This window comes from Peromyscus eremicus, chromosome 1, assembly GCF_949786415.1.
Source record: "Peromyscus eremicus chromosome 1, PerEre_H2_v1, whole genome shotgun sequence".
Classification (NCBI taxonomy): Eukaryota; Metazoa; Chordata; class Mammalia; order Rodentia; family Cricetidae; genus Peromyscus; species Peromyscus eremicus.
Genome location: NC_081416.1, coordinates 155,397,446 through 155,467,225, shown reverse-complemented (window position 1 = coordinate 155,467,225; position 69,780 = coordinate 155,397,446). Strand labels below are relative to the sequence as shown.

The 69,780-nt window shown below is 53.5% G+C and overlaps 2 protein-coding genes across 4 annotated transcripts; one reads left to right on the top strand and one right to left on the bottom strand.

Moving 5' to 3' along the window:
* Nucleotides 1–34,224: 34,224 nt before the first annotated feature.
* Slc7a10 (solute carrier family 7 member 10) lies at nucleotides 34,225–49,912 on the top strand. 3 transcript variants are annotated; one of them, XM_059274953.1, is made up of 11 exons: nucleotides 34,225–34,471; nucleotides 44,031–44,235; nucleotides 46,040–46,191; nucleotides 46,399–46,524; nucleotides 46,593–46,746; nucleotides 47,458–47,581; nucleotides 47,663–47,766; nucleotides 48,059–48,155; nucleotides 48,401–48,550; nucleotides 49,108–49,285; nucleotides 49,543–49,912. In XM_059274953.1, the coding sequence occupies exons 1-11, from the start codon at nucleotides 34,303–34,305 to the stop codon at nucleotides 49,674–49,676; spliced, it is 1,593 nt and encodes a 530-aa protein (XP_059130936.1). In that variant the 5' UTR covers nucleotides 34,225–34,302; the 3' UTR covers nucleotides 49,677–49,912. The 3 variants fall into 3 exon arrangements, with proteins under 3 accessions (XP_059130936.1, XP_059130957.1, XP_059130947.1); XM_059274974.1 differs by lacking the exon at nucleotides 48,401–48,550 and having other exon boundaries at nucleotides 49,167–49,285; XM_059274964.1 differs by lacking the exon at nucleotides 48,401–48,550.
* Lrp3 (LDL receptor related protein 3) lies at nucleotides 49,322–63,250 on the bottom strand. Its single transcript, XM_059277200.1, has 7 exons — nucleotides 63,178–63,250; nucleotides 61,409–61,456; nucleotides 54,962–55,100; nucleotides 53,497–53,711; nucleotides 52,082–53,198; nucleotides 51,739–51,871; nucleotides 49,322–51,530 (listed from the first exon to the last, which is right to left on the bottom strand). Exons 1-7 carry the CDS (start codon nucleotides 63,248–63,250, stop codon nucleotides 50,943–50,945), a joined length of 2,313 nt encoding a protein of 770 aa, XP_059133183.1. The 3' UTR covers nucleotides 49,322–50,942.
* Between the last annotated feature and the right edge of the window lie 6,530 nt (nucleotides 63,251–69,780).

Below are 69,780 nucleotides of genomic sequence, written 5' to 3'. Positions count from 1 at the left end.
TCTTCTGAGAAATCCCAACTCCCCAGCCCTGGTCATGAGTCTTTTGGAACCTTCATTGACCAGTGACTGGCTCCTCCTGCACTGTAGGACGTGGCAGGCCCATAGCCTCCACCTTACTGGACAACTATACTCAGGATTGTCCTGGTCCATTCTCCACAGGCCAGAACCAGGAATCTGCCCCACAGGTACCACTGTTTCACACTATCCTGGGCCAGGACCATCCTCAGCTAGTAACTTCTTTCCAAGCCGGGCTTTGGGGAGACAGGAAACAGCTCTCGCTCAGGGAAGCCATTTGCCTGCTTCTCCTCCTTGGGTTTGGAGGTTCCTGCGGGAAGACTCTAGAGGCGGGTGGGTGGGGGCCAGAGCCGAGGGGACAGAGACATATGTCACCAATTTCAGTTCTGCCCCGGCTGGCCTGAGGCAGTTTGGGACTTCCCAGGGTGGAAGGACAGGCTGGGGGTCCAGGCCACCTGGTAGCAGGACAGGCTCTTGAGTCCCTCTGCATACCCTGTCTACAGGGGAGGTAGGAAGCTCTGCACTGCTTGTGCCTCCATGGGGTACCTTTGTGCCTCTTCTCTTCCTGAGCCCCCAGAACAGGACTTCCTGTTAGTCAGCCCAACACTATCACAATAAGATACTTTCTTGGGCCTCCAAACCCCCCAACCCAATGAAGCCTTTAAGGGTTGCAGATGCCCCCAGGGTGTCTGGGAAAGATTTTCAGTATGAAAGTGGGGTGGGCCACAAAGATGACCTGCTTCCCCAGGTGAACTGCTCTTCCTCCCCAGACTGAAGGAGAAGGCAGAAGCCATAGGACATCCACCCTAAAGGGCCCCTCCATCCCAGCCCCCCGACTGTTCCCCAAAGGAACATGGGGAATAGAGTGGGCAGGTAAGCAAAGCCCCCACCTCGGCCTAGGGCGGTCAGCCCCAAAGTCAGCTGGGAAACGGCTTGGCCCGAGGTAGCACATCTGACCGGACCCTGTGCTTGGGAGATCAGTTGTGAAACTCGCTTCAAACCCCCAAACCACAAAAACGGCCGATTTTCCCAGCTCTGCTCACATTTCTCAGATCAGCCAAGGAGTCTGCATTATTTCCATCCGAAAAAAGCCAGGCCAGCCACCTGCCCTGGGTGGGTGGGTGGGGGGACAAGAAAATGCCAAAGGTGCAGAGCTGTGGGTGCTGTGGAAGCCCCTCCTGCCTCGGCACCCTGTTCCTGTCAGATGTGGGGGCTGGGGAAAGGGCAAAGCCTGCTGGGCCTTCTGGAGAAATCTGGAGATCCAAGCAGAAAGATCTAGAAGCTACGAGGGCTGCCTCAGAGAGAACTCTGTAACATCCTTGCAGGAGGAAGACAGAGTCTGGCAGATGTAGGGCTGAAAGAGGGTGTACTGGGGACATGAACTTGTGTTAGAGAGAAGGTCCCTGGCTTCTCTTCCAGTCTCTTCACATGTGAGGAGCTCTCCTTCCACTGGGACGTCATTGTGACAGTAGACTGTCACTGGCATGTGTTCCAGGTCTGCTCAGGAAGGCGAGCACACCCCTGTGAAGAGCTTTTCTAGCTGTATTGTGAGTGACAGTTAAAGCCATCTCTAGAAAACAGGAGCTGCCTCTGGGTATTTTGGGTAACAAAAAGCCTGGAACCCCCAAAGCTCCATTCCACTTATGGACCTGTCTCTATAGCCCCCCCTGCTTCCTCCCAGGAGATGCCCCATCTAGTCCCCGGCCCCAGACACAGCTAATCAGAAACCCCTGTACCATCACTGCACCCTGCATTCTGTCTCAGCTACCACATATCCCAGAAGCCCCTGCACCCCGGGCTCTGCCTTAACCACCGCATATCCCCAAAGCCCTGCTTCTTGCCATGGCCATCCATCCAGATCCCAGGCCCGGCCATCTCTTTTTAGCAGCAGCCTCCTTTGGCAAGGACAGACAGATGCCCTGACCTGTATTAACTTCCGGGGTGAGTCTGCAAACAAAACCTTAGGCTGTGTGTGCCTGTCTACACCTCCTTGAGTGCTGCTGGGTTTGGTTTTGTCCCATTACATCTGAGGGGGTTAATACTATGCTCTGTGTTGACCACAGTGCTGGGAAATGCTATCTGTGACAGGCACAAAAGCCACTTGCTGGGAGTGGAACACAGCGCAATTGCTGCTAAGGCTCAGAGAACCCTTCCTACCTAGGATGCACTCCCTGAAGACAAGGGCAAGCCCACAGAGTCCAGGAGGCCCACATGCGGGAGGGAGGCTACCTGAGGGGCAGGTTGAGGAATCCACTAGCTAATGTGATGCAATGGGCCTGGAACACAGCAGAAAAAAAGTGTATATTTGTGTGAGTTTCAGCCATGTGTACCTCTCTGGGTACTTCCCTTTGTATGCCCACATCTGCCAATTTGTCTGTGAACGAGCCGCATGTGGCTTCTCTGGGGGCCGAGACTCATCTGTGCCCAAGACAAGTTTATATTCCTGTTTGTTCAGCCCTTGCCTGATGTAGGCAGGTCCCAGGCCAGATACTGAACAGACAGAAGAGGACACAGTCCCTATATCATGTCACCCACAGTCAGGTGGGAGACAAGGAAGACTTACACCTATGACAGCATGCTGCGTGTGCTTTGAGAGCAGAGCAGAGGGGATCTGGTGTGGTTTGGCACTGGGGACCTTGGATGTTTGGAGGAAGGGTCTGGACAGCAAGTGCCCTAGGCTGTGTGTGTGTGTGTGTGTGTGTGTGTGTGTGTGTGTGTGTGTGTGTGTTGGGGGGGTGTCAGGTAGCCTCACGCAGAAGGAGTTGTATGTGCAAAGTGAGGCACAGAGACTTCAGGGGCCAGGCGGCAGGAGCTACAGAAACCAGGAGTTTAGAATGTGGGTAGAGCCAGGGTGAAAGCTGCAGCACAGGCCTGCAGGCCAGAAGGAGGATTGTGGGTAGCTATGTGCTGAGAGCATTCCAATCACGTGGCTATTGGATGCTCAGAGGAGATGGGCTATGGGGACCCTGGATAATCCCAGCACAACCATGCAGTGAGGAGAGATGGTGGGCAGCACTTGGGGTGTACAGGCACCCCAGACATCGGAGCTTTAGTGATAGGTGAGACGTGCAAGGCTTCTTGTGCGTCTGTGTCCATGTGTATGCCCGTGGCTGCCACACGGGTTCATCTGCTTGCACGGCTGTGCACATAACCTGCAAGGACTCCGTCCACCCTGGCCCTCTTCCTTCTTCCTCTCCTCACCACCTTGGGCCCTGTCTCCCACAGCCTCGCCGCGGACATGACAGTGATGGTAAGACGGACTCCGTGTCGCAACTGTGTTTCCTCTCGAATCCAGGTTCGCCAAAGATTAGCGAGAGCTCCGGGTGCACTAGGCGATAACACCTTCATCTCACCCCCCCATTTCCTAATCTCTGATTCATTTCCAACTGATAACAGGATGAGGGACAAGGTGACTAAGAAATAAAATACCCCGGCAGGTCCTCCCCAGGCCGGAGCCAGCCGCCTGCAGGGGCACTGGCCATCAGCGTCCAGGGGCACTGAGCGGAGAGGAAGCCTTAGAAAGAGGATGAAAGGGCGGAGGAGGTCGTTGAGATGTTGAGAGAAAAGACTAGAGAGAGAGAGGAGGGGGGCAAGAGGGATGAAGGAGAGGAGAGAGGATGCAGGGGCAGGAGAAGGGGAGAGGAGAGAGGAGCAAGGTGGGGGAGGCAGACAGATGGGGAGACAAGACAGAGAGGTGGGGGAGGCAGACAGATGGGGAGACAAGCCAGAGAGGCAAGAGAGATGAGAGGGGGAGAGATGGAGAAAGGGGGATGAGGAGAGAGAAGAGAGAGAGGTGGAGACCAAACACAGAGGCTAGAGAGACAGAGGAAAGGTAGGAGGAAGTAGAGAGAACAGGGAGAGGAGCAAACAGGGCCAGACAGGAGGCAAGGCCGGAGAGCTGGGGGCCAGGGGGTGGGAAAGAGGAGAGAGATGTGCTGACTGACGGGTGTGTAAGTGCAGAGAAGGCTCTCAGATGGGGCTGGGGACTTACTAAAGAGACAGGAAGGGAGAAAGAGGTGAAGCAAGGGAGGTCCAGAGAGGTGGGGAGTGTACGAAAATGCCATCACATTGTAAATGAAATATGCTAATAATGAGCAGGGGTAGAGGCAAGGATGTAGAGACCGAGATGGGGTAGGCAAAGCTAGCTGGTTTGGTACAGTCTGTGCAGCCTGGACATGGTGGAGGGCACAGGTACCAGCTGGGACCAGAGGACCAGGGCGGTATCCCTGGAACCCTCTCCTGCATACCTGTCACTGACTCAGGAACCCAGACCCTCACCACCTCAAGAGGCTCAGGCTGAGGCTGGAGACGCTTACAGCTGGAATAGGCTGACGAAGGCTGTCGTCCGCTGGGCCCACCAGAAGCAGGGCTTAGCTAGGGCAAAGGGGTCGTAATAGTCCGTGTGGGAATCTTGGCAGAATCTGGTGGGGCTGAACCGTCCAGGCATGAGGTCTGTCCTGAAGGCAAGAACGCACTCTGGGCCTCACTGTGAGGTGGAAGTATCAGGGTACCAGGAGAGGCGAGAACTCCGGGCCTGGCTCTGCTGAGCGCTGGGAGGTGAGGGTAGTCAGCTTCCTAGCTCTTCACTTCCCTGGCCCAACTTCTCTCTGACCACAGAGGCCTGATCATGCTCAGTGATGCTCAGCTTTTAGGGGTGGGTGAAGAGAAGGGAGTCTTCTAGCCACCACCTTAGCTTCAGGACCCCTACACCAGCCCCTTTCCTGACATAGATGGGACTCCAGACAGACAGCTCCTGGTCTGGGGGCACCAGGAGCTAAGAGGACATTCCTGGGCTCCTGGTGAGATTAAAAAGGTCCCAAGATAGCCAGGTTAGTAGCTCCAGGCTCCCCAAAGGGGGAGGTGCCAAGCTGCTCTAAGGGATGTATATTTTCAGTGCTCAAAACCAGGCAGAAGGAGTGGGCATCTTTTAGAGGGAATGTGATCAGCAGATACCAAGAAGGTGCCAATCCCAGAATCATAAGGCCCAGGGCAGCTTCAACCCCAAGTGGGTAACTTGTGGCATTTTAGTAAGTCCTTCTGTCTTCTCAGGCCATGAAGGACGGCAGCTGTGCCAGGCAAAGGGGACTTACGCCTCAGGCCTGAACCAGAGAAAGCTCTCCTGGTTCAAGGAAGCCACCCCCTGATTTTGCCATGCCCACCCCCTGATTTTGCCATGCCCACCCTCTGATTTTACCATGCCCACCCCCTGATTTTGCAATGCCCACCCCCGATTTTGCCATGCCCACCCCCTGATTTTGCCATGCCCACCTCCTGATTTGCCATTCGTGCCCGCCCCATGCCCTGACTACCAGCGACCACAGGAAGCGCTGCCCCAGCTCAGCACTTCCCTTTTCTGAAATCTGCCCCCAGCAGCCTGGTGGCCAGGGAAGGCAGACTTCCCGCTGCCTCCACCCTGGGCTCTTCCCACCGGTCACAAGTGGTTTGTGCCTGGGCAGAGGTGACCTTCTTGCCACAACCACAGATCAGTTATTTATCAGAACAGGAAAGATGGCACCAGAGATATGTCTTCACCCCACCCAGGAGGGCCTGACCTGCTCCAACGACCACACTCCCCGTTCCCCACATCACACGGTGCCTGCTCACCACATCACATAGAGGGGTGTGGCTGGCGCGTGCCAGTGGGGCTGCGTTGGTGGGCGGGAACAGAGCAGGAGGTCTGGTGGCCAGGTATGGTGGGATGTGGGGCCAATGGGCTTGAGCGAGGCTCTCTGTGTGGCTGGAAACTGTTGAAGTATCTGGTAACCTTTGGGTCCCATGGAAACCACCTTTCCTCCAGACCCACTGGAACTCCTTGGGATTGGGGCCCTGCTCAGAACGGAGATGTGGCTCTGCCCTAGAGGGCTCAGGACTTATCATTGAGGAATGAGAGAAATGGCCATCAGTGTCCTCAACAGTAACACCCTTGACACTAAATAACTCTGTTCTCAGGGACATCGTGTGCATTGTGGGTATTTAGCTACATTCTTGCCCAGGACCCACTCAGTGCCAATAGTACTCTTCCACCGCTAGCCATCAATCATGATAATCCCAGTTGTCTTTGGACATTGCCAAATGCCCCCCCCCCGGGAATGCAGTATTGTCCCAAGTCTAGAACCATTAACCCAGGTGCACAAAAGGTCTTGATTATTTTATTTTATTTTATAATCTTGTGTTCTGAAGTCCTGGAAGAAAGAGACTAACTAGCCAACAGCTGGAGTTTCTTGTCTGAAGACTCTGCCTGTAGGGACCCCTCTGGGGTTCTAGATGTAACTGTGGCATGGAGCCCGGAACCAGAAAGGGCTGTTGTGAAATGGGGGAGGTTTCTTTTGAGGGAAGACTGGGGAGATGTACTGTGGGGTAAAAATGGGGTCACACTGGGGCCACATGGTACACAGGGTCTTGAGCCACAAGGAGCAGGAACTCGGGGCAGAACACAGGGACAGGGTGTGTCCTGGGCTCCCTGAGAGGGTGAGCTGGAACTGATCCCTTCCCTAAAGCCTGGGGCTAGAGGATTGCAGTACGAGGGCACTTGTAAAGCTGGCCTGGAGTGGTGTGAGGGTCCTTTCCTAAAACTGTAACTGCACCATGAACAGGTGTGGAGTTCAGGTTTACACAACCCTCTGCTCTAATCCTCCAGACATTCTTTTTTTCTCTTCCTGTTGTCGTTTTGAGATAGCCGCATATAAGTCTTAGCTGGCCTCAAACTTGCTTTGTAGCCAAGGATGACCTTGAACTTCTGATCTTCCTGTCTCTGCCTCCCACTTCTAAGATTATAGGCATGTACCACCTAAGAGTTAGAGATATTGGGAAAGCCTGTCTCAAAACATAAACAGATAAATAAAAAGCAGGTAGATTCCAAAAGAAATCAGTTTTGTTGGTTAAGTCTTAGCTGTCAACTTGACAGGGTTGAGAGGCACTTAGAAGGTTTGTAGAACACCTCTTGGTATGTCTGAAGGCATTTCTAGAGAGGACGGCAGGAGACCCACCCTGTGTATGGATATCTGTCATCACACCACAGGATGAAGATCTTATTCCACCTGGGTCGAAGGAAGGTGTTTCAGAACTCTTCAGAAGTACCTTCTCTCTGCTTCCCAGCTGCCATTTGTGTTTTCTACATATGTATTTGTCACAACAACTAAAGTCTAGTGCACAGTCCTTCAAAAACACCCCCACCACAATACTAAACAAAATAGTCAGTGGGTTTGGGTTACACAGAAAATTAGTAGGAGTTCAAAGTGGAATTAGGAAACTGGAAAACACATCAGGGGAAGTTTCATGAGATATAGCACAGAGGTAGGAAAATATGAGAGGTTAAGTCTTGTTTTAGAATAAGAAGGGCCAACATGCATATAATGTGGACTCTGTGCTAAAACATTCAAAACCTAATCTTTGAGAAATTTTCAGTAGAGAATATCTTCACATTGAAGATAACACACTGAATCCTAAGAAGGGTCAATGCATGATGCCACATGCCTGTAATTCTAGTGCTCAGGAGGCTGAGGCCACAAGATCAAGACCAGCCTTGGCTATATGGTGAGAGCCTGTCTCAAAAAATAAAATAATTAAATTTTTTTTTTAAAAAAAAGCACTTCACACAACAATGAAACTAAAGAACATTTAAGACAAAAATATTTCTTTACAATACCAGGGAGAAATGAAGACCACAGAAGAATGACAATCATACTAAAAAGAAGCTTCTCATCAATGGCTCCCGGAAGAGTCCAGGTGGACCAAGAAATAGAGAGTCTGGGAAAACAACCTTCCACCCAGTGAACCAAACTACAGACAAATAATCAGGATGCAGAATGCTGTACATCCCTGGCAGGGTCTTAAGAAGAAGGTGAGTCTTTGGAGCAAGTCAATACTGGTTGGGCAGGTGGAGGTGATCCAGGCGGCCTGCTGGAAGATGGCTTCACTTTGGATGGATGCTTTCTACTCACAAGTGGTCAAACCCGGGCAGGCAGGCAGTGGTGGCGCATGCCTTTAATTCCAGCACTCAGGAGGCAGAGTGGATCTCCAGCCTGATCTACATAGCGAGTTCCAGGACAGTCAAGGCCACAGAGAGAAACCCTGTCTCAAAACAAAAACAAACAAACAAATGGTGAAAGCCAAAGTAAAAAACAAAAAACTGAGCTATGCCCTGAGGAGGAGACAAAGTAACGGGAGAATCCTGTCCTGCGGGTAGGGTCAAAGGCCAGGGATGGTCAGAGGACACCGCTCTGTCTCTTGGGTCCTTGCCGATATCTCGCACAATCTTTCTTTGCATTCTATTCAAATATTGCCTCTTTCATGTGCCTTCCCTGGCCCTGCACCTAATGCTACTTGTCACCCCTGTGAGGTACCTTAGGCTCTGTTATTCCTCCCAGTAGGGAGGGCGCCTGAGAGAGGGAACAGGGTCTGAGCCTGCACAGCACAGCAGGGGACATCCTCAGCTGGAAATGCCCTTACCAGGGCACCTGGAATAGTTACTTCCCTTGTTGCTACATCAAGTAAATACACAACAGGAGCCACTTAAGGCAAGAAGGAGTTTCCTTGGCTCACAGTTCATGGGATTTCAGTCACAGAGGCAGAGAAGGCATGGCAGTTAGGGTGGCTGACTGTGGTGGGGAGAGCTTGCAGGGGATCTAGGCAGCGCAGTATCACCTTCAGGGCTCACTCCACTGATCTACTGCCAGCTGGGTCAGTCTCCCAGAGCAGCGCCACCAGCTGGGGACCAGGTGCTCAAGCACATAAGCTGTAGAGACATTTCATATTCGAACCATATTAGCATTGGCATTAGCATATGCATGAGCATATTTCCACATGGGGAAGCTGGTACACGTGGGTCACTCTTCCAGCCATGGCTGAAGACAGGGGAGAGCAGTATGGGTACCACGCTAGACAGTATAACAGTGACGATAAGATCAAATACACTTGCATCTTGACTCACGATGGCATTGCTTCCTGGAGTTCGCTCTGTAGACCAGACTGGCTTCAAACTCACAGAGATCCATTTGCCTCTGCCTCCTGAGTGTGGGGATTAAAGGTGTGTGCCACCATGCCCAGCTTGGTAAACCTATTATAAGTTGAAAAATATCTGCCATGGTTCTCCCAAACGTTCATGTCAGGAACCTAATACCTATGTGAATGGTATTTGAGGGTGAGGCTTTGGGATGTTATTGGGGTTGCGTGAGAATATAGGGGTCGAGTCCCCACAACATCACCAATGGTCTCATGGGAAGAGGGAGAAAGACCAGAGCTTGCTATCAGGTTTGCTTGTCCTGGCAAGTGATACCCTCTGCCATGTTATGGTGGACCAAGAAAGTCCTCACCACACCATACTCTGCATCACCAACGCGCCAACTCTGCGTCCACTGCCTAGCGTCACAAGAGAGAATCATACCAAATACCACATGCCTGAGAAAAGGTCCACATCCACAATTTGAAGTATGAGTTCTGTTGAATGCATATCCCCTTTGCAGCATCATAAAGAAAAACAAATAAAGTACATCAGGCTGTTGTAAGTCTTACAGAGCACCTGAGGTTTGCCAGGCCCTTCTAGCCCACTTTGCATGGAAACTCCCAGGAGAGACTTCCAATCCTGCTGATGATGGGAAGGTGCCATCCCCATCTCGATGTCCAAAGAAACTTGGGGAGCAAAGGGTTTATTTGGCTTACACTCTCCACATCACTGTTCATCATCAAAGAAAGTCAGGACAGGAACTCAAGCAGGGCTGGAGCCTGGAGGCAGGAGCTGATGCAAAAGGCCATGGAGGGGTGCTGCTTGCTGGCTTGTTCCTCTTGGTTTGCTGAGCCTGCTTCCTTATAGAACCCTGGACCAGCAGCCCAGGGATGGCCCCACCCACAATGGGCTGGGCCCTCCCCCACTGATCACTAATTAAGAAAAGTGCCCTGTGGACTTGCTTGCCATCTAAACTTATGGAGGCATTTTCTCAGTTGAGGCCACCTCCTCTATAATGACTCTAGCTTGTGTCAAGTTGACATAAAACCAACCAGCACAGTGATGGAGGCACTCTAGGGCATCCACAGGACCCGAGCTCAGAGCCTGCTGTATAGGAAAGAGAGCTAGAGCCTGGCTCTGTGCAGGTCTTGATATGGGACAGAGGGAAGTTGTCCCCGCTGGAGCAGGATCCAGCAAAGGGTACAACCAGAGGTTGTCAGTATGGAAGTCCTCAAATTCTCCAGATTTCAGGCTTTTTCCTGGGTGCAGTGAGAATCCAGAAAGTCCTTGAGAGAAAAGAGACAGGATGGGGCTCTATGTCCCACCTCTAGGTGAGAATCAGCCGACGGGTGGGCAGAGAGAGGCAGTGGGCAACTTCACAGGCTGGCTTTCCATGGACCAAGGGACAGCAGAGATGTCACAGGTAGTGAGCCTGGCTGGTCCCCAGCAGGCAGCTTGACTGTGGGACTTTGGGTCAGCCCCAAGGAGTCCAGCTGTGGAGGCCTGTGGCATTTCCCAGAGACTTGGTATAGGGTTCCTGACAGAGTGACTAAGGCTCTGTTCAGGAATGCCACCCCCACACCCAGAAAGAACGGCAGGCGGACACTTGCGTGGCACTGAGGGCCACTTCCTAGTTTCATCTGGTGCTTGCTGGGAGTATGACTCCTGCCCAAGTTGGCTGGCTCACCAGCCTGAGAGGACCAGAGCCAGGGCATGGAAGTTAGAACTGCAGGGTCCAGGCAGAGCTAATTTAGGCAAGATGTCCTTTCCAGACCCAGCATGGGAACCTCCAGAGAGAAGGTATCTGTCACCCTGTAGCCCCTGAAGCACATCTTCCCAAGGGCCCCCTGCACCAGGTGGGAGTGGGCACGGGGGTCGGTCCTCTCAAAAGTCTGCAGCCCTTAGCTCTCTTCCTCTAGATCAAGTGGCATCTGCTTCCACCACCGCTGCTGTCTCTCAGGCAGGGAGGCCTAGTGAGCTATGGCCAGTGCTCACAGCGGTGGCTCTCAGTGGGCAGTGAGGAATCGAGAGCGAAGGCCAGCGCCATTTTACCCACGAACTCACTGAAGCTGCAGTCACCTGCCTAACACCAAGTCAACGTTCCAGCAGACAGCACCGACTAGACTCATTGGGTCGTTAACAACAGCAGAAGGGGAAACCGGGCGTGGTGGCATATAACTTTAGTCCCAGCACTCGGGAGGCAGAGGCAGGTGGATCTCCGTGAGCTTGGAGCTTGGTTTGCGTAGCCAGGTCCAGGACAGCCAGGGTACATAGGGAGACCCCGCTTCAGAAGAAAAAGTGGTTCGGGGGGCGGGGGGACAAATGGGAAGAGAAGTATGTTCAGCGCCTTGGAGGAGTGAGAAGGGAAGGTTGGGTGCATCAAGACATTGTTTACATATATGAAATTATTGAGAAATAAATAAAAGATCTGCTCTTTCCAGAAGAGTAGTGGCCGAGAGTGGGAGTGGCCTTGATGGGCGTGAATGCTCTGCCTCACCCAGGAGGACCACAAGGCGGCCCCTCAGTGTGCTGTCTCAGCCCAGCACCTACCTGTCCAGTTTTCTTTTCCTTTTCCCTATTTTGAGACGGAGTCTCACTCTCTAGCCCAAGCTAGCTTCAGACTTCAAAGCTTCCTCCTGGCCTTTCCAGGGCTGAGATTCCAGGCACGCACCACCACCTTGGCCCTGCCTCACCCTTTGCACCCTGCTGCTGCTGAGCTGGCCCACCCTGGGGAAGGCGTGGCAGCCTTGGTGCTCGGAATCCCACTGCCCACTGCCTGTGACCTCTCGGAAGAGCCCTGAGGCCTACGAAAAGCCAGCTGCTCTCAGGAACCCACACAAGACCTCACCGGCTTTCCCTACCCCACCCTTTCCAACTAATTCCCCAATGGCCGCCGGTTGGTTCACATTTTAGTAGAGCCTGGGGCTCTTTGAGGCAGCAGGGTTAGCTCCAGGGTGGAATGTCCAGCAGTGAGTCAGAGGCCACCAAGGCCTTGATCTCCAAGATGGGCCTTTTGCTCCCATCAGCTCACAGTTCAAGAATTCGAGGTCGGGGACAGGCCTTCTTGTGGCCCGGGGCAGATGGTAGGTCTCGGCTCAGATCAAAGATGTCTCCTGTAGGATAAGCCATTTGTTCTGGGCACAAGATATGGGGACCCCCACTCACATCTGAAGTCCTATGTCTCAAGACAAAGGGTTATCAGGGAAGCAGGTCCTACCAGACACCTTGGGCCAACCATGAAGGAGTCAGTGGGGGTTTCTGTGCCCACTCAGACTCCAGGGTGTAGGAAGGGACACCCAGCTCTCACGAAGCCCTTGAGGCTGTCCCTTAATGCAAGCTTCTGCTTCCAGCTCCCCGCCAGGAACTGCAGCCTGACCCCTGCCTGCCTCCCCGCCGGGGTGGCCAAGTGGAAGGCTGAGAATGTCTGGGAGTTAGGAGGGGCCATGTGGCTGGAGGGCGGCTGCAGGTGTACTGTACTGACTCTGCAGTCCGTGTACAGGATGGATAGAGTGAGGCCGGGCAGGCACACTGTGGAGCTGTAGGTGAGGTCAATGTGATATGCGTCTCTGTGATTTCATGTCTGTGGGCTGTATTGGGGTGGTATATGTGTGCTCTGTGTGTGTATGGGGTGTGTCTGTGTGACACCTGTGGGCTGTGTTAGTGTGGCACATGTGCTGTATGTGTATGTGCGTGTGCGTGTGCGTGTGCGCGCGTGTGTGTGTGTGTGTGTGCGCGCGTGCATGCGTGTGTGACATCCACGGGTTGTATCTGTGTGGTGCATATGCTCTGGGGGGTGGGGAGAACATGTCTGTGTTAGTATTGTGATTATCTGAGCTATGTCTGTGTGTTTGTGTCCTCCATATGTGTGTAGCATGTATCTATATGTGTGGTGTGACATATGGGTTGTGTCTGTGTGGTTTGTGTATTCTGTGCGTGTGATGTGTGTCTGTGTATTGTATGGCATTTGTGGCTTGTGTCACTGTGTGTTGTGTGATATCGCTGGTCTGTGTCTATATGATGTAGCTGTGGCACATGTGTGTGATTCTGTGTGCAAGGCGTGTGTCCATGGCCCTGTGGGAGCAGCCATCTCATTAGAGCTCCATGAGCACTAGGCAGCGCAGTGTGCTGTGCTAGGCCTGGCCGCAACAGGAGATTCGGGCCCCAGAAACAATGAGAAGGAGAGAGAACCTGGTTTCTCCTGAGTGGCTACCTAGTTTCCGGGCTTTGTGGGGGACCAGCTCAGGCCCGTGATCCCCACATTCTCCTTCCAAGCAGACATTGTTTAGTAGACTCGGCTGGGGAAACTGGGCCCACTATCCCTCTTCTTGTGTCCAGGTGGGGCTCTGGGTACTCACAGGAACAGAGAAGCTGGTAGCAGACCCACCATGGCCATGCCCAGGCTTCTCAACTTACAGTGGGTTGTTAACTCAGTGCCCAAGGAGTCCACCCAAGTTCTGAGTTCATCCCCTGAGCCACAGATGCCAACTCCCTTCTCAATCCTGGTTTCCCGGGAGGTCCACTAGTGTCCCAGATGCCTGAGTGGGTCCATCTGCATGCTGCACACAGCACTCTCTAAGCCAGGACTGCATGGCAAGGAGGGCTGGATTACTCCCACCTGACTGACCCGTCTTGGCTACGGAGGCAACCCGTATTCTCAGACAAGTTCGAAGACTGCCAGAGGGCTGGCCAAAGACACGGCCAAGGCCATGGTGTGGGATGAAGGCCTCAGGACCACTAGTTAGCTGAGCCCGGTGGTCTACGTCTGTGATCCCAGCTACTCGGGAACTGGAGAAGGAAGATCACACACACAGGGCCTCTCCGGGTAATTTAGTCAAATCTTGTCTCAATGCAGAAGAAGTAAAAAGAGAGCTGGAGTGGGGCTCGGTGTGGAGCACTTGCTCAGAATCCCCCAGTGAGGTGTTAGGGGTGGGGCTCAGTGATAGAGCACCTGCTCAGAATCCCCCAGTGAGGTGTTAGGGGTGGGGCTCGGTATGGAGAACTTGGTCAGAATCCCCCAGTGAGGTGTTAGGGGTGGGACTTGGTGTGGAGCACCTGCGTACAATCCCCCAGTGAGGGGCTGGGAGCGCTGTCCAATGATAGAATACTTGCTTAGCATACATGAGTCATTAGGTCCAATCCCCAGGACTGCAAAACAAAACAAACAAACAAACAAAAACCCCAAGTTGCCACAACTGGACCTTCTGCACTACCCATTGAACTCTGGGCCTGCTGCCCACGTAGTCATCTGTGTGTCTTCCACCCTGCCTGGGCTGCTGCTGTCTCTCTGCCCTGGTAGTTCCTCTAGGAGAGCAGACAGGCAAGACCTGGACAGGGCAAGGGGCTCTCTGCAGTGGTCAGGACTTTTCCCAGGGCCAGTACGCTCCAGGCTAGTGGGGTTAAGGGAGAGATAAGAGTCCCAGAACTCTGGGTGGGGCCCATGTGAGCATCCATCCTCTCCTTTCCTGTTTACACCTTCTCTAAGCCTGTGTCCCCACTGCAGCGTGCTCCCCACCAAACGCTCACTCCCCATGTTAGCAGCCTCTCACACCTCGCCCCGCTCTTCTTCCCTGCCCTTCCTCCTCTGCTCCTCTTCCTCTCCTGGGAGGGGAGGTTTCTTTGTTGGAGTCTCTGAGCCATTGTCCCTCCCTGAAGCAGATAATCATGGACCTGAGACACAGAATAGCTAAGCCTAGCTAGGACCTTCAGAGTATCCCAGGGAGCAGAGGGCATCTCCTCTCAAGAGCCGGGTAAGGGTCACATATTTGTCCCACAGTCTCTGGGTCGGTGGTGTTTTCCAGGGAGCTCTGGAGTCCTTAAGTTGCAACCTGAGTGGTGGGTCAGAAGAATGGGTTCCTGGTACCCCGGTAGATCCACCAGCAGATAATGTGCAAAGCTTCCCAAGTGGAGCAGGATGAGTGGACAGGACAGGAGTGGGCACATCAGTGACCCTCCCAGCGGAGCCACAGGACATACCACCCAGGGAGCACAGTGGAGGCATCTGGGTTGTCCTTTCTCATTCCCAATCCAAGCTGCAGGGCTGCTGGGTCTCCGGTTGGCAGGGGGCTGACTCGCTGCTGGGAGGAACCCTCTGGGTGAGAAAGACAGTGTCTCCCCACCCTTGAGGTTTGTGACTGTCCCTGATGTTGGCCGTATGGCATCCCCTACTACACCCCATTTCAACCAGACCATGCTGAAAATGAGGCTGTGAGCCCCAGAATCCAAGCCCAAGGCACAGGAATTTGGCACTACTAGGTACCTTTGGGGGCACTGGAGAAAAAGCAGGAAGGTGCCCTGAGGCTGGAGCTCCCTCAGCCTCTTAGCCTCAGAAAGGCTTTTCACACCTTTCACTCATGGCCTCCTGGGGCCCTGAAGCACCGAGGGGCCTACACACAGCGCCTCCACCGCACCCCTCAGCCCCTGGTCTAGAGGAAAGGGAAAAGACTGGACCTACAGGCCTTCCTTTCTCTCTAAGCCTGGGCCAGAGCCAGGGGCCAGCCCCTCACCCACCCCAGAGACCAGGGCAAGGATTGGTGGAAAGACCAATAGGTTCAGGGGTCACCATGTGTGACCAGGTCACGGGTCAAAGATTTGCTGACAGGAGCCTGGGATGTATTGATCTAATGGGGGAGGTGACGGAACTCTGACCCTGCCAAGGACAGTGGGCAAGGCTGGTGGTCAGCACGCTGGATTCCACACAGCCTGCTCAGAGCAAGGCTGCGCAGCTTAGTGCCTCCGGAGCCCCGCCCACGGCCCCGGGTCTCTCAGCAGCAGGGACAAACGATTTCATTGTCACCCTTGAACTGATGTACCAGCGTACTGGCCGGGGACAGCAGGGACCAGAGGCCCTACTTCTGAGGCTCTTGGAGGTTTGAGACAACCAAAGAATTGAAGGAATTGAGAAGGCCTGCCTTGCTGATCATGCTGGCACACACCTTTAATCGGAGCACTTGGGAGGAAGAGGCAGGCGGATGTTTGTGGGTTCGAGGCCAGCCTGGTCTACATAGTGAGTTCTAGATCAGCCAAGGCTGCACAGAGAAACTCTGTCTCAAAAAAATGAAAGATGAAGGAGGAGGAGGAGGAGGAGGAGGAGGAGGGAGAGGAGGAGGAGGAGAAGAAGGAGGAGGAGGAGAAGGAGGAGAAGGAAGGGGAGGAGGAGGCAGATGGAGGCAGCAGCCCCACCTCCAGCAGGGACAAGGTGCTGGAGGTCTTTAAGACAGCAGCAGGCTGGGAGCTGAGTTGCTCAGTTGCAAGGTGCTCCGGTGACTCTCCCAACCCTCACAGTGCCCACAGCACCCACCTCAGCCCTCAGTTCAGTTCCCGTCCCCGGACTGCAGGAGGAATTTCAGGTCCTCCACCCCAGACGGCTGCAGTGGGTGAGCCTGTCGGAGCTCCCTGCTCTGACCAGGGAAGCCCCAGTCACAACTGGACACTGCAGCTGCCCCTCAAGCCTCACACTCCATACACCCACCAGTCCAGATGCAGCAACAGGGGAGGGTGGGAAGAGGCTTTCTCCCCAGCTAAATCCATTCTAGGGGGCTTTCTGCACCTACCTACAAGAGCCTGGGGAGAGGGGACAGGAATGTATATGAGTGAGTGTGTGCGTGTGCTGTGTGTGTGTGTGTGTGTGTGTGTGTGTGTGTGTGTATAGATGTCCATTTGCACAAGGACCTCAGCACTCAGTGCACTTGATTGTGTGTGCTTGTGTTGTTTGTGCATGTATGTGTGCTGGTGTGCATCAAATGCAAGTATGTGGTATATATTGCTGCACACATATGGGTATGGGTGCATTTGCCTGTATTGGCATGTGTTTGGGTCCTGTCCAAGGCTGAAATGGCCCCCCTTGAGGCTCTGCAGTTGTCCCTTGCAACGGCTTGGCCCTGACTTAGAAACTTACCAGTCCCTGTAGTACTGGCCTTGGCTAAGGGCTACTGACCAGTGCTTGCCAGCTGGCAAGATGGCCAGAGGGCAGCTCTGTCCACTGGGAAGACATGTGGTGGCCCCTGGCTCAAAGCAGACCCAGGCTGGAGGTCACTAACATTAAGGCAGGAGCACGTGAGCCCTCTTGGGTCTGCAGCTTCAATACAGCCAGTGTCTGGTTGGGACTTCCTTGTGACGATGCCACCTACTGGGTATGTTTGGTACTGCAGACTGACTTTACCAGCCCTTGTCGTGACAAGGTCCCACCCTACAGTGTACAGGGGCTAGAGTTTGTCTGGTGGTGCACCTGGGAGCCTCTGGGGTTCCTTCAGCTTCTTTCAGAGCTCCCACACACATACATCGGAAGTTCAAGGCTCCTTACTGCTCTCCTTGAAAAGGGGCAAAATCTCTAGGCTAGTTTTACCTGTGTACATCTCCATAAGACATTTTGTTTGAATGATGACATGGATTTTAATGCATTCACACCTCAATTGTCTATTAAAAGGTGTATGAAATCACTTAAAAGATGCTGCATATGCCCGATGCCGGGGAGAGCTGATTTAAATATCTCTTGGAGACCGGAAGAGGCAATGGCAGTTGGGGTCACCCCTGGAGCTGAATGGGGATGTCCCAGTGGGAGCTCTGCCTCACCACAGCCCTAACATGGGGGACCCTAACAGCAAGACATTCCAATGGCCCACTGGCTCCTCTCCTAGATGGGACAGCATCCTGGAGGCCTGACTCCCTGAGGCATTATCTCTTCCTTACCATGTGGTTTCCTGATTCCTGCATGTCCCCAGAGTCAGAGGTACAACATACCACAATGTCTGTAGCCCACACCTTGCGGTCTGTGCCCGTGGTCACCAAATGCAACTTGCCAAAGGTAAACCACGAGTGACAGGGCCACGAAACAAGGTAGCTTTGCAGTGGTCTGTGGCTTTGCCACGTGGGCCTCAGGCTGTCCCCCAACTCTAGCCTAGACGGGCCATGAGAAGATCCCCTCATGAGATTTTTCTCCAGGGGATGGATGAAAGCTAAGGCCCAAACCCTTGTTCTGCCATGGCCAGATGAACTCAGAAAGGATGGAGGCAGCCTTGCGCCTTGTACACCACTCACTTCGTTCACCCACGCAGTCACGCATGCCTTTGTTGCCGTGTGCTAACACTGAGCTAGGTTGTATGAGCTAGGGTCTGTCTCAGCAAAGAAGCCAGAGTATTCGGCTTACAGCAGAGTGTGGGTAATGGGAGAGGTGAGTAATAAAAACAGGCAAGTAGCAGGCCTGGTGGCACAAGCCTGTAATCCCATCTACTTGGGAGACTGAAACAGGAGGATTACAAGTTTTAGGACAGTATGGACTGTATAGTGAGTTCAAGGCCAGCCTGGGCAACGTAGCAAAACCTTGCATAAGACAAAAAGTAAAAGGACAGTAGGGGTGTGGCTCATCAGTAGAGTGCTTGCCAGAATCCACCAGTGAAGGATTGGAGTGTAGCTTGGTGGTAGATCACTTGCCTAGAATTCATTAGTGAGGGGCGAAGGGAGAGCACTTGCCTAGAATCCCCCAGTGAGGGGCTGGGGCTCAGTGGTAGAGCCCCTGCCTAGAATCCCTCAGTGAGGGGCTGGGGTGTGGCTCAGTGGTAGAGCCCCTGCCTAGAATCCCCCAGTGAGGGGCTGGGGTGTGGCTCAGTGGTAGAGCACCTGCCTAGAATTCCCCAGTGTGGGGCTGGTAGTGTGGCTCAGTGGTAGAGCCTCTGCCTAGAATCCCCCAGTGAGGGGCTAGGGGCATGGCTCAGTGGTAGAGCACCTGCCTCTAAGGTCCTGAGTTTAATACTTCAGTGCTGAAAGAATAAAATAAAATAAAAATAATTAAGTGAGACATCTAGAGTTTCAAATGCTGATCAAAAGGAAAAGCAAGACAGTCTGAAGAGAAAGTGCTGAGATGGGGTATGCTGTTCAAAGGAATGGTCAGAGCAAGCCTTGAGGGAGTGAGGGAGTGGACTCTGAGAATTATGGGTAGAGAGAACAGCCAGTACAAAGGCCCTGAGGCAGGACAGAGCAGTGTTGCTGGTGCCATGTGGGTGAGAGGGAGGACAGTGAGATTACAAGGTCGCTGTCACGGTTGGGTCTTGGGGCTTACTAAAGTGGGGGCAGCCGAGTTCTGAGAACTGAGGCAGACCAACCCTGCCTGCCCAGGTCTGTCTCAGGTTTCAGCTGCTTCGCAGCTCGTAAAGATGTTAGGGCTGGGTCCTGTGTGACCCTCTGGGCCATGGTATCCTGTCTTTGCAGCCTCCACGAGTTCCAGGCAGTACGAACACATCAGCTAGAATGTTCCAGCTTTTTTGCTGAGGGGCTGGATCCTGAGGGGGACCTGGTGAGAAGAAGGCATTATGACTCAAAGCTCTGGCTTCCTACCCACCAAACACAGCTCCCAAGGTCCACAGCCTGGGTGGGGTCTAGGAATTCGATTGTCAAGGTAGACCTGGGTGGGGAGAAGGGTGGGGATGTAAATGAGGTATCTTCACCTACTTCGCTGAGGCTAGCAGGTAGGGGAGGCGTGGGGTGGGGTGCTCCTACCTGGAGGTGCTGCAGAAGGTCCCCTTCTGAAGCTTGGGTTTGTGTGGGTGGAGCAGAGTGGCTTCTATAATGTGTCCTCATGGATCAGACTCTGACATCTCAGCTGACACCGTGACAGACTCCGTGACAGACTCAGGAGCGCCCTCTGCCTGCGGGAGTGGGAATACCTGAAGGATATGGGGTTCTGCTCCTTGGCGGAAGGCGTGGAGAGCTTTTTCACTCCCGTGGGCTCCTAGTGACACCTAGTGGCCAGTATTTTCTTTTGCATTCTTTGCCTCCATTTCCCAAACTTGCTTCTATCTTCTGGGGTTATCCAACAAAAGCAGCCGCATCCCCTGCCCAAGGTCTCCACCCACAGACTTGTTCTCACAGTCCCCCTCCCCCACGCGGGCTCTGGGACATCTGCTCCCACACGCTCACTCTCACACCTTCATTCATGGTTCATCCCTCCCACACACACACTCAGTGACAGCTCATGGGGCCCAGGGCAGGGTGTCCTCGGGCCCTCTGGGCAAAGGGTCTTTCCTAGGCTAGCTGTACCTCTCCCCTCCCAGCCCAGGAGCACCCCTTGTAACGCTCTCGTCCATCTAGGGAGGTTGGCCTAAAAAGAAGGACCCAAGGCTACCCTGGACTCCTGTCCCATATCCTCCCAGCTGGGTCAAACCCTCAACAGAGCCAAGATAGAGTCAAGAAACAGTCCGAGGCCAGGTAGGAAAAAGGCTGCCACTTGACCAGACGCCTAGAAGGACTCAGCCCAAAAGCAGGCCCACAGGGTGACAGCCTGTCCCCTAACTCAGGCCAGGCTCACATTAGCCAAGAGGCAGCTCTACTCTCTGAGCTGAGCCAGGATGCCTGCGTCACCCAGAGGAGCCAAGGTACTGGGGGAAAGGCCTGGTAGGCCATGGTGCCCAGAGCCCTGCCAACTGAGGTATGGGGCACACATGGTCAGTTGCACGTGGCGGTGCCAGGGGCCTGAAGCTTCAAGTACAGCTGACCAGAAGGTCCCACTGTGGACATGCCACCAAAAGATGAAGGTGCCTGTCACATGGCTCTTTTCTCAGCTGGAAACACCAAAGCCCACAACAGGGGCACGCGGCAGCAGATGTGGGGGAGGCGCCCTGTCTCTCAGCTTGTCAGGGGAAAGCTGCCCAGTTCTACTTTCTGCAGCGTCCCTGGACTCAGGGGGCTCTCAGCACTGCATGCCCAGGCCTGCCAACTTGGAGGGGGCACCTCCTTCCAAGGCACGGTTTGCAGCGACTTCCAGTCCCACAGCACAGCGCAAAGCAGGATGGGACGGCACTAGAGGCCCAGTGGACTGAGGAATGGATGGATGGGGGCAGTCACAGCCCTGTCCTACCCCTCCTCATGAGTCTAGTCTGTTTGATTGGCACACAACAATCTGGGCTGGGCAGGTTTGGGGGTACATAAAAAGGGGAGAAGATGCTGTAGGTTACCTGCCGTGCTTGCCCAAAGCCCTAGGGACCTTTTGGGAACTGGAAATTTAGGCTTCCCAGAGAACTGGCCTGAAGCCATAGACTCTTACAGGATCCCCGATGGGAACGAAGGTGCCCCAGCCTCCTGCTGATCTTTTTCTATTTGGATTGGAGCTGTTGTTTCCTGGTGGCTATTTTCAGACACAGACATCCCATAATCATAATCCACCCAGAGGAACTAGGGGAAAGGGCTGGGTAGGCAACGGTGCTCAGAACCTTGCCAACTGAGGCACCTGCCAGGCTTCCCCCCAAATCCTGCAGAAGAGGCAGAAGCTTTGGGCAAAGAGGCAAGATTGCAAGTGACTCCCCAAAGGACCCCAGGGACTTAAGACCTTGTCCACTGCGGCCCCACAGCCCCTCCGGGTCTGCACGCACTTCTGGGGGTGGGGCATGAGACGTGTCCAAGAAAGAAGATAGACTTGAACTGAGTCTCGGTCTCAACTTGGCCATTAATGTTTATGGTGTCTTTCAGGGGACAGACTGAGCTAGGATTAGGAGGCTGCAGAGAGGAGAGAAAACCCCTAGCTGGAGCATGATGAGAAAGACATGATGGAAGGTGCCATAGAACAGGGGGGACCCAGATCTGGGGGAAGGGCAGTTTAGGAGGGCTCCCAAGAGAAGGGCACCAGGGCTGAGGAAGCTCCACCGGGCCAAAGACGTGGTGCAGCTCCGAAGGAAAGGGCTACAAAGAATGGCTGGAAGCGGGCAGAGACAGAAACGGGGAGCAGAAGGGCCATAGGAGCCCTGCTTGGAGAAAGGCAGGAATCAAGTCTCACAAGAGGTGGGGAGGCTTTGCTGACCCCCGAAACTGCTGCACTCAAGAAACAAGTGAGTCAAAGACCCCAGCCATGGGCTGCTTCTCCAACTGTGTGGCTTGCAAACATGAGAGAGAGAGAGAGAGAGAGAGAGAGAGACAGAGACAGAGACAGAGACAGAGACAGAGACAGAGACACAGAGAGAGACAGAGAGATACAGAGACAGAGACAGAGACAGAGAGAGGAGAGGGGGAGAGAATATGTTTATTGAAGTCTTGTAATATGATCTGTCCACTTTCTGTCGTATAGAAAAATATTTGAGGCTGGTGAATTTATAAAGAATAGAGATTTCTCTAGTTCATGGTTCTAGAGGTTAGGAAGTCCTAGTATCAAGGTGGTGGCACCTGGTGAGGCGCCACATTCTAATGTGGCAGAAGGCGTTATATACGGAATCAGAGAGAGCATTTTCTCATGACAGAGACATTCCTGCTGTAGCCCATTCATCACCAGGTGTAGTACATGCCTGAAATCCCAGCATTCAGGAGACCGATCACGAGTTTAGGACTAGCCTGGGCTACATAGTGAGGCCCTGTCTATAAATAATAAATACATAAATAAATAAGAAAAACGTGGGTTTTGGAGATGGCTCAGTTGGTAAAATGCTTGCCCTACAACCATGGGTTTGGATCCTCAGAACTCATAGCAAACTGGTCACAGTGACATGCACCTACAACCCTGTGCTCCTCCTTTGAGACTGGAGGCAGGGACAAGACTCTCAGGAGCCCCACAGGCCAGCTAGCAGCAAACAACAGACCCTGTCTCAAACAAGGAGGAAGGAGGAAGGAGCGGACAGACCCGAGGTTGTCCCTGATCTTCACGTGTGTGCACTAGCGCATGTGTGTAACCACACTTGCACACAGTCACGTCTTCCTTTTTAAGAGAGAGAGGAGCCGGGCGGTGGTGGCGCACGCCTTTAATCCCAGCACTCGGGAGGCAGAGCCAGGCGGATCTCTGTGAGTTCAAGGCCAGCCTGGGCTACCAAGTGAGTCCCAGGAAAGGCGCAAAGCTACACAGAGAAACCCTGTCTCGAAAAACCAAAAAAAAAAAAAAAAAAAAAAAGAGAGAGAGAGAGAGGTGTGTCTGGTTGTGTTTATGGGGAACAGTGTAGGGAAGTAAAGAGGTTGCCCCTGAGGGTTTTCCGGTGCTGGGCATGGGACTCAGGGCCTTGTACACATTTGGCAAGCACCCACCACTGCGCTACCTCACCCTCTTCTCGGGTTCTTGTCTGTGAAACCACAGGCAGCAGATGGAGGTGTGCCCTGCCTACGTAAGGAAGGGCAAGAGGGTCTAAGTATGAAAGCAGCCCCACGACTGGACTGCCCACCCGACCATCAGCTTGAGGGTGGCGACCATCAGCTTGAGGGTGGCTGGGCACAAGCGACCGAGATCTTAAGCAGGGTCGGAAGCGGAGATTGTAGGCCTAGAATGTACCCCGAGTAAGAGAAAGAGAGGCCCAAGGGGCAGCGCAGGGCTAGGTGGTGGACATGCCGCGTGTGTCCGAGCAGGCAGGGACTCAGGTCCAGAGTGGCTTGGGTTGGGAGCAAGGCAGAAAGGACTAGGAGCTATTCCCGAACAAAGACTTGCGTGGTTCTGGGGTGGTGGAGACACTGTACGGCCCAGACGCCCTCTGACCTGCCCGGAGGCTTCCCTCTGAGACCTGCTCTTCTGGGAAGAAGCCATTAGGCCCCACTCGGGGCTGGTAACACCTTGCCGCTGGCAGGCTCATCAAACTGGGCAGGGCAATGGTGAGTGCCTGGACTCGGGGAAGATGACGCAGAGGACCCCAGAGCCACGTGACAATGCCTTCGGGGGACTAGGGTTTACTACCTGACTGTTCTAACTCACCACGTAGTAGCCATTCGGCCTCCTTATCTCCTCTCTCCATCTCACTTCCCACTCTAAAACCAGAGGAGGCTAACAGGTCCTCCGTCCTGTCCTCACAGAACACCCTGATCCTGCTAAGCCATGCCCTTCTTCCTGGCAGAGTCCAGGCTTGGCCAGGTGGCCTGGGCCCCACCCTTCACATTCCTCCTCCCAAGTGAAACAGCCTTAGACCACTGTCATCCTCTGCCTTTAGGCAGATGTTATTCCCAAGCACTCTTGGTCTTGGAGCTAGAGGCCCTCTGTGATCACAGAGAGAGGGGCCAGACTCATATCTCTTTCCAACAGAGATCTCAGACCAGTCTCCTGGAGTTTTGGGTGTCTTTGTTCAGAGAGGAGAGGCCAGGGTGGGAGTTCTTCAGACTCTGAGACATGACAGCACCCAGAACCCATGTGGGTGCCTGGAGAGGTCCACTGTGGGCCTCTGTTTCCCCACACTTCATCCTGGAGAACACGGATCCTCCACTCTCCCCACTAGAAGCAGATGCAGGCAGAGAGGTGCCTCAGGGAGCCTCATGACCAGACTTTCTGCGTACAGCCCACTGACCTTTCCCCCACTGTCTTTAAGCCCCCCCAAAACCGAGGGCACGCCCAACTCCCAGGACCACTCCAGCTCATGTCTAGAAGAGGCTGCCTGCGCCCCACAACCCCATAAACCCCTTCACTCTCTCTGTCTGTGTTTTGTTTTTGGAGACTGGGTCTTGACACAGGCTAGCCCCAAACTCTCCATCTCTCCACCTGGGACTACAGAGGTGCACCGTGGTCCTAGACTCAAACCAGGATAGTCTTAAATCCAGCACAGCTCCACTTTCTCTTTTTGCATTAGAAACATTTGTTAGAAGTAAACATCTACATTTCCCTCATTTCTGCACCCAAGTTTGACCTTTCTTTAAGCGTCAGAGAAGCCAGCTTGGCTCCCAGCCCTTCGCTGCCCATCACCCTGCCTCGGAGGCCCAATTGGGCCTCCCGCGCCTTTCCCATGCTCCTGGTAGGTGGGCCTCTGAGCCCAGGGCCTGCAGCGCCCCGTGAGACCTCCGTGATGGGTCTGGCAAGGCCTTACGCTGTGAGAAAAGCACAAGCCCATCAGATAAGGCTGGGGCAGCCCCAGCAGCCACCTGGGCCACCATATAGCCTCTTAGTCCCTGCTGCCTTGCCCCGGGGCAGGTGTGCTGCACGGAATGAATCTCACTACCAGATTGTTCGGGTTTCACTATGAGTTTCCTGACCCAGGCCAGCACCCACGGGCCCTGGGGGTGGGGTGGGGAGGGGGGAGCCTCCTCTGCACCTTCCAGGCCAGAAGGCAAACCCCACTGGGGCTGCAGCATGAAGGTACCTGGGGGACTGAAGCCTGGCCTTCACTACCTCTGAGCATCTTGGGAGAAGCTAGGGCCTCGTGCCTGCTCTCCTGAACCCTCTACCAAATCCAGATTCCTTAAACACTCAGAAGCTGGAGGTCCGGCTGAGACTTTCAGGCGGTGAAGTCTGAAAGACAGGCTGCCCTCTAGTGTCTATATTTGGGATGGACGGTGTCTTTTTTTTTTTTTTTTTTTTTGGTTTTCCGAGACAGGGTTTCTCTGTGTAGTCCTGGCTGTCCTGGAAACCCCTCTGTAGACCAGGCTGGCCTCAAACTCACAAAGATCTGCTTGCTTCTGCCTCCTGAGTGCTGGGATTAAAGATGTGGGCTGCGGTGTCTTTGAATGAAAGACGGGCATGAAGATTCATGTGGGGGAAGGGTCTCCATCCCATCTCCACCCCTACTCCTAATCCTGGTCCAATTCAGGTTGAGACCACCTGGAGAGAAGTGAGTTCCAGATTCCAGATCAGAGACCCAAAACCCAACTTGCCGATGTTCCCTAGAGATCCTTGTAACTCCCAATGACCCACGGTGGGCTGCACAGGGTGGTGGACACGAGGACTAGAAAGGCCTGGCCTCCAGAGCCAGGGGACAAGGAATAAGTCCACAGAACTTGCCAGCTGGAATGCTCAGAGACACCACGTGCTCCCACACACAGAACAGGGACTCCAGATGTTAAGGACGCATCCAGCTGTAAGACAGAGGTAGGGCTAGGGTGAAGATGATTCCTGGGTCAAATGCTTCTTTGGAGACCTGCCTCACATCCAAGTGTAAGGTCAGCTCTTGAACAACAATGTGGGTACAGGATGGGCCCGCCATTCACTATGGGGACTGGGAAGGTCTCCTGGAGGAGATAATACCCTGACTCACTGGCTGAGTGAGCCAATTCTCATATGCAGAGCAGAGGATGGCGGCTTTGAAAAAGAGTGACCAAGGCTGGGTGTGGTCTTTAATCTCAGCACTTAGGTGGCAGAGACAGGCATATCTCTATGAGTTTGATGTCAGCCTGGTCTACACAGAGAGTTTCAGGCAAGTCAAGGCTGCATAGTGAGACCCTGTGTCAAATTAAATAAATAACAAACAATATAAGTGACCACATGCCCAATGTGTGCCTTTACCCTGGCTCGTACTCGGGTCCTAGATTAATTGTCAATAGTGCCTTTTTTAATTTTAAAAATCATTTCCACTGGGGACATGAACGGCCTGGCTGCCAGAACCTCACCGTGGGGGAGATTCTTGTCACCTGTGACAGCATTGGGCAAGAATGGCTCGGGCTGGGGGAGGGGACTAAATGTGCCCTCTGGAGCAGCGAGAACAAAGCTACTTACTACCCACTTCAAGGAAAGGGTGCGGGGTGTATGGGATGAAAGGGTAGCAGTCAGAGCTCTAGGCAGGCGCACTATGTTCTGGGTCCCAATCACAGGAGGAAGTGGGTGCTTTGCGGCATTTGACCACTCAAGAAACCTGGGAGTGACATCTTCTGGTCATTCTAGAAGCACTGGCAGATATGGAGCTGGACCACACAAGGTGCGGTACCTGGGCAAGACGGCCCATGCTGTGGACGCCACTACCACTACCCACACCAGGGAGAGGCAGAATGTCACGGGCATCTGCGAAATTACTTTTTTTAATTTCAGTGTCAGAATGTTTTCGAGTTTGCTAGCTAGTGGAGCAAAGGTGAAATGTGGAAGAGGTGTGAGCAAAAAGCCCCTTAGATAAGAGAAGGTAGGTAAAATGTGGCAAGTGTGTATGCAAGTGCGGCGTGACTGGGTATTTGAGTTTGTATGAGAATGTGTGTGTGTGTAAGAGGTGCGGGTATGGTCGAGCCTGTGTGGGTGTGCCGGAATTCAAGTGTGCGGTGCATGAGTGTGGCTAGATCAGTGCCCTACTCTCCTCCCTGTTGCTATGATAAAACACTCACCAAAATCAATTTGGGGGACAAGGTTTATTCTGGCTTCCAGTTTGAGGGTTCGGTCCTTTATGGGAGAAGAGTAGAGACAGCAGGAGCGGGAGGCAGCTGGTCACACGGCATCCCCAGTTGGGAAGCAGGGAAAAGGGAATGCTACCCCTCTTTTATCCAGTCCAGCACTCCAGCCACGGAATGGTGCAGCCACACACATTTACCGTGAGTCCTCCCACCTCGATGAGCCCCTCTAGAAGCTCCCACACACACGTGCCCAGAGGTTGTTGACAATATTAACCACTACAGGGTTATTACTAGGGACTTATTTAACGCTTTAACTCTTCTGTCCTGGTTGGGCCACCTGGTAAGATGGGTCTGTCTTGCTGGTCATGTGACTTCCCTTGGAAGCGGAAGTGACTAGACCTGTGCCTGTCCCAGGACTTTTCAATCAATAGGGCAGGAGACTTACCTGAAGACTAGGTCTCTTAGAGGTGTCCTGTCATCCCTTAATTCCCAGGACCTGGCTGATCTGAGGCAGGGGACACAATGCCGGCTGCTGTTAGCCACCCTGTCTTGGCTGGCTTCGCTCTCGTTGTCTAGTGTGGCTCTTGACTACCCAGAGGATTGGTTACAGCAGTCCTGAGGAACACCCAGCTGCTCTACAACACTTAGATAAAGCTGACAAAAACAGGGTTTTTAATTTTCATTTTATGTATATGGGTGTTTTGCTTGCATAGATGTCCGCGTGCTACATGCATGCAGTGACTATGGAGGCCAGAAGAGGGCGTCAGATCCTCTGGAGCTGAGTTACGAATGGTTGTGAGACACCATGTGGGTGCTGGGAGTCCAACCTGGGTCCTCTGCAGAGCATCCAGTGCTCTCAACTGTTGAGCTGTCTCACCAGCTCCCTCATCTCAAAACCGCTTTAAAAACCATTTTGTTTTGATTTTAAATTCCCCTCCTCCCTCTCTTTATCCCTCCCTCTTAGTTACCATGGGTAAGCAACTTGGCTTCACCCTGTGGTCCTCAATAAGATATATAGCCTGAGTGCAGGCCCAAAAGCCATGGGGCTAATCCATTATGGACTAGAACCTCCAAAGCTAGTTGCTAAAATAGATTTTTTTTCTTGCATAAAAAGCCTTTGATGAAATTAAACATCTCATGATAAAAGCCCTGAAGAAATCAGGAATACAAGGGACATACCTCAGCATACTCAAGAACGCACACAATAAACCTATAGATGACTTTATGCCAAATTGAGGAAAATTGAAAGTTTTCCCCCTAAAATCATGAGCAAGATAAACACAGTGCTTTAAGTCTCTGCTAGAGCAATAAGCCAAGGGGAAAAAATGAGAGATTTGTGGTGGGGAGGCCTGCCCCCAGTTTTCCCCCAGGGTACTCTTGAGCAGGGAGAAGTGAGAAGTATTTAGATAGAAATATAGAAGGAGAGAGACAGATAGAAACACAGGATAGCCTTGGGAGGGCCTGGATCAAAACCCACCAGCTCCTTCTGTCTCTGCTAAAGGGCTTTTAAAGGAATGCCAAGGGGTGGAGCAAAAGACCTCTTCCCAGCACAGCCAAGTGCAGAACATTCCAAACACCTAGTAACCATGCACATGATCATGCCATTCCCTAATGCAGCCCTGTTGTGTAAAGCAAGCTCAGATCTCACTAGGAAACCTCTGTGGACTCCCACAGATCTGTGAATGGAACAGGAGGAAGTGAGACTATCCCATGCACACTATACGACCCTACACTTGAAAAGACCTGGAAACTCTACCAGGAAACTCCGAGACCTATAGACAACACTTTCAGCAAAGTAGCAGAAAGCAAAATTAATGAATAGAAATGAGTAGTTCTCCTGTATGTCACAAACAGACTTACAATACATACTTAAACACATCCTTAAACACATCTGGTTTCCTGGTTGAGGGTGCAGTATGGAGGAGGTTTAGGTGGTGTGGCCCTTGCTGGGGCAAGTACATCACTGAGGTGGTGTCTTAGCTTGGGTTTCTACTGCTGTGAAGAGACACCATGACCATGGCAACTCTTATAAAGAAAAACATTGAATTGAGGTGGCTTGCTTACAGTTCAGAGGTTCAGTCCATTATCATCATGGTGGGACATGGAGGTGTTCAGGCAGATGTGGTGCTGGAGCTGAGAGTGCTACATCTTGACTCAGAAGCAACAGGAAGTCGACTGACTGTCACACTGAGGGCAGCTTGACAAAAGAGACCTCAAAGCCCGCCCCCACAGTGACATACTTCCTCCAACAAAGCCATGCCTCCTACTAATGTCACTCCCTTTGGGGGCCATTTTCTTTCAAACCACCACAGGTGGACTTTGAGATTAAAAGCCTCAAATTACTTTCAGTTTGCTTTCTGCTTTGTACTTGTGGTTGAGAAAGGAGCTCGGCTTCCTTCTTGGGCCTCCATGCCTGCCACTTACTGCTAGGCTTCCCTGCCATGGCAGACTCCTATCCCTCTAAAATTTGAGTCAAAATACATTTTCTCCTCAAGTTGCCTTTGGTGGAGATGTTTAGTCACAGCAATGGAAAAGTAACAAATGCAGCCTGTGTAGAAGAGTGAAACTATGTAAATCAATCCAAAACGGATCAAAGACTTGCAACTCTGAAGCTGCTACGGGGAAAAAACACTTCAAGGTCCGGTTTTGACAAGGACTTCTAACCAGGACCCCAATAGCCCAGGAAGCAGCCCCAGGGTTGGCAAATGGAATTGCATGAGCTTAAAAAAAAAATTCTTTGCGACAAAGGAAATAACCAGAGTGAAGAGTCAGCCTACAGTGTGGGAGAAAAGAAATTCCTTGTTAGCTATACATGAGACAGGGGGTTAATACCTAGAATCTACTAAGAGCTTGACAAATACAAAAATCCCAAATCATCTCATCGATAGATGAGCAAATGAGTTGAACAAATAGTTCTCAGAAGATTAAATACAAATGGCCATAAATATTTGAAAGAAAGAAAAAAAAGTTAAACATCCTCAGCCACCAGGGAAATGTAAATCAAAGCTGCTTTTAGATTCCATCTCACCCAGTTGGCAAAGGATGGAGGCAGGGCAAGGGACTCAGCGTGATGCTGATGGGACTGTAAACTGATGCAGCCACTGTGGAAATCGCCCTGGAGTTTTCTCCGAAACCTAAAAGTAGAACCACCATAGGATTCAGCTATCGAAATCCACAGAAATACTGGCACACCCATGTTTGTTGCTGTGATTTTCACCACAGTCAAACAGTCTAGATGCCCATCAACAATGAATGGGTAAAGGACATTGGTATATAGACACAATGGAATTTGATTCAGCTGTAAAAAAATTAAATTCTGTCATTTGTAAGAAAATGGATGGAACTGGAGAGCATCTTGTTAAGGGGAATAAGCCAGACTCAGAAGAATAAATATCACCTCTTTTCTCTTACATGTAGAACTGTATCTATGTATTATGCATTTATCTATCTGTGACACTATGAATTATGGGAGGTCTAAAAGGCATGGAAAGAAGAGAACAGGATAGGGTAAAGGGGTTGTAAAACAAAATACCAAGTGTTTTCTCACTTATGTGGAATCTGAACTATGTACATGCATACATCTGTATGTATGTATTTCTGACATAAAACAGAAAGAGGTCTATTTGAGGAGAGAAAGAGGACCAGCGAGAGGTGTGTAGGAGGGATGAGGAAAGGCAGTGAGGGGCAAGGTATAATATTAGATGCATATGAAAACATTATTATGAGATCCATTGCTTTGTTTGCTAATCAAAGCATTTATAAAATAAAAAGTACTTTCTCTTTATAAGTTAATTCTCAGGTATTGCAGTATTAGAAGCAAATGCAGATAGGTTATGGGTACAACGTGAAGCAAAGTTGACAGAGTTTTTGTTACCTCACCCAATATGGAGACTCTGACCTGTCACAGTGCTTTGAAACGGCTGTCTTTGCCCTACTGCTCTGCAGTACCACTTGGTGGTGATAACCCTGAGTGGGTGGATCTCTAGGATTCATTCTATCTATGAATGAATTCTATCTATCTCTATGGTGCATTAGTTTACCTTTCCTTAATGCCATGTGTCTTCTACACTAGGGGGTACATTTTCCAACAGTATTCAATATCAGCTTGTCATCTTCTGCCCCTCCCCCAGGAGGAAAAATAAACACAAAGATATTGAGATGTGTCAACCAACAATCTATTCTAAGGTTAATTTAGCAAAACTATTTTTTTTATTTTTTTGATGAAGTCTCACTGTGTAGTCCTGGGCCTGGAACTCACTGTGTAGATCAAGCTGGCCTTAAACTCACAGAGATCTGCCTGCCCCTGTCTTCTGAATGCTGGGATTAAAGTCTTGCACTGTCACTCTCAGTGGAGGAAAAAACTATTTTAAATTCCAATAACCAAACATAGTGTATTCTTGAATGTTTTTTAAAGATTTTCTTGTGGGATGGTGGTGGTGCATGCCTTTGATCCCAGCACCCAGGAGGTAGAGGCAGCCTGATCTACAGAGCTAGTTCCAGGACAGCCAAGGTTACATGAAGAAACCTTATCTAAAAAAAAAAAAAAAAAAAAAAAAGATTTTTCTTAACATTTATAAGTGTGTGTGTGAGCGTGTGAGTTTATGTGCACTGTGTGTGCAATACCACAAGTGGCCAGAAGAGGGTGCTATATTCCCAGGAACTGGAGATACAGATGGTTGTGGGCCTTCCTGTGTGTGCTGGGAACTGAACCAGGGTCCTCTGTAAGAGCAGCACTGTGCTCTTAACTGATGAGTCATCTCTCTAGCCAGATATTTGTTTTTATGCAACTATAAACTTGTTTTTTTAATTGTTGCTGGTATACAGAAAGATAATCCATCTCTGTATATTGAGCTTGTATCCAGTTACTGGACCAAATAAACTTATTAACCTGCAATTTATTATTGTATTTTACTTCCTATGCACCCAATCGTAGCCTATGTGAATGATAATTTTTGCCTTTTCCCCAATCTTCAAACTGCTTTTCTCCTCCTCCTCTTCCTCCTTCTTTTCTTCTTCCTCTCCTCCCCTCCTTCTTTCCTCCTCCTCTCCTCCTTCTCCTCCTCCTCCTCCTCCTCTCTTCCTTTTCCTCCTCCTCCTCCTCCTCTCCTCCTCCTCCTCCTCCTCCTCTCCTCCTTCTCCTCCTCTCCTCCTCCTCTCCTCCTTCTCCTCCTCTCCTCCCTCCTCCTCTCCCTCCTCCTCCTCTCCTTCTTTGCCTTATGGCATTGGCTCGTACCATATTGCATAGAACTGATACGTGCTCTTGTCTCCCCTTACTCCAGCCTCTGTGGTACAGCACTTACTATTTCACCTTTTAAGCACGATGGTAGCTGTAGAGTTTTGGTTTTTTGCTTCCTGGGCACTATACTTTCAGATGGAAAATTTTGTTTTGTTTTGTTTTTCTTCAGATCAAGGCGGCTGTATTTCTAACTTGCAGATTGCAGTTTGCTTTGTTTAAGTCATGAATGACCGACCATCTGTTGAGAAGGTCCCACATTTGCCTCTTAGTCTAGTCTTACTGACTTTTGGGTCTCCTTTTAGTTTGCAGATTCTATTCAGCTAAAATGACCCCCTGAGCTATGCCCCAGGACAGAGACAAGCAAACTCGATCCCGTGCAGAGCCCCAGACTCAGCCCTTCCTCTCCACATTCTGAGTCCAAGTTGAGGCTCGACTTTGAAAAACCGCTGGCTTTTGGCCTGTGACTCTGATGCCATCCTCTGCCCCTTGGCAACCAGCCTCAGCGGAATACTGGCGGGAGCCTCGTCCAGCAGACCTCGGCATTGCAAAGACAATGGCGTGTCCGTCAAACCAGAAAGTCCTGCGACAACCATGAGTGTCATGGGGATCAGGACCACTCTCCCACCCCACCCTGCGCGAGGTTCCTTTAAGAGAGCCCGCCACGTTCCGCTTAACGGGGGGGGCGCGTCTCTGGGGCGGGAGGCAGAGGCCGCCAAGAATGCTGGGCTCCGTCGGGAGTGCGAAGGATGAAGCTCTGCCTGGTGGTTTCCCCCTCCCGGTGCCCCCAGAGTCCGCCCTCTTCTATTTATCAAGTCCCCGCCCCAACTTCGAAGTTCCCTCCTGCCAGGAGAGCTGGGCCTTGGCCCCGCTCCCACCTCCATGCTCCGCCCCCAGCCCAGGCTCTTGGACTTCCGCGCTTGTTCCATCCCGGGTCCTCCCTACCCTTCCCCAGCGAGCCCTGAGGCCGCAATCCGGGGAAGGACCGGTGGCCCCGCGTGGCCTCATCCACATGCAGGGGACGGTGCGAAGCAGCGATCGCCAGCAGCACACAAAGGCTGTTCCGCCGCCGCCGGTCACACCGTGCCAGCCTCGCTCCGCCCGCCGCCCCGGTGGCCTAGACCCGCCCCGCCTCCCCCAGTGCATCTGCCCCACGATCCGGGCTGCACCATCCGATGGCTTCCGGGAGGAGGCAGGCTCCCCTGGACCCTGGCCTCTGAGACCTCCTTGCTACCATAATTGCCCCTTTCGTGACTCCCTGGCACTTCCAGTAGCCTGGTCACCTGGGGCCATGCTGGACGGCTTGGGGCCTGGGCTAAAGTCCTAGTCCACTGAGCCCTGACTCTGGACCTTTGTAGAGAAAGGAGTCTGTGGTGGGGACGTAAGGTTGGACTCTAACGGCATTTAGAGAGGCCGGGATGGATTTGGTGATGATGGAGACTGTCCCAAACTCCCAGGATAGCCTGGGGCTCCCTAAGTGACCTCTAGGGTCTCTGAGGTCTTCATCTCTCCACAAGCCTTTGACCTCTAGAATTGTTCTAGGGACAGCCCCCACTCATCCTATGACTTGCCCACCAGACACGGTCAGAACCCTTGGAGGCCAGGGAGCTATCAGAAAAAGTTTGCACCGAGGAGGCCCTGCCACCGTGAGGTAACTCGCCTCTGGGTCGCACTTCCATCTGTGCTACCCACCCTTCACTAACGGGGCAGGAGGGATTTAAAAAGTGCATGTCGTGGCATGCAGCACCCCCCACCCCGCGTGCCTTGCATAGACTCCTTGAGGGCAGGGACAGTCCGGTCTTTGAGCTTTGCTCCCCCACCTCACCCAAGACTGGTTGTAGCCCCTTCGTTCCCTCAACTAGGAAGTCCTTCCTAACTCTGATCCAAGTCCCTTTCTGTCTCCCCAGGCTAGGGTTGGGGGGAAAGGGGAGTTCCCTTTAAGGGCGGTGGGGGAGGGGGCTGCCGGCGGGCCCTCCTTCCGTCCCTCCCTGGATCCAGCCGCTCTGGGGGCCCCCGGGGGCCCGGGCCCCATGCCAGCGCATGCGCCCGCCTGTGGGCGCTGTCCCGGGCTGCGAGGGCCGCGAGCGCACCAACAGACGGACCGACCGACGGACTGGCGGCGGGCCGGACGGACGGGGTAGCGCAGGGAGCTGGGATGAGGCGGGACAGCGACATGACAGGCCACATACAGCAGCCCGGCGGGCGCGGGAACCCCGGCCCTGCACCCTCGCCTTCCCCGGGCCCTGGACCCGGCCCGGGCACCTCGGAGCGGGTGGCGCTCAAGAAAGAGATCGGGCTGGTGAGCGCCTGCACCATCATCATCGGTGAGCGGGGCGCACACAGGGTGGAAGGCTCTTGGGGAGCCTTGGTGTTCCTCCCTCACAAGGACCCTAAGACCCCAGGGCCAAAGAACCCCTTTGAGCACCTGCTGCTGTGGCTGAGGGTACACTTGACCCTACTCGGAACGGATCTGGCAGAGTAGACACAGGTCCTCTGGCTCCCGCCTCCCCAACCTCTCTGGAAATTTGTGCCTGTACGAGGCTCGGCAGAGGTGGGGGTGGGGAGGGGGCGCTGTCCCTGTTGCAACCTCCCCTGGCCTTCACTTCTCTGTGGGCTTTGTCAAGACAATTACCCTATTCCCATCTGGGAAATAATGACTGGGACTGCTTTTAGTGGCAAGTTCTGGACTGCAGGGCAGGCTGTCTGCATCCCTACTGTGGGGGGTGGGGTTCAAGTGCCAGAGCAATGAAGCCGTCTGTTCTTGGAAAGCAGGAAAGACTGTGGGTAAATGGGCAGGTAGAGCCTAAACCGAGGGGAAATGGCCTCCGAGCCATCCTTCCCGGCAGCTGTGGCGACAGAATCCAGGGAGAGGCAGGAGTGGCCAGAGCCATGAGAACAGCCATGAGCAGACTAAGCCTCCGGGGGGAGCTCCCATTCAGTCCTGGGACCTGAGGGGGTGCCCTTGTGGCCTGGTGGCATCTGAGGGGGTGCTCTCACGGCCTGGCTATCTTGTTCTCCCTACAGATGGGGCTTTCTGGGTAGGAAGAACACTCAGAGACAAGGACAGTGATGGTAGCACACCTCCCCCCCTCCCCTGGCCCTCCACACCTCTGTCCCTTGACTCCTGGAGAACTGGGCTAACCCTCTTGGGAGGGACCTTTTCTGTCCCCCTGTGCCCAGTGGTTGAGGGTCTAAAAGATCAATAATTAGGGTCTTGACTGTCCTCTTCCCCGGCCAGTGGGAGCTGCAGTCACAGTATTGCCCTTCTGCCCTTTGACCCCTGAAGATGGAGAAAGGCTGAAGGGCTCATTGGGGCAGACAGGGGTCTTCACCTCTTCCTACTTCATGCCCCTCCATGAGAAACTCCAGCTGGAGAGATGTAGTGTCCCTTGGATACCCACCGCACTCATACCCAGAGTCACCCAGTGTGAACCCAGCTCCGGACAGTTCCATCATCTTGCCCTCTAGAATGGTCCTGATGATACCCTAGGAAGCCCTGCCTGGCTGCCTAATAATAGGAAGGGTTGAGTCGGGGGCTTGGCCAGAGAGAACTGGTTAGAGCTTTGCCTCCAGCCAACACCCTTTGCAGGGGCTGCACTCCCCCACAAAAGGGGAAGCCTATGTGTCCATGGTGCCCTAGGAGTCAAGAGGCTGCCCGTGAGTGGGGCTTGCCGGAGAGGTTCAGAGAGAGAGACAAAACCTGGCGTGCACGTAGTAGACATTACCCCCTGTTACTATCCTATCCTCAAGGAAGTCCGAGGCTGCCAGAGCTCCAGCCCTCTAGAAGAAGGTGTTAGTGGCCGTGTGGGGAGTAGAAGAGGCGAGCTCCGCCATCTTGTTTCTTCTTCAGCACAGGCTTTGGAGGAACTATGCCCCAGAGCCTGGGTCTGGCCCGCCAGCTCCCCTCCCTTCACCTTTCAGCCTGTTCTTGCTTCATGGCTCCCCCTTGGCCTCCAGAAGCTGAAGGCTGAGGAGGGTGAAAGTCAACTGGGCTAACCAAGTATGCTAGATGTGGGAACAACCCTCAAACGGTTCTCTCCGGCCCGTGGGCCAGGCTCATGGAGCGCTGAAGAGTTCCAGCCAAGACACTGGACCAGGCAGTGGAGAAACCAGGAGAGGAGGTCAGATCTGCACCTCCTGATTTCCCAAGCGTCCCTTTCCTTTCATACAACATGCTTCCCCCACAACACAACTCCCAGTCCTGGGTGCACCTGCTTCTTCTCCATTCCTAACTCGGGAAGCTTGGTCAAAGTCAGAAGTCTCCACAGTCATATTTTAACATATAAATCTGGAAAAAGTCACCCCCTTGTCTGGGAGTGACCTGTCTTTATCGGTTAGCTGTTACTCACTGGATATTTCCAAAATGTTCAATGGTTCCTCCCATAGATTCTGTATTCATTCCTCAATACGTCATCAGCCTCATCCAGGCGGAGAAGTGGGGCTTTTGGGAATGGGAGATGTGGACGATGGGTTGTAGAGAGGATGAGACTGCACCTTGACTATAGGACAGTGCTCACAGCCAAAAACAAAACAAAACAAAACAAAACAACAACAACAACAACAACAACAAAACAAGCAAGCCTGGAGAGGACGAGGCAGGAAGGGAACAGCCAGCTGGGGCAGGACTGTGCGTGACACCCGGGCATCAGATATCTGTTCAGAGTACCACTTCACGTCCACCCTGTGGGACACCAAGTTTTGCACCCATTACACAGATGGAAAAACTGAGGTTGAGAGTTACATGGCACTGTTCACAACTGGTGAGCTCAGAATTTGGATTCAGGTTTCCAGTGTCTTTTGTGAGATGGAGGCTTGGCAAAAATGAAGGCCTGACTCAACCCTTTTGATGGGGGACATCTGGGGACTGAGTCAGGTAAACTGAGATCTCCCACCACTAGGTAGTAACAGAGCCAGGAAAGTCAGCCCTTCCTGTGGCTATGCACACAGGGTCTCTTATCCTGCCGTGGAGACCTTAGCTACCCCCTCACACAGTCCACACAGCGTGCCCAAGCCCAACAGACCCAGTCACTGTGGCTTTGCTGCCCAGGTCACCCCATCCTCCTCCTGGGACTCAAGTGTCTAGCTCATGTGGGTATTTGAAAGTCAGGCTCAAATGTCTGCAGCGACGTGAGGGGCTAGTGCATGAACCCCATCTTTCCAGAGGCCGGTCCCTGTCATGCAGCTCTCCACATTCTCGTCCACAATCTCCAGGGCCGTAAGTAAATGGGTCTCTGCGGACACTCTTCCTTACAGGTCCTGAGGACACCCCAGCCCTGCCTACAAAGAAACTGAGGCCCTAGGGCTGCAACCTGCTCAAGACCGGATGTCCTTAGGATAGTGTAGGACACCATTGGAAGTCAGGGCAACGGCAGGCACAAGGCTGAGCGTCTCTTGGCCCCAGAGATACTCATGCACCCATTCAACAGTGCCAGGTGGGTTAGACATCCAGCGGGGGACAAGGCAGCTGGTCCCTCTGCGAGGGTTGATGTCCCAGTACAGTCAGTCAGCACACAAAATAAACAGCCAGGCATGCAGTCCGTGGCCATGAGTATCGGGACCAGACGACTGAGGCAGGAAGGGGGGCAGGTTGTGTTGGGGCAGGGGGAGTCCGGTAGGGCTTGGTGGTGGGTTGTGAGCTATATGGCGAAGACTTTGCCTTTTTTCCTTTAGGAGGTGGGAGTTGGGGGGGGGGGGTGACCTGAGAAAAGATGGGTTGGAACTTAGGAGGAGAGGCTATGGGAATAAAGGTTACAGGAGGGAGGCCAGGCAGGAAGCCACTTGGACAGAGGCAATAGTGGCTCCAGATGGGGCAGCGGTGGAGGGCTGAGAGGAAGTTCAGTTCTGGATGTGTTTGTGATAGACGGGACAGGGCGGCAAGAGGGGAGGGTCCAGGGTGACAGAGGTGGTGGGCTGAGCAACTGGGAAGATGTTTTGTCTCTGTCTGGTCAGGACAACTTCAGAAAGGATCAGATCCACAGAAGGGAGAGGAAGTTGGGAGTTCTGTTTGGAGGTACGTGGAAGAGGCTAGCTAGTGGGAAGTTTGTGGCCTAGGCTGAATTTAGTAGGAGGTCCCTGCTCCAGTTACAAATTTGGGAGTTGCCATCGGGGGCAGGATGAAATTTCCAAGGGACTGATTATAGAAATAGCATGGTCAAGGGCCCAGGACTGAGCCCTGGGCACCCAGTGGTTAAAAGTTGGGCTTAAGATGAAGGAGCTGCAAAGAATTCCAAGAAATAGGGCATGGAGGTATGCACCTGTCACCCCTGTGCTCCAGAGGATCATGAGTTCAAGAGCAGCCTGGGCTACATATTCAGACTTTGCTCAAATAAACAACAACTACATAAAATCCCTGGGAAACCAACATCTCAGGAGCCTGGCCGGGATGCTGAGTGAGCAGCATGCAGGGACCTGCCACATAACACCATTTAATTGTGGAAGATGTGGGCTGGGGCTGGAGGGTTAGGGTTAGTATCTTAGAGTTTGTTAGTGACCATGACAAGTCTGGGCCTGGAGACTAGGTGCTGGCAAGCATGCTGGGCTTGATAGGACTAGATTGTGAAGGCCAAACCGAGAGGTCTCCACCTATCTGCTCATCCTCTCTCCAAAGGAAAGTGGGTTAAGCTAGAGGTGCACGCTGGCTCATTAGCAACCCAGAGCACGTCCTGGATGTCCCCACTCACTTCCTTAGTATCCTACCAAGACCTCAGTGGGGCCACTGTCACACCAGAGAAGGACACACACTTACTAGAAAGGCCTGGGAAGAGAGGGCAGACTTCACCCAGGTCTCAGCAAAGTTCTGCATGTCACCTCAGGGTGTTGAGGTCCCTCTGGGAATTGGGTCTCCAGAGGAAAAGCTGTGTGGGGCACAGGGATCTCCTGGGTTTATAAAAATAGTGAGATCCATAAGTACTTCCCTTGGCAACTGATGTGCCAGCCAAAGCATGCCAATGTCTAGGTATTATTAAGGAATCCCTTTACAGCCTTCCTCCAGGGCTATGTGAATGAGGCGGGACCAGATTCTCGGGGCCCAAATGGGTAATCTGGAGAGAGATCTGGGGGTGGCACTGCTTCAGGAAGTCTGGTGACTAGGGCTGTTCACAACAGCAGGGGACAGGGAGCCTGATCAGGATCGAGATCCTAAACAAGGTGCTTCCTCTCTGACCAAGTCAGATCAGACCATCTCTCTGCTGACCTCTAGCCCTGGGGCCACACTACCAGATGGAGAAACTGAGTCCCAGAAGAAAGCACTTGCTAGACATATAATCCTGTATGTGTTTCTAAGGATAGGGATGTTGCCAGAATCAGGACCTCCCTGTCCCTTCTCAATCAGACTGCGTGTACACACACACACACACACACACACACACACACACACACACACACACGCACGCACGCACGCACGCACGTTCTCAGGCCATGGGCAAGCAAGTAGCTCATTCTGCAGACTTGACCTCCACAGTCTACCCCTGTGACCTCTATGGTCTGCAACTGCCTCCCAGAAATAGGTCAGCAAGCACTGCAGCAGCAGCCGCCACAGGGAACAATGGTCCTTTCTTCATTCCTCCTGGAGGCAAGTAAGCCCCATCAGGCCAAACATCTTAATGTGATAAAACCACCCAGAGAAAGCACAAGGAATGGGGGTGGGGGAGACTTGAGGGTCCTCCCACCTGCCTGCCTGGGAGGATCAACAAGGACCAGAGAACAGTTGTCCCATGGAATGGACAGGAATGTTGAGGCCTTGGGACCCACATCTTTCTGGTTGTCAGTCAGATGCCCACCCAAGCATTCTGTAATATCTTCATCTTATATCTTCATACCTTGGTCCTGTTGGGCCCTGGGTCCCACCCTCTTCTCTTCCTCCTCCTCCTCTCTTTTCCTCCTCCTTTCCCTCCTTCCTCCTCTTCCTCCTCCTCCTTCTCCAATGCAGAATTCCTCAAGAGCTGGTTTTTCCATTGCACATCCTTTCCGTAAGACAGATCTACTGGGTTTGAATGTGGGATCAGAGTTCTTAACCTACCACTGGTAGAAAAACAAAACAAAACAAAAAAACAACCTAAAACAATGGATCTTGATCTCAATCTGTGGGTCATGACCCCTTTGACAAACTTCTGTCTCCAAAAATATTTATATTACAATTCATAACAGTAGCAAAATTATAGTTATGAAGCAGCAACGAAAATAATTGTATGGTTTGGGGGTCACCACCACATGAGGAACTGTGTTAAAGGGTCACAGCATTAGGAAGGTTGAGGACCACTGCTCTAAAACATCAGCTCTAGGGACCCTCCCCACATCCACTATCATTCAGGTACTTAAAACCACCCTCCTTAGCCCTGCCCTCAGCATCCTTCCGCCCACCCCTTTGTCACCCAAGCCCACCACCTTGCAGCTGCCTGCATTCATCCCACCACACGGTGCCCAGAGCATCCATCAAAGATCATGGTTTCTTTACCACTTTCAAGCAGGTGCTGCAGGTTGTCCTGGCAGAGCTCTCTGATTCCCCCCAGGACCTGAGACACATGGTCCTCTGAGCCACATGGGAGAGGTTCTGGGTGGTAGCCTGAAGCCATGAGTCCAAAACAGTCGTGCACCTCCACCCATTCCCAGGCCAGCACCGGGGTCTCAGCCACATGGTTCAGGGGTAGGGATGCAGCCCTGACCCCGAAGACCCTGTGTGAGGCAGGGCTTCCCCAGGGCCTGTCCACATGTCACCAGACTGAGTTGTGCAGAGCAATGGGGTCTCTACAGGAGGAAGGTGCCTCAGAGCCTTGGATGCCCCCAGCTCCACCATACTCATCTCCTTCCAAGGCCACCCAGCCCCCGCTGGCTTCAGACTTCACTGGCTTTTGGCAAATCCTGTTCTGCCAGGTCCTGAGAACTGCTGCCGGATGGAGCAGACTCAAAGGTTCTTTACAAACCCAACAGCCCACCCAGGCCTTGGGCCCCTCGTCTGAGATATGGAAGGTGGCTCCTCCCCAGCTTCCCCAACTCCAGCCCCATTCCCAGAAAGGGGACCAGGGTTACAGCTTACCTCTGGGGATTGAGACACAGGAATTATTCCATCCTTATCTGGATGTATTTAGGGCTCCTGGGATGTGACCAGAACACCAAGTAGGGCGTCGTGGCTGTCCAGACTGGAAATCTGTGTCGGCCGGGGGTGGGGGTGAGGGATGGCAGGGTAGACCTGGAGTGAATGCAGATTGGCAACCACAGCCATATCCTCTGCCAGCCCCGCCTGTGGACCTGACAGGTGAAGTAAGCAGACTATACACACACACACACACACACACACACACACACACACACACACACACACTGCCCTGCTAGGAGGGGGCTGAGCTGATGGCCCCACCAGTGCTAGCGTTTTCGTACATGTAGCCAGTGACTGGAAGTCTTGACTGTGGGCAGGCTCTAGTGCTCACCCTGGGGTTTGGACGGGGGCTAATGCTCATCCTGGGGTTTGGACGGGGGCTAGTGCTCACCCTGGGGTTTGGACGGGGGCTAGTGTGCATCCTGGGGTTTGGACGGGGACTAGTGTGCATCCTGGGGTTTGGACAGGGACTAGAACATCCTGGGGTTTGGAGGGGGACTAGTGTGCACCCTGGGGTTTGGACGGGGACTAGTGCTCATCCTGGGGTTTGGACGGGGGCTAGTGCTCACCCTGGGGTTTGGACGGGGGCTAGTGTGCATCCTGGGGTTTGGAGGGGACTAGTGCTCACCCTGGGGTTTGGACGGGGACTAGTGCTCACCCTGGGGTTTGGAGGGGGACTAGTGTGCATCCTGGGGTTTGGACAGGGACTAGAACATCCTGGGGTTTGGAGGGGGACTAGTGTGCATCCTGGGGTTTGGACAGGGACTAGAACATCCTGGGGTTTGGAGGGGGACTAGTGTGCATCCTGGGGTTTGGACAGGGACTAGAACATCCTGGGGTTTGGAGGGGGACTAGTGTGCATCCTGGGGTTTGGACAGGGACTAGAACATCCTGGGGTTTGGAGGGGGACTAGTGTGCATCCTGGGGTTTGGACAGGGACTAGAACATCCTGGGGTTTGGAGGGGGACTAGTGTGCATCCTGGGGTTTGGACGGGAGCTAGTGCTTACCCTGGGGTTTGGACAGGGACTAGTGCTCCTCCTGGGGTTTGGAGGGGGTCTAGTGCTCATCCTGGGGTTTGGACGGGGGCTAGTGCTCATCCTGGGGTTTGGACAGGGACTAGAACTTCCTGGGGTTTGGTGGGCTTTTCCCCACCGGTGGTTTAGACACAGACTACTGACCCTCTGCTGCCCATTACACAATGTAAAAGGCTTTGGGCTCCCCACTCACCTTGCCAGACAGGTCTGTAAAATGGCCTATTGTAAAGAGCACAGGCATGGAGCCCTCCTCTGGCTCACAGCTTGGTGTCCTTACTGGGACCTTCACCAGCAGGCTGTGGGGCACCTGCCTTCACTCAGCTCTGGGCCCTATACCGGTGCTCACTGCAGGTGCTGAGTAAACTAACAGATGACCAGTCATCCTGATGCCCCATGAGGCCTCCAGGCATGGGCACAAAGGATGGGGACTCCTCGTTTGCCAGATGGAGACAGAAGTTTCTGTTTATTGCTGGTGTGGGTGTCTGTGGAGAGCGGCAGGGTCCTGAGGCTTCCTGCAAGGGGAAGCTGCTGGGGTCTGGAAGGGCTGCTTGGTGGAAAGGGCCTCGTCCACTCATCCATACAGTAGGGAATACCACTGTGGCTCTGGATGTCTGGGAAGGGAGTCTGGTCCACCACTTCCGGGGATGTTCAAAGGTCCACAGAGCAGACTCTGGAATAAATGGGATTCTCAGCATCCGTTTAATCTCATACTTCTCAGCAGAAAGAGCAGGGTAGGGCCGTGTCTGGGTGTTGTGGGATTCAGCACCTGCAGTGAGCAGGATGCAGGGCTGAGTGAAGGCAGGAGCCCCACTGCCTGCTGGCGGAGATGCCAGGCTGTGAACCAGATGAAGGCTCAATGCCTGCCTGCACTCTCTGAGCCTTTACAACAGGCCATTTTACAGACTGGCCTGGCAAGGCAAGTGGAGAGCACAAGGCCTCTTAGCCCCAGCTAGGGTCAGCAGTCTGTGTTCAAACTCCAGGCAGGACAAGAATCTCTGCTATGGCCTGTCCCAATCCTGCTGTGTCGGCTGCTGACAGCCTCTAATGCCCATTGCCCTCCCTCACCCCACTGACCCTTGCCCAGCACTTAAACATGTTAATAGCACCAGGTCTTAGGGTGGGTGGGGGTCTGTGTTCATGGCCTGGGTTCTAAGTCCCCAAAGGAAAATAGAATATGAAGAAAGCGAGTAGGAATAAGGCTGCTTTGGGGGCAGCACGTTGGTTAGATCACTACTCTTCAAGATGTCCGGTGAGTTTGGACTCTGGCCAATAGGAGAAGGGCAGGCAGATGAAAGACAGGTCAAGGTCTTGCCGGGGGAGGCCAGCTCTGGCCAGCAGGTAGGAGGGTAACAGATGGCTAGAGCTGAGGGCCTGAGCCAGAGCTGTGCCCGGAGTATATGGATTACAGATCGATGCCCATTCTCTGCCATTGCTCAGATGTCTGGGACATCTTCCTCTCACCTGGAGTGGAAGCCAGGGAATAGGAGAACTCAGGAACCAATTCTGGCAGTGGGCCTGGCTAGCTGGGCAAGGTGCCATTCCCCACGCCAGAGATAGAGAAAAGCCAATGGTGACCCCAGAATGGACCTGCCCAGATCCAAGAGGCTCAGTGACAGCCCATGCCTCCAGATCGCCTGTCTGCGCTCCTCCTGAGTTTAGACAGGCTTCCTTCACTCAAGTGTCTTGGGCCTCCGCCCCCCAGGAAGCCTGAGCCACTGACTGGTCCTCAGTCTGACGGCCCCTGTCTCTCTCCACAGGAAACATCATTGGCTCAGGCATCTTCATCTCACCCAAAGGTGTCCTGGAACACTCGGGCTCCGTGGGTTTGGCCCTCTTCGTCTGGGTCCTGGGTGGGGGCGTGACAGCTCTGGGCTCTCTCTGCTATGCAGAGCTGGGCGTCGCCATCCCCAAGTCTGGTGGGGACTACGCCTATGTCACTGAGATCTTCGGGGGCCTGGCTGGGTGAGTGAAACTCTGGCAGGGCAGGGGATGCGCTCTCTACTGTGAAGTAGGGGTAGATGAAAATGGTGCCTGGGGGTGGCTGGCAGCCTTCCACAGCTAGAGTGGGTAGCACCAATGCCCGCTCCATTTCTCTGTTATCAGACCCTTGCCCTCTCTGGGCTTCCTTTATCTTATTATTTTCTCTTACTTGGTCTGGTATTCTGGGACAGTCTTACTATGTAACCTACATTGATTTTAAACTCACAATCCTCCTGCATGTATCTCCCCACTGGGATCACAGGCCTGATGGAAAAGGAGCACCCACTTCTGTGGCTCCTTTTCAATAGAATGCCCTTTCCATTCTTCTCCCCTTGGTGCGGTTATGGAGGGAGGGATGCTTACTCTCTGAAGCCACTAGAGGATGCTAGCACGCTGGTAAGGAGGGTCTTTATTCTAGTCAAGCTGTCTGCTGTAAGTGGAGAGAGGACAGACATGGTGTGTCCTCCCATGTAATTCACCTGTTTGAGCACACACACACACACACACACACACACACACACACACACACACACACGTTGTCCCCAACCTCAAGTTTTTCACAGAGCAGAGCAGAACAATCCCTCGAATAGGATTCAACCTAGAAGACCCTTATTTTGAGGGTGTGGCAAAGGCCAGTAGCTATGCAGCAGAGAATGGGGTGCACACCATGTAGGGAAACCCCATTTACACCGCCTTGTTAAAAAAAGGATATGGTTTTTATCAGCCCCCTTAGCAAGGAGAGCATCCTTCCATGGCTCTGAGAGCATGGTCAGAGAATGGTCTGCCCAGGGAGTCTGTCTGCTGTGGGTAGGGGCTAGGCCAGGTTCATAGCAGGATTGGAGGAGATGGGGGATTGAAATTGCTGTAGTTGTCTAGACAAGTTCAATGAAGATTCTTAAGGTCCCAGCCTACCCCAGGAGGACATGGTGTGTCATGAGGGTCAGGTAGGTGCAGCAAGGGTGACACCCACTGTCCCATTTCAAAGGCTCCAGAGATGATGGTCTTAGTAATAGAGGAGAGTCTTGGGACAGGACTTGTATTATGGTGGAGGTCTGTGGCATGTTGAAGGAGGTGCTCAGTCGGGTCTTGGGTAGAAGGTCTAGGACACACAAAAGCAGAAGTCTATTACTGTGGGTCTGGAGATAATCCTCAGGGAGAGGGTGAGAGAAAAGGGGACTCCAGGGACCCCACTTCATGGGCAACCAGAATGCAAGAATGAACAGAGGGGATGGACTGTTGATCTGTAATGCCTGAGAAGCCGAGGAGTTGGGTTACGCAAAAAGCTGGTGGGGGGTGCGTGGATCAAAGGTGAGGATTGAGAGGCATGTCCCAAGGGACTCTTCACCCTCAATGGTGAGCCAGGAGCTGGCTAACACCATTCCCAAGGGTGCGGGCAGGACCACCTCTCTGGATGAAGGCAGTCCTTGAGCATATACGTAAGCTGAGAGTCCCAGGCTCCCACAGGATACTGCAAAGGTGAGCATCTGGGATAAGGGACATAAGTCACTCTCCTTCCAAAATCAAGGCAGGAACATTGCTCACCATCAGCCATCTTAATCCACAAAGTGCTGAGAGCCCCAGATGATGCTATAGCTTGAGGGCTGGGATTTGCCTGCCTAGGCTCAGGGGGCAGCCTGGGATCAATTTCCAGTTGTTCTAATACCCACCTCCCCAGCCTCTGGCAGTCTACCAGCTCTGGGCCAGGCTACCCTCCCGTCTGGGCCAGGCAGGTGTGGGTAGGAGAACTGAGGGTGCCCTATACCGTGCTGGCCCTCACTGCCTACAGATTCCTCCTGCTCTGGAGTGCTGTCCTCATCATGTACCCCACCAGCCTGGCGGTCATCTCCATGACCTTCTCCAACTATGTGCTTCAGCCTGTCTTTCCCAACTGTATTCCCCCGGCCACAGCCTCTCGAGTACTCTCCATGGCCTGCCTGAGTGAGTGTCTTTGAGCCTCTGTCCCCACAGAGGCTGGCTGCACCACCCCCATGACACTCTCTGTGTACTTCACTGGGAGGAAGGTGGAGTGGGACCCCCACCTGCTGCCACCTGTAACATCTACCTGGAGCCCCAGGGTGCTGGCTGCTGAAGAGTCTGTTCCCCTTGTTGTCTGGCCTCAGGTGCCCACACCCCTTTCTTCCCTAGTGCTCCTGACATGGGTGAACAGCTCCAGTGTGCGCTGGGCCACACGCATCCAGGATATCTTCACCGGCGGGAAGCTGTTGGCGCTGGCACTCATCATTGGTGTTGGCTTTGTCCAGATCTTCCAAGGTAGAACCAGGGTGGGAGCATTGGAGAGAATTGGGGGGGTGCTAACCCCTGACATCTGGACTCCCCAGGACACTTTGAAGAGCTGAGGCCCACCAATGCCTTCGCGTTCTGGATGACACCGTCCGTGGGTCACCTTGCCCTGGCTTTCCTGCAAGGTTCTTTTGCCTTCAGTGGCTGGAACTTCCTCAACTATGTCACCGAGGAGCTGGTTGACCCTCGCAAGTGAGTGACGCACCTGGCCAGGCACTGCTAGGAAAGCAGTGGTCCTCACAGATCTGCTGGTACCCAAGGCTCAGACTCCATCTGATGACCACACTTGCTGCTATGACAACAGGCTGGAAGGAGAGTCCTGAGGCCATGTTCTTCCCTGTCTGCAGCTGCAGCTGGGCCCCTCCTGGGACCTTGAAAAGACTTGAATATCATCATGCTGCTGTGTTTAGTGATTTACATTTGGTCCAAAATGATCCATATGCACACAACATGGCTCTGAAGGATAGAGCCTATGGTATTCCATCTGATGCTCAGCCAGAGGCCTTGCTAGGGACAGCGGCAGCTGAGGGGCAGGAGTTTGTGGAGAATCCCCAGGGAGACCTCAGACTTGAGGGCTGAGCTCTGAAGGCATTTAAGATTTTCTAGGCTGACTTTGGCTCTATGCATTTTTTTCTTTCTACCCAGACATTAATTAGATCCTGCCCTCAGGGGATGACATGTCCTTATCCCAGTGGCCTCTGTCCCTCATTCTGTGCTCAGACAGGGGTTTGGGGGAAAGGCAGACAGCAATATGTGCCTGTCCCCAGCAGCAATGCTGTTCCCTTTCCTGCCCGAAGCTGCGCCCCCCCCAGCAGTCGCAGATGAGACTCTAAGGTTCCCCCCCCCAGTGTCCCCAGTGCCTCCTCCTTGGACGGGAACTAACACTCTAATCTCTGTCCCCAGAAACCTACCTCGTGCCATCTTCATTTCCATCCCTCTGGTCACCTTCGTGTACACATTCACCAACGTTGCCTACTTCACCGCCATGTCCCCCCAGGAGCTGCTGTCCTCCAACGCAGTGGCTGTGGTGAGTGGGGACCTCAACCCTCTCTGCAGCCCCCACCCCATCCCCAGTCTCATACCTGGCCTCTCTTCTGTGCCCGTGCAGACCTTCGGTGAGAAGTTGCTGGGCTACTTTTCATGGGTCATGCCTGTCTCTGTGGCACTGTCTACTTTTGGAGGGATCAATGGCTACCTGTTCACCTCATCCAGGTGACTGGATTGAGGGGAGGAGAGAGGATGGTATTGGCAAGACTAGGTAGGAACCTTGCTGGGTGCAGGCTACGCTAGGGACCATGGGAAAGGAAAGCTGAGGCAATGAACTCTCCAGTAACAAATATCTGAACCTAATCCTGAGGTAAAGAAAGCCAGGGGACAGACTACATGAGGAGAGCTGGTAGGGCCTGGAGGGCAGAGGTCAAAGGTGACAGCTGGGTTCTAGCAAGCCACAGAGAAGCTCCAACGCCAGGCTCTGGTCCTTATCCATCTCCCTCCCTGTACCCAGGCTATGCTTCTCTGGAGCCCGAGAGGGGCACTTGCCCAGCTTGCTGGCCATGATCCATGTCAGACGCTGTACCCCAATCCCTGCCCTCCTCGTCTGTGTAAGTTTGGGAACCTGACCAGCCAGTGCACATAGCCAGAGACATCTAGCAATGGGTTGTTGTTGTTGTTGTTGTTTTAAATAATGGCAAAAACTCATTCCTGCCTATGGTAGATGAGCCATGGAGGGTGGGAAAGGGCTGGGACTTCCCTGACCTCCTGACCTGAGTGGGAAGGCCCAGAGCAGCCTGCAGGGATGGCCAGAAGCAGGTGGGAGGCCAGCTGTCAGCCCTCGGTCCTCTCCCAGTGCGGGGCCACAGCGGTCATCATGCTCGTGGGTGACACATACACACTCATCAACTATGTGTCCTTCATCAACTACCTCTGCTACGGAGTCACTATCCTGGGCCTGCTCGTGCTGCGCTGGAGGCGGCCAGCACTCCACAGGCCCATCAAGGTGAGGCTGGAAATAACCAGGGCCAAGTTGAGCATCAGAGGCAGGTGTGGGTGACAACGACCAGGACTACAGCATTTGCAGAGCGCAGGGCTTTCCATGCACTGACATATTCTCTCCTCATAACCCCAGGAAGCATGTGCTTTTAATATTCCCAGTCCACAGACAGGGACAATGAGACCAAGGTCACATGGACTGCCAGTGACAGAGCCTGGCATTCTCATGATCTCACATGAAAGAGTGACAGAAAAGCCCCCCATCTGTATATAAATCCTGAAGATTGCCTGAAATACGAAGCACCAAAAAATAGTTGAGCTGCAGCCAAATGCAAACAGCAATAGATAGCTCAGCACTGCTCTCAAATAGACAGCCTCAGCAGTTCAGCCAACTGGTCAACCCAGGAGCTGCTCCCCAGTGCACTGGGCTGCAGCCAGAGGGGCCAATGCAGGCCCCAGTTCCCAAGAGATGGAGAAAGTGCCTCTGATCCCCGGGGTGGTTCGGGAAGGAGAGCTAGGGCGATGCCCCTTCCCCGGTGCTCCTGTCCATCCTTTCTCTGTTAGGTCAACCTCCTCATTCCTGTTGCGTACTTGGTGTTCTGGGCATTCCTACTGGTCTTCAGCTTCATCTCGGAGCCCATGGTCTGTGGGGTCGGTGTCATCATCATCCTCACTGGGGTCCCCATCTTCTTCCTGGGAGTGTTCTGGAGAAGCAAACCAAAGTGTGTGCACAGACTCACAGGTGAGCCGCCACCATGCCTCTTGGGGGGGGGGGGGGCATCTCTTTGATCTCACCCCAGAACAAGGGCCTTCGACCAGTCTGGCTAGTGACAAAGGACCCAGTGACCTCCCTCAAAATCCCTGCTACATGGAGATGTGGCCAGGATCCATCTGCAAAGGAAGCGACTCCCTGCCCAAAGGAGGTGTCTGGAGTTAGGGTCATCCCTGTCTCAAAGGATCAACCATGATCTATCTGTCTGTCTTATCTGTCTTTCTTAGAGTCCATGACACGCTGGGGCCAGGAGCTGTGTTTTGTGGTTTACCCCCAGGGCTCCCTGGAGGAGGAGGAAAATGGCCCCATGGGCCAGCCCTCCCCATTGCCCATCACGGACAAGCCCTTGAAGACACAATGAGACCTTGTAGAGACTGAAACAGCTGATTCTGTTTACATGTTGTTTATTGAGGAGGGTTTTGTGTTTTATTTGTTTTAAAAAAAAATTTTTCTGGAAAAAAAAAAAGAGATCCGACCCTTAGAGGCCTATTGTAAGGGACCGGCCACTCTGGGGTCAGGCCTCCTGCCTTAGCACTGCCCTGCTAGCTTCTCCCAAAAAGCCTGTAAATAAACAGGGCTGGTTGTTGCTGTGTGCAAGGGGAGTCCGTGGGGACTCAGCATGGCATATCATCGGTTGCTAGTTAGGAAGGTACTATGGAGGAAGTTTTCTGGTGGGTTTTGCTGCTGGAACCTGAGGCTGGCTCCATGGGGCCCACAGGAGACAGTGAGACTCCATCTGTGACCCTCCATCCCACCTTGAGCTCAGCCACCCAGAATAACCCAGAAATCCCTAGCTGGGACTATCCTTCCCATAAATCACCAAAGTGAATGCTACCACTTCTGATAGCACAGCGTTGCCCTTGCTTCAGGCGGGGAAACCGAGGTTCTGAAGCAGGACAGGATAGATGTTACCATCGTCACTGAGTACCTTAGCTTCTGCATCCTGAGAAAGCATAGAATGGCCTCTGTTGTGGTCATCCTCTCTCATATTTTCAGTCATTATGCTTAGGGATTGACCCAGCAGCCAGTGGGCAAAGGGCCCCAGCCTAGCCAGGCCCATGCCGCCACCACAAGCATGAGGATGGGACAGAAGCCACTAACCCATCTCCCCCAGGGGCCCTGTGGGGAAGGGTGAATAACGCACTCACCGTGAATGAGGTCCAACACCCCCCATGACCTTTTCGGGCCTCAACTACAGCTCCTGGCAGAGTTCTGGGGTGGGCAGCTGGTGCCACTGCCGGGTGAATGAACTGAGAAGCCACAGAAAACATTGCAGAAAGCCTGGCTCTAGCTCTCCTGCTTTTCTGGAAATGAATCCCCAGATTAGAGTTGCAGGGAGCAATTTGACGTGAGACTCCCAGTGGCTGTGCTCTTGCCAACCTCAAAGGTGGTTTTATCACCCCACCCTCCTTCCCAGGCCAACCAATGGGCCCCTAAGCCCCTGCCAGCAATGCCCATCAGGGCTATGGGCTTGCAGAGGTAGCCTACTGGCTGAGTGCCCAGGCCTTCCACGGGGATGCTAGGTGGGCCTCTGTTTGTAAGAAAGAATGCAGAGGCAGGGTAGAAATGACTGTGTATTCCCTGGTTACAAAGCGGGGCTGTGGCAGTCACCAGCATGTCCAACGGGTCAGCAGACCAGCAGGGCTTCGTCGTCACTAGCCTCCAATATTGGGGAGCAGGTTGGTGGGGGGCTCCTGCAGACTCCCAATGACTCTGGTGAGTGGGGATCTTGGGCGCTGCTGGCAGTGGGAGTCTGGGGGTAGGGGTCTTGGGCCAAGCAGGGCTCTGGAGGTGTGTCCACAGGGGCTGGGCTGTCTCCCGGAGGGTCCTCACAGGCCTTTCTCTCCTTGTCCTCTGGCCTGTACTCTGGGTCTCGCAGGTTCAAGGGTGGGGGTGGCACCGAAGGCCCCACTTCTGGTACATGGCCAGGGCCACTGGGCGGCCCATCTCCAGCTTCCCTGGGGCTGCCTGTGTCTGTATGGGGTGCTGGGGGATCTGGGACAGTCCCTGGTGCTGCCTGGAGGAGCCCATCACCCAGCACGGTCTGTGAGGTACGCGCAGCCGTCAGCAGTGGGATCTGGCCACGAGGCGCCCGTGGGCGGTGGAAGAGCCTGTTCCAGAGGCGGCCGAGCCTGCGGCGGGATGGCCCCCTGCGGGAGGCATGCCGACGCATCTGTCGTCGCATGGCTGTGCGGAGGTTCTGCAGCACTGAAGCCTGGGGGTGGGGCAGCAGCTAAGGTAGGGGTCAGGCCATTTGGGAACAAGCCCCTTTCAGACCAGAGGCTAATCTGAGCTTCCTCCACCTTCCCCACTCCAAACACCCTAGCCCTAGCTGGCCCCTAGGCCTCCTGGTCTTGGGGGCTCTCAGACCCAGCAGGAAAGAAACCTGGGCCTTGTAGGATCTCAAACTCATGGAGGCTCACCTGGGATGCGCTGTAGACGGGAAAGTCCTCTACCGGTGGTATGAGGCCTTGTGCGATGAGCTGGCCATAGGATGGGGGGGCCTCCCGCCGCACGAACTCTGCCTCTAAACGTGTCATTTGGGTCTCAAAGGCCCTGAAAGCAACGGGCAGAAGGGAAGAATGATAGACACCCGCCATAACGGCAGGATTTAGGGACCCCACCCTTGCATCTGGACCTCTGCATGCACACACAAGAACAGTCTTCCTGTATTGGGATGACCCAAACCCACAGCGTGGAACGTGGTGAGATTTTTCTCCAGGGAAACTTAGGAACTGGGGCTCCAGGCCACCACGTGGTGCCCACCTGTACTCCTGCGTGCGCAGTGAGTAGAGTTTGAAGGCACAGCCTAGGGCGATGACAAGCAGCAGTCCGCACACCAGGCTGCCAATGAGGGCAGCGGTAATGACCTTGCGCGGCACGGCGGCCAGGCACCCATGCTCATCGCTGCCGTCTTGGCAGTCCTCCTGGCCATCACAGCGCCATGTCTCAAAGATGCACAGATTGGTACCACAGTGGAAGGTGCCCGGCTGGCAGGAAAAACAGTTCTTCTCATCGGCGCCGTCGGGGCAGCTTTTCTGGTTGTTGCAACGATCGGCAGGTGCGTAGCACAGGCCACTGCCACCCTCACAGGGATACTGGTCCGGAGGGCATGCCGGGCAGCCCTGTTCATCCCGGCCACTTGCACAGTGCCACCAGCCGTCACAGCGCTGTGGCTCTGAGAAGCAGCCCTGCTCCCCGGTGCTCCCATCATCCCCCTCACTGCTGCCCCCACATGGCTGCTCCCACGGAAGACAGTAACCTTTCACCTGGTACGTGGCATTGAAGCCATGACCAGCACTGCGGGCACGAGCATGGTAGGCCACGGTGAGGCGGCCTTGTGCCGCCTCAAGGCTCACAGGCCGGTGGTTGCTGCGGTAGGAAAGTGTTTGCAGGAGTCGGTCCCCACGCTCGCCTAGGCCTTCGTACACTTGGACATAGTCATCATAACCCAGGCGTAGCTCCAGCTGCAGCAGCACACGCCGAGGGTCCTGTGTGTCCACCAGCCACGTGCAGTGAAGGTCTGAAGGCCCGCGGGCAGCGCCAAACAGGTCTGGAGAGGCGAAGGAACCATAGAAGCTGCCCAGCCTACGGCCACACGCTAGGTCGGGGCAGCCAGCCTCGTCAGAGCCATCGCCACAGTCCTGGGTGCCGTCACAGCGCCTCTCAACCGGCAGGCAGCGTGTGGAGCGGGCTCCACTGCATGGGAAGGTTCCCCCGGGGCACAGGCTGCCTGGTGGCTCCGAGGCGGGTGCCGAACAGTTACCCTCATCCGAGCCGTCTCCACACTCATCCACCAAGTTGCACTGCCAAGGGCCAGGCAGACACTTGCCATTGTCACAGCGGAACTCGTCTGTCTGGCAGGAGGCCTGGCCCAGCTTCCCTGGAGGCAAAGAGGGACAAGATGAGCCTCCTTCCAGCACCAGGCCTGAGGCTGGGAGCAGGCAAATGGGTTCAGTCCCAACCGGGGCTCTGTACAAAGAAGCAGGGCCACCTACAGGGCACAGACTCATGGACGGAAGGCTAGGTTCAGGTTCACTTCCACCAAATTGGGGTCAATCACCTAAAGAGACACTGAAGCACTCCCAGACATCAGCCCTACCCCTACCCCGGGATTAGTAAGGCAGGTAAGGGGAGCCCTCGCAGAAAACTGGGGCCAGAGGAAAAGCTTGCTGCATCACCTCGGATATAGGAGAGGCGGAAGCCCTGGGCCTGGCCCGAGCTGGAGGCGTCCGAGTGGAAGAAGATCCAGACGTGGTCACGGGCAGAGATGAAGGCGGGTGGGATGGCTGAGCCGCAGAGGCGAAAGGCCTCCTGGCGAGGTGGAGCTGCTGGGCCCAGCAGGAGCCAGTCCAGGGAGCACTGGTGAGATTCTTCCACATCAAAGTTCCGGAAACTGTGGGGCAGAGGGGACCCCAGGGATGGGTAGGGGGTCAGGGGCCTCATGGCCCAGGACGGGCCAGCAGCAGTCAAGCTGGAGCTCGTGGCAAAGTCTCACCCAGTGGCCCTCCTTGTATCTCCCAAATTGCCTGGCTCTGCGCTCTCAGCCCCTCAGGGTCCACTCTGCCCCTACCCTGGGGTCCAGAGGCAGCTCCATGAGGGATCACGGCATCCACGGGGCCGCATCCATCGGTCCAGCTCCCTTCCAGCCCTCTGCCCCACGAGCACACACATAGCACCCCCAGCTCAAAACTGAGATGGGAGTGTCAGCAGCCCTCTGACACGTTCCCCTAAAGGGTGGTAACCAAGGGCTCAGATCCCTCCCATCCTGAGTCAACTGGACGGCACAAACTTGCACACTGAAGGTGGGACTCTGCCCATGGGGTTACCCCATACCGCAGCTGGTGACTGCAAGCTGCCCAGGTGAAACACTGGCACCAGAGCTGAGCAAAATAGGCACAGAAACCAGAACAGCCTCCGCTCATATCCATCCCATTCCCAGCCTTCAGATCTATGGAGTAAGCAGACATGGACGGTGGGGCAGCCTTCTGGATTTTAGCATTTACAAGGGTGGCACACAGAACCCATGGAGACTCCCTAGCCAAATGTCCTCATGATCACCCTAGGTCTGGGTTTCTAGCTCTTCAGTGACACTCACTAGCACCTTTCCCTGTCGCCCTCTACGCGTATCTACAGCTCCATTCACTGAGGGACACCTGAGGTCCCTGCAGAAACCCTGACCTGGGCTCCATGCCAGTCTGGCCTCAAGCCACTCCTCGGGACAGAAACAGACACCTTTGCCACCTTAAGCAGCCAAGACTACCCCCACCAGCGCCTCAGGCTCACTTTTGGGGACTAAAAAGAAAAGTCTCAGTACAGGAAGTGACACAGCTCAGAGCACCCAGCCAAGGAAGTGGGCAATTAAATGATCATATGCTCACATAAACACGCAGGCTTACAGCTCACACATGGCCACCCAGGTCTCTCAGCTGCCTGTTCCTGAATGTGTCTATACACCTAACACATACATACCTGTCACACACATACACACACACACACACACACACACACACACACACACACACACACGTCATCCCTGCTAAGTCCTGGGCTTCTGCACATCACACCTGTCCACACCCACGTGTGTGTGCCCTCCACACCTGCTAGGCCTACACACATGTGCAGTCGCACAGAGGCTCTGCTTACCTGATGGTGATCATGTCACCACGGTCACCCTGAATATACCAGCTGCAGTTGGTGCCCGGCGGGTAGTTGAGGGGCCAGGCTGGGCTGTAGATGACCCCTCGCCGTTCAGTGTGCTGTTCCAACTTGCCACTGCAGGCAGCTGTTGGGAGAGAAGGCCGAGAAATGTCCGCTCACCTATGGGTGGAAAGCAGGTTTTGTGGGGTACTCTGCTTATGGCTTGAACGCAAGCTTCCACTAGGCCCAGCCAGTCCACAGTTCAAGTCTTTATGAAGTCACGTGTGGGTGGAATTCAAGGAGGGACCCTCTAGACTTGAGGCAGTGTAGCCCAGTCCTGTAGTACAGTCGAGTTTTGACCCTGTGTGTCCAGACCCCGCCCCCATCTCAGTAGGACAAAGAGCAAGACATTTTTAATTCCCCTTGGCATCCAGCACATGCCATGTGAGGTCTCAAAACCTCAGCTTAGTGAGGGTCTTACAAATCAGCCTTCTGCATGGAGGCCTCCCCAGGCCATCTCACTAGAGTGTCCTGTGTAACCATGTGGAACACAGCCCCAAGGGAGCTAAAGAGATGGATCAGCAGTTAAGAGCACTTTCTGCTCTTGCAGAGGACCCAGGTTCAATTCTCAGCGCCCACATGGCTGCTCACGACCATCTGTAACTCCAGTTCCAAGGGATCCAAGGCCCTCTTCTGACCTCCATGGGCTCCTGCACACATGCGATGCACAAACATACGCTCAAGCACACACATATGCACATAAAATTAAATTAACAAATATTTAAAAAAAAACACAGTGCCAGGAAAAGAGGGCCTTTGTCATCCAATACATTTTACTGGACACCTACTATGCACCAAGCAAAAGTTAACAGGCATGTCATCCCTGTGGACCTCGCAGGTTGGGGTTTATACAGAATTTATACAGAATCCCTGGTGACGTGAAGGGAGGTGGCGATGTCCAGACCTGGCTGCTAGTGTAGTCTGGGTCTCAGTACACCTTGTATAAAGTTGGGTTTGGGGGCTGGAGAGAGGGCTCAGTGTTTAAGAGCGCTCGCTGCTCCTGCAGAGGACCAGCGTTTGGTTCCCAGCACCCCCAGTGGGCAGCTCACAACTACCTGTAACTCCAGCCCCAGGGGATCCAATGCCCTCTCTGGCCTCTGCATACATATGTATAGCCCATCCTCCCCCACATTACACACATAAGTAAAAATAAATCTTTTTAATTGAAAATGTGAGATTTTTATCTAAATACATGTGAAAAGACACTGGAGGTAGATATCCTAACCAGGTAAAGAAATAAGGCTCAGAGAAGGTAAATGTTTTCCAGGGCACACAGCCAGTTAGTAGCAGAGTCAGGATTCACCTGGTCCTTTGGTGGGCTCAGCCTCTCACCACAGGAGAACCTAAGTTCCCAAACATTTATGGAGCGTCAACTGTATGCCACATGAGGGAATGAAGATAAAGCCCTTATTAGCCAGCATGAGTGAGAGACACCACACCTGCCCTGCTGTCTGGGCTCTCCCAGGGCCAGGCAGGGCACCCTTACACTCAGCTGCATCCCTGCCATGACTTCCAAATGTTTATCTAATCCAACCTGTTACAAAGGCTGGGCCCACTTTACAGACGGAAGAGCAAGGCTTTCTCCAAGTTTACTTGCTCAGTAGACTCCAGGCACCTGTCATGATGCCTCTGAAAAGTCATTCTCTTCAGGTGTGGCTGCTGGCTGGGAAGCTGCTGCAGGAGGACCCCACTTCAACACTCTGCATCCCAATCTCTCAGGGAGATGACATGTTCGCCTGTCTACCGAACTGCCTCATAGCTCCTGTATCTTTGCTTCCCTCATCCTCAGGTTCCCTCCTATGGAAGTGAGGGCTGCTCCACACTCTCCTAGTCCACTCACTCACTCCTTCTCAGTTCCAGCTCTTTGGGGACCCTTTGTAGGGAAGCCCTCACCATGTCACCGCCAATGGAGCCCCTATCCTTTGCCCCTCTTCTCCTCCTCGGCCTCTGCCACAACAGTGACTTCCCTACTGTTCCAGAAATTGTTTGATGAGGAGTCCCCATAGGAAGGCAGGCTGGGACACTCTGGCCTGACACCCAGGGGCCTGCAAAGTGCCTGACATACAACAGGTGCCCAGCATGAACTACTGATGGCCAGTCCGGTACCTTCTGAGCATCCTACTATCCAACCTACTCACAAGAACATCGAAGAGCTAAGTCAGAAATGCCATCTTTGAACAAGGTGTGGTGACTCACAGCACACAGGAGGCTGAGGCAGGAGGAGCCTGATTTTGAGGCCAGCCTGGGCTATATAGTGAGTTCTAGGCTGGCATGGACTACATGAGACCCTGAGGAAGAAAAGAAAGAAAGAAAAGGGAGAGAGAAAGGAAGGAAGGAAGGAAGAAAGGAAGGAAGGAAGGAAAGAAGGAAGGAAAGAAAGAAGGAAGGACCAAAGAAAGAAAGAAAGAAAGAAAAAAAGGACTTGAGGGAGGAGTGGAGGGAAACGGGAAGGAGGAGGAGGAGAAAGAAGAAACAGGAAGGAGAAATAAAAGGAGGGAAGGGAAGGCCACCTTTGTCCCTAATGTGGGGGTGACCATCCTCAGAGCTTCATTCTGTGCAGCATCAAGGGTACCAGCTCAGTGAGGTGCATGACAGTTCCTCTGCTCCTGATGCTCACACGTGGTCTGAGGATGCAGCCTCCCCAATCTCAGGTGTTTTGCCAAGGAAACAGGAGCGGTGCACTCCACTCCCAGCCCAGGAGCCAAAGCTAGCAGAACAGGGTCTCAAGAGAACCTGCAAGGTGCCCCAGGCTGGACCTGGCTCGTGCGGACAAATAAAGCCACTAACTGGAGAATCTTGTGGAGACCTCGGTGTCTACCTCATATGACCTATAGGATTTCTCCTTCCTGAGAGGCAGGGTGAGTGGTCCCTGGCGGGCAGAGCCCAGTGAGATTGGGGGTGTCTTCCTCCTACACAGACTCCATCAAGGTCCTAAATCAACATCTTGCTTTCTTCCTGTCTCAGCCAGAACACTTGTCCATGTGCACCAACATTTGTTCAGGGTTTAGGTGGCCTGTCTGTCCAGACGACTGGACCACTGCCAGCCCAACTCAGCCTTTTCACAAACCCTCTGTCCTGTAAGGCCCACAGAGCATCACTGTTAACTGTTTCCTCATCCCTGGGGGGGTGGTCACGGGTACCGGACCATGATTCTACAACTAATACTTGGGTCTCACATCAGGAGGGAGAATGGGTCTGCTCCAGGAAGGGCTCTTGACTACTTGGCAGTAAGCTTGGAGATGTGTCTAGCTTGGTCAACACACTGAACCCCAACTCTCCAAGACAGTAGGTTCATCTCCACCCCAATGCACCACACTAGGGCCTAGGCCTAACCTTCATGCCCATATGTATCCCTGTGTGAGGATGCAACTTATACGTCTGTAAAAGTAGTTGGTGAATGTTGCTATGGTTAGAGACAATGAAGTGACCGTCTCGAGGCAGACAGTCATGTGATGGGACAGACCAGTGAGGCAGAGGAGTCTACAGGAATGTCTTGTGGGAGGTGAGGATTGGACAGGACTGTTCGTGGGATACTGGTATAGGAGAGATCCTGGGGGTGTTGGGGGTGTCGGGGAGGTCCCTCTGATGTTGAGGTGGAGACCAACCTTTGCTCTTACAGGAGATTGTCTGAGCTCTCAGAGACTATACAGGAAAGGGATGAACGGCAGTCTTATAGGCAGTGTCTTAGTGGTGGGTCTGAAGAATTGTCAAATCCTCTGAGAGGGCAGGGGCAGGGCCTGATGCAGCATGACTTGTAGATCTGATTTCCAGAAGCTATTGGTAACCAGGACAACCTGCATGTTATGACCTGGCAGCAGGCTTCTCTCACCCCCAGGCACTTGGCCCAATGCCTAACTAGTAGGAGACAGTGTGAACTTGATCCAGGCATCCCTAGCATCACAGCGGGAAGCGGCAGGATGCAGGACTCAGGAGGTAGGTCTTTGATCCAGGAGGACCTGACACAGGAGGAGCAAGGGATGGGCTGAGGCACCAAAATGTATCTGGTGCAGGCTGAGAAAGGGCTAGGAGACAGTAGGACCACAGAGAAAGTATTTGGAAATGCAGTCATGAGGCCCATGCTGGGAGGGGTTGGCTAGGCCGGGGAGAAGCTGGTCAGCAATGCCAGAGGGATCAGAACTGGATTCCAGGGACACCAGGATCCACCCTACCACCTGTCACTGCCATGCAAGCTGTGCATCCTGCTCCCCACATCAAGGACCTCACGCTCAGGAACCAATGTGTGAACAACCACCGCTGGAGGTGAGTGATGACGCTCTGCTGGGCCTCAGGTCTGGACAGCTAAGGACCTGGGTCATTCTCTCCCAGGCACTCCCTTGTCCCTTGAGTACCACCTCTGCAAACCTGGGGGACACATCTGAACAGCAATGCCAATCTGCCAGTTTGGGGTTCACGCTTGCAAGATATCAGCCTTCGCTCACCCCACTTCCCGCACCGTACCCTGGCCACAGACACCTGACCTAGTCAGTGCTTTCCTGAAAACAGGATATGAAACTGAGCTGTCCTTGTGGTCAGTACATCAAGTGGGGCCGGGCTGGTCAGTGCTGACTAAGGCAGGGCTCTGGGCCAGCCTGGGTCAGCAGAGGAGGCTCAGCTGCAGAAAAACACAGAGTTGGGGTACAGAGAAGATTGTGGGGAGCAGAAGCTCAGTCTTCTAGACAGGCAGAGAAATTAGACTCTGTGAACGTCTCCACCATGCTTCTGCCTGCCTCCCATAATCCTTGTGGCAGCCTAAAACCTGACATGCCACATGGCTCCTGCTTCACCGTGTGGCACTAGAGACAACACAAGTTCCAGTCCCCAGACTTGGGGTCACACATCTTTACTGACCACACCCCGAGGCACCTTGACTCAGTGTACTTCTGCCAATTACTTAGCCTTTGAAACCTTTGCTTTACTTTTGAGGCAGGATCTCTCTATGTAGCCCAGGCTGGCCTGGAACTTGCAACCCTCCTGCCTCAGCCTCCCCAGTGCTAGGTTACAGGCATGCAACGCCACACCTGGCACTAAACACCATTTTAGGGTTTGCTGAAGATGGCCATACGTTGACTAGAGAAGCAAGAGACGATGAGGTTCACTTGGTGTATTAACGACAGAGCAGGTTCCCTCAGTCACCCGCCTCACAGCTACCCAGCCTGTTCATCCTCCGAACAGTGGAAGCCTCTCCACCCCAAGGAGGGGTATCGGAGGCTGATCTTCCCTCTTCCGACACCAGATCAGAGCTCAGCCAGCCATCAGATGGCCAGCCAACACTGACAGGCAAGAGGCCAGCACTTCTCACTGCTTTCTCACACCTTAGTGCTGACCTCTTTGCTGCAAGCTGCCTTGCCTGGAACAAGCCTTTCACACGCAGAGCAGTCGATCCAGGGCTGTGTTCTTATCCACCATCCTCCAGACCCTCACACACAAGCCAATACACTCTTCTGCCCTGAAGAATCCCAGGGCTAGGTACCAGCCAGTCAGAGCCTGCCCTAGAATTAGCCTCCAGAATGATTAAACTGGCCATTCTAAGCTTTCAAAGCTGTTTGCCTGATTCTTTGCCTTTCTCCTGGAAACCACAATGAAAGCTGTGGCTTCTGCCTTCCCCTCATCCTGAGTCAGCCTGGCAAAACCCACTAAGGCTTGATCCCAGGTTAGGCAAGTGTTCCACCACTGAGCCACACCCCCACCCCTCACTGGGGGATTCTAGGCAGGGGCTCTACCACTGAGCCACACCCCCTGCTCCTCTAGGGGGATTCTAGGCAGGTGTTCTACCACTGAACTACATCCCCAGCCCTTTAAAAAAAAGTTTTAGACAGTCTCACAAAGACGGCCAGGCTTTCTTTGAACTTACTCTGTAGTCTAAGCAGTCCTTAAATTCAATCTTTTGCCTCAGTCTCCTGAGTAGCTGGAATTACAGGCTTGTGCCACCAAATCAGTCTTAAAGGTCCAGTTTTTTGTTTTTTGTTTTTTGTTTTCTCAGTGGTACTGGTCTCTGTGGCAACATTAATCTTATCTCTATAAGTAAAGCCTAGGCATGATTTTAATACACATGAGCATCCAGGGTCCCTCAGGAATGCCACCACCCACAAGAGGCACATCTATCAACTAGACAGGGATTTTGACAGTTTGTGGTAGTACCAAGCCACAGAGCACCAGATCCCTTCTGAACGTCTTAGGTTATTGCGTGGACCCTAATGGCCAAGTTTGTGGTAGTCTGGCATTTCACCTATTATACCAGAGAAATCAAGGCACACTAAGTTAAGTTTGCTTAAGGCCAACAGCTCCTTTGTGATGCTGTAAAGGTGCACAGGGGAAGATTTTTCCAACCAGAGGCCTGATGGCCACAGGGTACAGCCAACACTGAAGGCCGTCCTGAGAAAGGGCCTTACTCACCTAAGGCAGGAACCGCACTGCTGAGTCTCCCAGTGAGAAAGAGGTTCACTGTGGAAGACACAAAGAGGCATCAGTAAGGGGCTTGGACTCCAGGGCACATGTTTGGGCTGCAGTGAACACAGGACAATACAGTTGAAATCAAGGCAGGCCCCTTTATCTCACTGGGCATGGCCCAGATCACTGCCAGAAACTCTCCCTCCCAGCTCTGTTCTGTCTGGGATAGGTAAAGATGAGGAACTCAGAGGGTCTTAGGACCTGCCCTCATACACCCACAGCCAGAAACAGCAGTGTGCTAGCCTGACTGTATTGTCCTGGGTTGCGACACTCCTGCTTCAGAATCAGCTGTTTTTCTGTCAGGCTTGAGGCTACCCATCACATAGGCTTAGTCCCAAGAACTTTGCATTTCAAGAGGGTTCCTACCACCCGAAGGGCTTCCTCCTTTGACGGGCATCCCACCATCCTTAAGGCAGAGTTTGCCTGCTCCCACCACAGTAAGGGTCCACCTCCACAGGAGTGTCCTTAGCCTCCATCTGCTGTTCTACTTCAAGGGCTCCAGACCGAGTCTAGGCCAAGTGAGAAGCAAATCTAACTTCCTGGGGATCAGGGCACCCCTCCCTGATTGAGGCATTCATCTCTACAGCAGTCATTCTCCGACTGGTGAAGAAACAGGGAGTCACCCCATCCCTACCCCAGGGCATCCGGGCTCTGCTAGACCCAGACATGGACATCTCCTGAGCAAGGAAAATCTTACCTCTGCCCTGCCCACCTGGGAAACACAACAGCCAGGACCCAGGTGCCATGACCACCCACAGCATGTGAAGCAGGCACGTTGGGCATATGTCACTACTTCGATAGCTCATACAGCCTGTGCAGTATACACACACACACACACACACACACACACACACACACACACACTCTTCTGTATCCTTGGAGGCCAGATGAGAGTTACAACTTAAAATGAATGAGCTCCCCGTCCAACTTATCATTTCAGTGGTTTCAGGGAGCCTGTCAGGTTCCTGGGCCCTCAACGGTGACATCATAGGGTGTCCCCTAATGACCCCAGCTCTTCAGGGCCTCCCTCCTTCATCAAGGTAAATAAAGAGCCATGTGGGTTGAGGATTTAACTCTTTCCTTCCCCTCTCCAGCAACGGGCCCGAGAAAGTGAACAACAACAACAACAAAAAATGTCCTGGTCTGGGAAGGAGCCTTCTAACCTAGGTTCCAGTCCCAGCAGGTTCTTGGCCCTCCCCAGAACAGACTCCCACTCCCCTCAGGGCTGAACAGGCCTATGGCCATCTGGGTCTAGGAAGATACAATGGGAAAAATGAGTTCTCACATCTGCCTCCCCCAGCCCCCCAGCCCCCCAGCCCCCAAGCTGATTCTCCATCTTTGGCTAGCTCCCCGGCCTGCCCTGACTCCAGGCAGGAAACGGTTTCTTCTTCAGGGAGCAGCCGTCCAGGCCTTTGTCCGCAGCTCTGGAGGCCAGAGCCCAGCTCAGGCAAGCCGGCCTGAAAGCCACAGGCAAACCCCAGCCTCCCCTAGGAAGCCAAGGCCGGCGTTCTTGCTCCCACCGCCCCCACCCCCCCACCCCACCCCCGCCAGCTCCGGGCCTGGAGTGCCGCTTTGTGGGAGTCGCCCTCCTCGGTAGCCCAAGGGTGCTGGGGAGCTGCGTGCTCTGCAGCCTGGTGCTCTGCAGCCTGGGCACGGGAGCCATCGCAGTGCGGGCTCCAAGCCCTACCCTGGCCGGCCCCGCGCGGCCCACTCACCCAGGCAGACGACTGCGAGCGGCGCCCTGGCGCCCGGCGCCCCCTCCGGCCCCGCGGCCGCGCGCTTCTCCATGCCGGGGCGAGCCGCGCGCGGGCGCCTGCTGCCCTGCGGCCGGGGCTCCGCCTGGGGCTAGGGCTGGCGCGGCGGCTGCGGCCCGGGTGCGGACGGCGGCTGCGGCGGCGTCTTTGTGCGGCGGCGGTGCAGGCCCGCAACGCGCGGGGCCACATCGGCCGCGGCGTCACGGGCCCCGCGGGGGCTCAGCGGCGGTCGCCGGGGAGGACCGTCGCCCGCCGCCGTCCCCGAGCCGCGGCCGGCTCGCCCAGCCCGGCCTGCGCACGGAGACCCCCGGCGCGCCCATGCCCCGGCGCGCCCTGCCCGTCCGTCCCCGGGCCGCCCCGCGCTGCGCCGCACGGTGCCAAGGAGGGTGCGTCGGTGGGTCCGTCTGTCCTCCCGCCCGGCCCCTCGCCGGAGCCTGGAGCCGGGAGGCCGCGCCGCGCCAGCCACGTGACGCGCCCGCCGAGCCGCAGTGGCGCTGACAGGGCGGGCGGAGGCGGCTGGGGCGGGCCGGGGGGCACACGCCCCGCCTCGGGGTGCTGGACAGCTCCACACAGGCGGCTCTGGCCCGGTCCCGCTAGCTCTGGACCTTGGACCCTGGGATTAGGGCTGGCACTGAGCCGGGGGTCCTGGGCAGCGCTCGCCTGGCCTCTTGATCCCAAGATCTGGTCTCTCTCCCCCGAAGCCAGGACGCCAGGCGACTGTGCTGGGAAGAGAGGGAGACAGATGGTCAATAGTAGGTGGGGTGGCACGGAAGGGGTTGCTGGGGGACCAAGACAAAGCGTGGAGGCACAGGGTTGAGGCCCCACTTCTTACAAATGCAATACATTCCTGGGTGGTTTGCTTTGAGAATCCCCTCCTGCTGCCCTCCTCATTTACCTCACCCTGACTCTCACTTTCGAAAAGTGAGTCATTAGTGAGAACCCCCAGAGGCCTCTGGAGACCCACCTTTGTCCCTAACCGGCTCGGTAACCCCCTCGTCTTCCAGGGGACCGCGGTGATGCATGCTTTCCAAGCGTGGGCTTGCCATTTGGAGACGACCTGTAAACCAAGGGGTTGGATCCAGGGGAAGCAAAAGCCAGAATGGACTTGGGAGAAGAAGCGAGAAGTTAGGTCAATCGAGGTCAGCTGTCCTTTAAAACTGATCCTAAACCAGAGATCTCCAAAGACGCCTTAGCAAGGAGGCTGCGCCAGCCCAGGTGAGCCTCACCTTCCACACACCCACGCTCCTGGGCTTGAGTGCGTGCTCTCACAGGCGCCGTCACCCATTCATTATGAAGGTTGAGGGCCACAATGGTCCACTCGTGAAAGTTGCTGTCACAGTAACTCACAAATTCACTTTCACTGTGCAGGAACCAAAAGTATTTATTTGGGGAGACTCTGGAGTTTTTCTGTGTTTTCTTGTTCTCCATGTACATCTTTTGTGGTTATTCCAAAGCAGCCTTCTTCAGGGAGTGTTAAAGGGGTTAAAAATCTGATAAGGAAGCAGGGTTGGAGAGAGATGGGTCTATGGTTTAGAGCTCTTGCTGATCTTCTGGATGACTGGAGTTGGGTTCTCAGCACCCATATTGGTTCACAACTCAATTCTAAGTGATCTGGGACCCTCTTCTGGCCTCCTTGGGCACCAGGTACATGCATGGCACACATAGACACATGCAGGCAAAATACTTGGCAGCACATGATAGCGTTGCATATTCTCTAATTCCTTGATCCAGGAAGAGGCAGAGGGAATCTTTGTGAGTTCGAGGCCACCATTACCCCAAAAGAAAATAGTATGGTGTGGATCCTCAAAAGACTATATAACTACTGTGTAAGCCAGGAATTCCATTTCTGGATACATACTCCAAAGAGTTTCAATGAGGGCTTGAGTAGAGACTGGGACACCATTATTGATAACTGAGTTATTAACAGTAGCTAAACCATGGAAGCAAGTGTCCTTTGGCAGATGAATGATGAGCAGGTGTGATGTGGTGTACACAACTGTGTGATGAAATATTTACTCAGTCCTTAGAAAGATGGACATTCTGACCTATGGTGCCACATGGATGAATCCCGAGAGCCTTATGAAAGTAAAACAAGCCGATCACAGAAGGACAAACATTCTATGATTCCTTTCAAATGGGGAGCCTAGAGTAGTCAAAATCATACAGACTGAAAGCAGAGTGGTGGCTAGGAGGAAGGAAAAATCTGTTTAATGAAGGCAAAGTTTCAGTTTGGGAAAATGAAGAGGTCTAGAAATGGATAGTAAGTGACGGTGGTTGTGTGACAATGTGACTCTGTCTACACAGTCTATTGTATATTTTTTTTAATGGTTAGTGGGGCCATGGGGCTACAGTTCAGTGGTAGAGCCCCTGCCTAGAATCCCCCAGTGAGGGGCTGGGGTGTGACTCAGTGGTAGAGCCCCTGCCTAGAATTCCCCAGTGAGGGGCTGGGGGTGTGGCTCAGTGGTAGAGCCCCTGCCTAGAATTCCCCAGTGAGGGGCTGGGGGTGTGGCTCAGTGGTAGAGCCCCTGCCTAGAATTCCCCAGTGAGGGGCTGGGGGTGTGGCTCAGTGGTAGAGCCCCTGCCTAGAATTCCCCAGTGAGGGGCTGGGGGTGTGGCTCAGTGGTAGAGCCCCTGCCTAGAATCTCCCAGTGAGGAGCTGGGGTGTGGCTCAGTGGTAGAGCCCCTGCCTAGAATCCCCCAGTGAGAGGCTGGGGGTGTGGCTCAGTGGTAGAGCCCCTCCCCAGCATGTGTAACCTTGGGCTTGATTATCAGCAGTTTTTTTTTTAAAAAAAAAAACAAGTTTAAAATGGTAATGTCATGTTATGTGTCTCTTACCACCATTACAAAATTTACTAAAAGCAAACTAGCAGGGTACTTGGTTGTAACAATATTTTCATGTGTACTTTGTGAGTAGGGTAGCCTTCTGGGTGGCTACTGGGTACTTAGGACAGATTCCCAGTGTCTCTCTCATCCAAGAGCTTTGGTCTTCCTGGGTGGGAAGGGCAAGGCTCAGAGCGGAGTTGTGGTTACCATGTGAGACGCCCAGGCCATAGTCCACCTGTCTATCTATGTTCATCTGCAGGAACATCCATGGCCTAGTGTGTCTAGTCACACTCTTAAAGCCATTGTTATCACCGGGAGGTGGTGGCGCACGCCTTTAATCCCAGCACTCAGGAGGCAGAGCCAGGCAGATCTCTGTGAGTTTGAGGCCAGCCTGGTCTACAGAGCGAGATCCAGGACAGGTTCCAAAGCTACACAAAGAAACCCTGTCTTGAAAAACCAAAAAAAAAAAAAAAAAAAAAAAAAAAAGCCATTGTTATCTGTTTACATTTTTAGTGCATTTATTAATTTTGTGTGCACACATTGGGGTCAGAGGACAACCATGTGGGTCCCAGGGATCAAACTCAGGTCTTCAGACTTGTTGGCAAACACCTTTACCCAAGGAGCTCTCTCCCTAGACCCCACACTACAGACCAGTAGCAATAAAATCATTTTTCCTTCAATACTGAGCAGGAATTTTAAAATATAGGCTTGGATAATGAGAGGGAGTATGTTATAAAGACACCACTCACACGTACGCACACATGCGCACACACGCGCATACACACAGACACACACACACGCACGCACGCACGCACACAGATGCCTTCATTGTCATGGAATGTAAGCACCAGAGCACCTTGGGTTGTGTAACGTTCTGAGTGCACCCCCAGACGTCAGTCAAGGACTTCCTGCTGGCCTTGCTGGAGCACTCAGACGTATGCTGAAACGGTGGTCATTGAGGTGTTGATTTGGTGGGGAGAGTAAATCCAAATCCAGTGTACCTCACTAAATGATTAATGGAGAAGGATCCCCAAGGTGAGTTAACCCTATTGTTTCTATGGGAATAAAGATTGTGTGTGGAGGCAGCCTGGAGCCCAAGACACAGGTAAAGATCCTGGGGACTTAAGGCTGGCAAGATGGGTTAGGAGACCTGTGGGAACAGAGTCCTCCACCTCCTGAATCTCCCTTTGAGATGGCTTAACGGTAGAGCACTCGCCTAGAGTCCACCAGTGAGGGGCTGGGAGCATGGCTCAGTGGTAAAATGTGGCCTAGCAGGGGCTGTTACTTGGGTTCAATTGTCAGTACTGAAAACAAAACAAAAAAAGCAGGTGTACACATGTATGAATCTTCCATCTTGGACTGCCCTCTCTCCCTCCCTTCTTGCTCATTCCCTGGGCAGCTCACCCTGAGGAAAGCCACATTATGAACTGTCCTAAGTCTCTCTGTCTCTGTCTCTGTCTGTCTGTCTTTCTCTGTCTCTGTCTCTGTCTCTGTCTCTCTCTCTCTCTCTCTCTCTGTGTGTGTGTGTGTGTGTGTGTGTGTGTGTGTGTGTGTCCACAAAGGCCAGAAGAGGTGTCAGACCTCTTGGAGCTGGAGTTTCAGGCAGTTGTGAAACACTGTACATGGGTTCTGGGAACTGAACTCAGGTACTCTGCAAAAGCAGTCCACACTTTAATGCCTGAGCCATCTCTCTAGCCCCCTATTCATTGCTGCTATTTTTTAAGCCACGAAGCATGAGGGTGCTTTGTTTGGTGTGCAGTAGTAGGCAACTTGTATATATACAGATGCACATTCCCACACATCTGGTTCTCTCTATTCTCAGTATTGGATACTGAGCTTCTCCTTGGCCACATCCCCAGCCTCAGAGGAGCCTGGGGATGGCACTGTCATCAAATTGAACATGTCCTTACCTCATGACTCTACAATGTCTTCACTTATCCTTTCTTTTACACTTCATGCTATTGGAACCCTGTGCCTGCCAGACACAGTCTGGGGTCTGGTGACAGAGCAGTGGAGGAGGGGACCAGGGCTCCAGCTAGGTAACAGGCAGGTAAGCCAACAGGCACAGAGAAAGTGCACCATGGAAGAGAACCAAACTAGGGGTGTGGGAGTTTGGGGGCCTCTGACCCAGAAGTGCTCTTGGTAGCTACGGCCCCTGCCCTGGCGCCTGCACCATCACTGCCTGTCTTTGGAGGAGGAGCTGAGAGCGGGGACTGCAACCGTGTAACGGTGTAATGATAATGCTACCACCACCCATTCACCGTGTCCGTGGGAGGGGCTATGGATCAAAAAATAGAGACAAAAGACAGCGGGTCACTCGCCTCAGCAGAATGCGGAATGCCATTTATTGAAGGAGGGAGGAGGTCTTAAACACAGGCTTACAGCACAATGGGAGAACCCGGGAGGGCAGAAGTTTGATACTGATGTTTACAATCTTGCATCTAAGCTGTTAACGCCCAATATGCAGGATTCGCAAACAAGGAACTTCCCTTAAGCATTCAGGAGGGTAGAAACCAGCAGGGAATTAGCATAGGGAGGATATCTGGTCAAGGTCGGCAAGCAGGCAACAGCTTACTGTGGTGGTATTGTGTTCCCCAAAATACTGTGTACCCTAATAAACTTATCTGGGGTCAGAGAACAGAAAAGCCCCTAGATACTTAAGTTAGGCAGTGGTAACACATGTCTTTAATCCTAGCATTCCCGAGGCAGAAATCCATCTGTTCAAGGATACAGCCAAGCATGGTTGTTAGACCCCAAAATCTTGGGTCTCAAGTAGGTGCCCCAAGAACCCAGACTCCAGTCCAGTTGATGCAACAGCACGAGGGTTTTTATTGAAGCGACTGTACAGATGGGCAAACTCTGCTCCTAAGAGCAAGAGCCGCATCTTACTGCAGCCCCATGAGGGCTTTTAAAGGAAAAACCCACAAAACCCACAAGATTACAATTCCTATACAATTTCATGGCCTGATCACAGGGTGATCACAGAGTGGGTACAGTCACGTCTGCACGCACATTCTTCCTGAAACCTCAAGGGGGGTATCAGGGCGGGAGTGGAGTTTACACAAAGGTCACAGTGGTCCTTCCTGGGACACTTGCAACTATCCCAGTCACAGTTGAGCACATCTCTTAACAGAAATTTTTTTACATTGTTACATTGTTACAGGGGTGGTTGAATAATGATTGAGTCAGCTTGCCCTTGGAACTAGATTTTCTTTTTAGTTACTTATTCTCCTGGGGCTTGGGGGGTATAAGCCTGAAGGGTTAGGGTCTTTCACAGTGACTCACGCCTTTAATCCTAGGGAGTGAGGGTAGAAGGCAGAAAGATATATAAGGCATGAGGACCAGAAACTAGAAGCATTTGGCTGGTTAAGCTTTTAGGTTTTGAGCAACAGTTCAGCTGAGAGCCATTCGGATATGAGGACTCAGAGGCTTCCAGTCTGAGGAAACAGGGATCAGCTGAGAAGTTGGCCAGGTGAGGTTAGCTGTGGCTTGTTCTGTCTCTCTGATCTTCCAGTGTTTACCTGGCCACAGGTTTGATTTTATTAATAAGACTCTTTAAGATTCCTGCTACAGCTTACTCAAAATGGGAAGGCCAGGGCCCTACACAAAGGTGAGGAGCCGCTGCGGGAGCTGCTGCGTGCTGCAGGAGCTGCAGCGGGCTGCAGGAGCTGCTGCGTGCTGCAGGAGCTGCGGCGTGCTGCGGGAGGGAGCTGCGGGAGGGAGCTGCGGTGTCTGGTCCTT

Coding starts and splice junctions, on each gene's coding strand:
- Slc7a10 (XM_059274953.1), top strand. CDS start 34,303: ATGAGGCGGGACAGCGACATGACAGGCCACATACAGCAGCCCGGCGGG. Junction 48,551..49,107: donor CACTCCACAGGCCCATCAAG/GTGAGGCTGGAA, acceptor TTTCTCTGTTAG/GTCAACCTCCTCATTCCTGT. Junction 49,286..49,542: donor GTGTGTGCACAGACTCACAG/GTGAGCCGCCAC, acceptor TGTCTTTCTTAG/AGTCCATGACACGCTGGGGC.
- Lrp3 (XM_059277200.1), bottom strand. CDS start 63,250: ATGGAGAAGCGCGCGGCCGCGGGGCCGGAGGGGGCGCCGGGCGCCAGG. Junction 53,712..54,961: donor GGTGACATGATCACCATCAG/GTAAGCAGAGCC, acceptor TCTGCCCCACAG/TTTCCGGAACTTTGATGTGG. Junction 51,872..52,081: donor CTGCGCACGCAGGAGTACAG/GTGGGCACCACG, acceptor CGTTGCTTTCAG/GGCCTTTGAGACCCAAATGA.